We start from the raw sequence: 72089 nt of genomic DNA on the forward strand, positions 1-72089 counted from the left end.
GTTGGTGTTACAGAGAACAATTAACCAAGTTCCTGAAATCCTGCAAACTCAAGCCTAAACCTTTGATTCAAAAAGTATTCCGAAACTCTAGTAATTCTACTGTCAGCTTCTGAGCCAGCTGGCAAACATGTCTTGACAGACAAATGTGAAGACGAGGCTAGGACTGTTACCTTTCTGGACCTCCTCACCCTGTGAATGGGAGAACAATGCAGAGAAGGGCAGTTTTGAGCAGCAGTTGTGTCTTTGAAAGGGTGGGAAATCCTCCAGACAGGACTAAGATGATGTGAGCAACCAGCTGGTGTGGCATTACTGAAGGAAGCAGCATTTACATTACACAGCTTTTATTTTGCTTAGTTGGTTGTACAGGTATGCTGGAAAAGAGCTATGTCTTCTCTGAGTTGCCATCAGTTGGTGGTACATTGAATTGATTGGATAGTATTTGCTGGATGTTTTGTTTTCCAAAACTGGATACAGTTTTAGTATGTAAGTGCATGACTAAGGATGGTGGTATCTTTGCTGTTCGCTATTGCTTGTGCCAGAATTTGGAGTTTTTCCTCCACAGACACAGCACCACACTTGTCACAGCATATCAGAGCCAGCATCAAGACATTGGTCCCATTCCCAAGAGAAGAGGAGTCAACCCTTATTGCTTTAACCGACACTGTACTTGGAAAGGAAGCATGGAAAGGTCCACTGGAAGACTGGGAAGAGATATGCAGTTATATACTTAGTTTTCCATATACACACACAAATTTATTTCACTTGACTTAGGAACATAAAGATACATGTCAGGACATATCTGAGTCATGTACACCTATAAACTCATGCACACACGCGTCCATTTTCACTCATACACTTACATACGTGTTCTAGGTATGTACTTGTATACATACACAATCTCCCAATGAATATCATGGTCCTATCCCAATATGTTACAACACAGAGGTAATGTTTCACACCTTAACCAGTGCAGATAAATGGTATACCCTGTTGTGGAACTTATTGATTCTAATAGTTTTGGCTTAGCTGTAGGATGGTTCTATTTTAAGATAGCACTAAAAGAAATTAGACATTTATATTATTTTTTTTAAGTCTATTTTCTTTCTTTGCTCTTCTTTTACTTTCAGGGCTTCGGAATATATTCACCATCTCCTGGAATCCTTTTGTGGGATATTAGTTCTGCAACTTGTCTAGGTTACAAATCAGTTTGCTTTGCCAGACTGTAGCTTGAACCAGAACTGCTACTGGGAAACTCGAATAAAATGAAAGAGACCTTCCAGGCACCACATGAATTTATAGTGTAGATTGCCAGTGCCACCTAGAAAACAGAATGAGATGAAACAGTAATCCAACTATTCAGGATGCTCTGGAATCCAGCATGGCCAAAAATGGGCATATCAGCCTTTTTTTAAATATGAGTTACGTTTCTCATACATCAACGGAATAGGATAAAGACTGGCCCTCTCAAGGCATTATGAGACTTGTATATATGATTGCATATATTTATTGCATATATGTATTTCTGTAGTTAAGCTACTGTAGACATGTTTTTTTTCTCAGTGTAAATTGCTTTAAAATGCTCTCAGGCTACATTTAATAACATATACTCCTGTAAAATGCAATTCTGTGTGTGAGTGTCATTGATGACCTTCCCTTGCAAACCAAAATGCAATGAATGTGGTGAAAGCTGTACACTTTCCTATGATCCCAGTCAGTAGATTTATGATTTAATAATCAAGAAAAAAAATCAGTTTAAAAAACCCCCTCTAGCTCTATCAATCTGCTAAGAGCACCTAATTGCTCCAGAGCTCGGTAAGAAGTCACAGTTTAATAAACTCCACCTGGTGTTGCCTCACTAGTGCTGATTTGTACATCTCTATTGCCCGAGAAGTCTGAGGTTGATTGTATTGTTCTGAGATTTTTGATTGTCTTCAAGCTAAAAGGAAGGACTGTAAATTCCAATTTACAGTGATCCTGTTTTGTGAAAGGGCCTTAGGATGAGAAAAAATAGAAATGAGGCTCACGGCCCTGTGTTTTAAACAATTTTTTGTCACTACACTGTGTACTGACAATTCTGCAAAGATTCTTTACCTGTATGCTTAAGATAATTTTTTTTTTCCAAGTGTAACCATGTACTTAAATCTATATCTACACAGAAGAGCTTGGCTTAATGAAGTTGTAACGCAAAATGTGATAACTGAGTTTTCATGGAAGGTCAGAATGAAGCTGTGACACAGTCCTAAACCATATACAAATGGTGACATGCATTATAGCTAATGTCATAGGAGGAACAGAACATTTCTGGCAGAGGGAAAAGATTGACACCAACAGCTAGTGGCGGAAAAATACAAAACTCATAAATCACACCAACAACACACATAAAAATTGAAGTTGTCACCATGTTAAGAGCTCTAGAAAATAAAATAGAAAACTCTCCTTCCGTCTAGCCAACATCAGAAAATGAGGCAAAAATGTGAAACCAAAGAGGGGTATAAAGTCATTCCGATTGCTCCCAGATGCCTCAAGCAAGGAAGAGAAAGAGATTAAATCAGCTGAAAGAGAGGGAATCCGATGTATCTGAAGCAGAGTAGGACAAAAGTAAATTGAAGCCCACATTAGTAGTACTGAAAAATTGACAGTCATTTCTTAAGGAGAATTTGATCTGAGTACAAGAAAAATGAGTTCCCTGTTAGATTTGATTTGAGAGAAGGAAAAAAACCTCATGGATAGGCCACAAGAACAAAAATCCTGAGTTAATTTTAACAAACTACAGAGAATGATGCAGAGGGCAGAGGGACAGGGAAAGCTAAGTGGATGAGAGGTTATTGTATATTCAGAAAAAACCAGCATTTTCAGTCATTTCATTACACCTAGCACAGCATCTGGCACTGCTTGAGCCATTTGGTTTCTCCTTTTTGTGAGCTTCATATTTATGCTTGTGTGATATTAAGTTTTGCATATACAGATGCTACAGGATATGAAAAAAAAATAAGAGAAATGTGACAGAAGTCATCATTTGCTTCTTCAGCCAAAAGTCTCCAAAGAAGTGCTGGATATCGTCTTTCTTCAAATGTTTATTATCCCAGACAAAGAACAGACAGCTGTGTACGAGCTTGCCTGGCAAAGAAGTGGAGTGGGTAACCTCATCTACCCTTTCAGTCTCTGAGCTTTGATGATTCATATTTTGCAAGAGCAGCTTTGCTTATAAATAAGAGCAGGTTTAGCAAGTTAAACCAGTTAGCCTTTTAGCACTAAACTCATGCCTCCTAACAAAAGGAAGAGCTTGAATTCCAAGAGAAGAGAAAACCCCTCTTGCTGTGAAATGCTCTTCAGAGTTTAATTTCACATGTAGGACCAGTAGCACTCGCAGCAGGAAGGCAGAATGAGTCATGTGAGAATGTCAGGAATAGGGATAAGAAAGCATTGCAAAAGTACTCATAACATAAATTGCTTATCGTTCGGTATTTTGTTCTTCAAACAGAGATGATTTTGACACTATATCCTGCTTCAAGGAAAGAGAAAAAACCAGGAGGGTGCTAGACTGAAGGCTAAGCCCACCAGCACTCTTACTGTCCTGAAAGGCAGCACAATAGTTTCTTATTCAATGCTCTAATACAAGATAAAGTAGAGAAAATAATAGTTTTAGAAAGTGGGACTGCTTCTTTGTTGCCCTGTTTCTGTATGGACTGATTTATTTCAGAGAGAATGAGAGAGAAAAAAACATCTTTCTGGTTTCACAGAGTTCCTACCTGTTTTCAGAGTCCTTTGCACTATTTTATATCAAAAAGTGCAATGCAAAGGATGTTCACATATCCTGATAATTAGAGAAACTAAATAAACCTCCATCTCTGTTTTGGTTCTGCCTTATCATTTATATCATTGCCAGTTCAACTGAGATAAAAGAAGCCTACTTCTGAGAAAGAGGGGATTTTGCCCACCTCAGGGCAAGAGCATGCATTCTCAAAAGAGCTTACGCTGGTTGCCATTTCACAGGGGCTTTTATTCCTGAAAACCACCTGCCCAAGTGAGTCCACTTCACCAGTCCTGTAGAGAAAAAAATGCTGATGCTCTTCCCACCACATTTCTCTGGATTGGATGGTTGAAACTGTGGCTTTGGGAAATAACAATAGTTACAGTTAGGAAATCGGTATAAGGATCAATTCCAGCTGCTTATTTTTTTGTTGTTCCTATGGATTGATGTTTTCATATCCTTTTCCCCCCCTCCTTTTTTTTTTCTATCTGTGGGTAGAAGAAAACAAAGACATAGGTATGTTTCCTAAAAAGTGCCTGTTTTAAACAAGGCACTAGGTATTAAATGCTGATTCGCAAATCAAACATTCCTCTCCAGTCCTATCTCAGCACAGATCCTGATACACGCACACCATAGTATCAGATTAACTTCTTCAGGGAAAGGGAAAGTGATTTTCTTACTGATGTGGTAGGCAATGCATCTTGTTGTGAATCAGTGAAATCAGGGCAAAGACAACTTATGCTAGCATAGTTTATCCCACTCCTTCGATAAGGTGTTTTCCTTGTCTGCTTTTGCTGCTTCCTGTGAAGCAATTATTCTGACCAAAATCTTCCCTGATTCAGAGTAAACATGGGAAACATGGAAGTATCTCATTGTGGTGGAGGTCAGTCAGTTCACTTTGTATATACAAACATAGTCCAGTGTTTTGTTTCTCTGGCAGAGACAACCACAGGAGCAATGCAAAAGCTCAAGTGGCCTTTTCCTCCCCTCTCCACCCCTGTGGCAGTCATCCACTCCAGGACAAAGTGGGGAAGAAATGTTCCCCCCATGATCCAGTGACATTTAACACCAGTCTGCGCTGGGATGAGTGGATTGCCTCCACGGGGACCCCAGAACTGAAGTCAACAGCAAACCTACAGCAAGTGTTTTCAAATAGACACTGCCCTGGCTCTAAGGTGTACAAACAACCAAGATTTCTATGACATTTGGGCTTTTTCATTTAGTTTGGGTATTTCCAAAATGGGTGTCATGAACAGGTTTTCCTTGATGCCTTCTCCACTGTGGTATGAGAGAAGTAGCCCAGCAGCATTTCCCTTTGCTTTTGCCTGTCCACAGCAAGTTCCTGACGGACTGAGCAAAACAAGGGTTGGTATGGGGCTGAGTGAGTCACTTGCTTGAGGAATGGGTCTGTCACATATGGGGACTTTCAGATTTCACAGGTCAGAGACAAGGAAGAGCAGGTCACTGGTACAGTGCTCCATGGCAAGCCAGGGAATCTAGAGATGGAGGAATAAAGGGATATGGATCTCTAATTCAGAGCATATTGAAAAGACTGTATTGGAAAATGGATCTGGATTTATAGACATACTCCACAACACAAGGATCATATCACTCTATTCAGCAGTGGAAGACATAGGAACATCCATATCCTAGATTTAGATATAGTTACTGTGCTCTAAGGGTGGGATTTGACTTATTTAACTTCTGGCATACATATGTGAGCCAAATGTGCTATGCTCCCTTAATTATAGTCAATGGAAAGAAAACGGGAATTCCAATCCCTTTTTCACCTATCTATTGTACCAGGCTTCTGCAGGCTGAGAGAAATTGAACTTTTAGTGTCTTTCACCTGCTGTGATTGTTCTCTAATCCTCACAAAGTAAAACATACTGTAGACCTATAGTGAACCTCCAATAAATGCAATCTCCTAGAAAGTATCCCAGTAGAGGAAATTTTTTACTTTATTAGACATCTTCTTTCCCTAAGCAACACTTTTGAGACTATCCCTTGAACATTACTTATCCTGCACCACAAATTAGCATTAAAGGAACTGGCTGACAGTGTCATGTGTCTATAAATGAGATCCACATTTGGATATCCTGCACTAATCCCCATCTGCATGGCCGTCACTGTCCAAAAGCACTGCAGGGGCAGTGAACTCTGACTACCAAAGTGACTAAATGTGCTTGTCCATCAACTCGCCACCCCTTGCCACCCCAAATTCTGACTTGTCACATATCTGAATTTCAGAAAGCTGAGATGGGATCACAGCCCATCTCCTCCCACTGGCACACTGGTTCACAGGTTGATGAGAAGCTCCAGATGTTCCTGGTGGATGACGTGCATCTCAAGAGGGCCCCTTTGAAGAGGGTGCAATGGGGACACTGAAGCAGCACCTGGGCAACCTGCTTTTCCTACTTCAGCTGTCAGCAGATCAGAGGATCCTGTGACCAGGATGGCACATCCTGGGGTGGGAGAGACACCACCATTCTGCATTGTAAATGCATTAAGCAAAGGTGGATAGTGAGGGAGCCAGGTGGGAGCTTCATGCTAAAACACACAGGACCTGGCAGGTCTGAGGACTGCAGCTGATGGTTTCAGGGAGGAGTTATGATTAACATATCTGAGCTGGAAGGACAGGTTAGTCATGCATATGGCCTAAAGCAAGGAAGACAAAGACATAAAAGCTGGGGAATCCCAAAGAGATGAGAGGTGCAAGTACACACACTCAAATAAAGAAAACCCCAAACTTCACTTTGGGAAGGGTAGATTGCTCTGGTGTAAGAAGAACTACACAAACAAGTGAGCATCCATGAGTGCCATATTTACCTTTTTCCCCATATTATCAGTGGACACATGTTTTTGTCTTCCACTTAACCAGGAGAGTGGCTGCTTACATCTAACAGCCTGATGCAAGGATGAGCATGGCTGTGGCAAACAGCCTTCCCTCTGTTATCCTCAATGCTTCTGTACTTGTTCGGGGGGGGGGGGGGGGGCACATCCCACAGATTTCTGTCCTGAGAGGTTAGGGGTGATGGCTTACAAACTGAGCAGACTGAAATAGTAACTATTAATTATTTTCTTATTGGATGGGTCACAGATCCATGGAAAGCTTGAAGGCTATTGGTGATCTGCTTGTCTGAACATTTGGACACCACTTCTCTATGAGTCCTCTCCAGGTGATCATAGGAGAAGCTGTCTGTCCTTTGTGAGAGAGAATAAGCAGCGTGATGATCTGAAAAGGAGGTGAGTTCACCTGAGTCAAAGCAGAGCTCTGACTTTAACCCATGCCTAGTCATGTAAGTGAATCTTAACTTCCATTACAGACATAAAAACAAGGGGATGACACACTGTCACCTGTGGTACTTTTCTGGGTCTTTTCTCTTACCCATCACTGCACACAAGACTGAGATTATAAAGTCTGCCTTGGAGTATCTGAGGCACATCCTGACACAGGGTAGTTAGTACTAGGCAGCTCACACACAATAATACATCGTTTAAGAAAAACTTACTTGTCAGCATACATCACTATATTGTAGCAAAGTTTTGTTTTCTGTGTGCTAGGTAGAGAGATAAACAAGAAGAAATTCATCCTGGCTCTGCAGTAAAGATCTGTTCTTTTCATGAAGAAATGTTTATCTGAATCACAGAGGATCAGGAAAACCAACTACAGGCTCTCTGAATTTCTGTGTGAAGCAATCACAGTTACGCAACTCATAATTGAGTTTACTGCACTTAACTCTCTGTTCTTCATTACAGTGCTGACTAATGAAGTCTTACTTTAGAATAAAACCCCGCTTCTGGTAACACTGTGGTATTAACATAATTATTCATTGTCTGTGTGTTGTGTTTGTGCCAGTGCTGAAGAGCAGATGTTAATAGTGAAATCTGAGGAGTTCATTATAAGAAAAATGAATTAGCTTCCTGTTCTGTAGGAACAAGTCTGTTGTCCAGCAGATTAATTAGAACATCAGACAGTCTCGTGTCATATTGTAACCAAATCTCAAAAATTTTTTAAGGTTTGAAGGCTTGACAGTGATGCAACTCATCTGGATATCATATGAAAAGACTGACTATTTTCATTTATCGCTGTACCACCCTTTTCACTAAAATGTCATTATACAGCTAAGATGCTGCTATAATGATTTTTGACCTTGTTTCTGTTATATGTTATAACAACATTGGGGATTCTATTTCTGTAGGGTTTACAAGGTCCTGTGTGCATAGACAGAAAAAGAATTCTAAAATACAGGGAAACTTGAAGCTGAAGCCAAAAGCAAAAAAAGCAGATGGAGTCCACTAGAAAAGATATATGAATCAATACTAGAACCATTGAGTATATCAAAGAGAATGATCAAACATCTGGGAAGGGACATATAAGCTTCTACAAGCACATGGAAGATTGTTCCAAATAACAAAGGAGTTAATTTTCCAGTATTCATGTTAGATAGGACAAGAATTAACCTGCAGCAACGAAGACTTCATTTAAACTCTCTAATTGCAAGGATAGTGAAGCAGTGGAAAACTGAAGATAATGTTTTCTACAAGCAAGTCAGACATCTGCCATCACTGTGGATGCTGCTGTGGGACAAGATTAGACGACCCCTGAAGATTCTTTCTGCTTTGTGACTGTATGGAATAGCTGGGCAGGCTGTCAAGGTAGTGAAGTAGACCTATCCTTAGATGGGTGAGGGTCAGAAGAACAGTAGAGCTGTCTAGGGTCACTAGGACAGGCACTGGCAGGAGGCTCTGGTCATGATATGTCAGGAGATAAGCTACTTTAGGACCAGATTTGGGGGTTGTGGGGGTCTAAAATGCAGTTTTAAAGAATCTATGTTGTAAAAGAATTTAATTCCACATGCTGTGTTTGAAAAGTAGGCCTTTATCTGACTCTGGTGCTGTGCAAACACAAAACAGTAAGCTAGTCACTGCCAGAGAAGGGTCCACATCCAGTTTCTTCAGTATCAGGGTGCTGAGACGCAATCATCCTCATACAAAGCTTCATCTGCAAAGCACAGTAGTTAATGGATAACAGTTACTTATTTTTCTAAGCAGGTCCCTGCTCACACAGCTGGCAAGTAAAAATTCAACCTAAAATATCAAGGGTAGGCTCTGTCACTGCAAAATGCACCATACCAAGCATGAAGGAGAGGAGTGGGGCCAGACACCCAGATATTTTGAGGTGTAGTCCTCTCTCCAGAGAGCTGCCAGCTCCTAGGATGAGACATCACCAAATCTTTTACTATATCTGCTCAGAAAGGCAGGCCAAAAGAGCAGGGATCAGTTTATAGGAATCTCTTCTCAGGTCTCTGTTGTGCAATGCTGGTTTCTATTCCTCTTCTTAAATTAATAAGCTGCAACTACTGCTTCAGGGATTCTACAAAGTGTGCAGTTTATATAATACCTATTTAAAAATGACAAAGCTTTCTTTCCTGGGCCTTTCATGTAGTGGTCCACCCACATGCAGGCAGTGCACACAAATGACGTAACCCCCCGGGGGCTGAGACTTGCTGCAAAAATTGATAGTAAGCCGTTGTTATTCTAATTATGTGGCTGTCTTCCTTAATTAAAGCTATGCCACAGGTCATTTACCCTGGTGCAGAGTCCACGAACGTTAATCCTAGCAGTGTTTTGGAGTCAGAGAGTTCTCATTAGCATAGGATTGGCTGTGAGGGAAGTATAATCATCTGAAACCCTTTACAAAGGAATGTAAATTAGCATCCATGCCTCCCATGTACTATTGACATAGTGAATTATTTTACTGGCTAGAAATGAAAATGAGCACAGAGCAATGACATTCATAACTGCAGCTCAGGCTGCACTCTGTTTGCAGTGGGGATTTGTGTGTGTGTTGTGTGTGTGTGGGTGTGTGTGTCTCTAACCACAGCCAGAAGCTCCAATTATCATCTCTGATGGCTCACCAGCTCTTGAAGCTCACACTCCTCCCTACGCAAAGTGCTGCAATCTGTTTATACTGAAGTAATGACTGAGAATAAAAAATAGACTTTAGAATGGCTTATTAGATGGTGTGCTTCACTCAGAAGTATGGAGCCCCATATTAGGAGTGGATTTAGGTTTGGGAGTGGCTTCTGAACCCTGTTGTAGTAACAGGAATAACTCCCCAGCTTGTCTAATCAAGCAATGTTCGAACTTTTTTTTGGTCACAAACCACATTTCAAGATAGATCTTTGGTTTTGCAAAGATCAAAAGACGATTGAGGAAGAGAAAAAAATAGACGCTTTTTATCAAGTACCTCAGCACTGATTCCAGAGATCAGCAAGAATATCACTCACAGCTAATCAAAAAACATCCCTCCAAGGAGACAAACTAACAGTGATTGCCCACGCTAGAGCTGAAGAAAGGGATGCCACACTCAGGAACAGAAGCCAGATGTTCTGACCACTGGTCCCCTACTCCATCTACCCCACACCATTGCTTTTGCATAACGTGATTATAGCAAGATAGAAACAATAGATGCAGTTCTACTATAGGAATTGTTTTTCTACGTGGTTTAGTTCTTCTTTACTTAGAATAATTACTTCCCTGACATAGTTCCCATCCTGTTCAGAAGCCAAGCAATGGCCATGGCTAAAAGCCAACTATGGCCAAGCGTACTGTGGCTATAATTTTGGAAATTCATTTTCAGAACAAAGACTTACGCTTCATATAGTAAAATACAATCAGAACACTGAGCTGTGATATGAAGCAGTATAATATATTGCTGGTATGTATTAAAAAGCTGTATTATTCTACATAGATATAGTCAGAGTAGTTCTTACAGTGAAAAAAGTCAGGAAGTGGACTGGACCAGGCTGAACCCAAGTCCTATTTTCCTCAGAGTTAAAGAGACCAGTTCTATGGTGTGACACTTCTTGCAATATTTACTGGAAGAAGGAAAAAAACCCAAACAACTAAAGAATAGGAAATCTTATATTAAAAATGAGTAAACTTACCTTTTGATCTTAAGGGCTGTGTTTAGGCTATGGTAAAGCAGTGTGGAGTAAAGCAATTTCATTTCTATTTAATTTATATTATGATATTGATAGGATTAGCAGTAGCAGAGTATCCCAGTAATTCACAACACAGAGGTGCTATTACCAACATCATAATTCTACAGATGAAGAAATGAAAGTCCAAATCTCAAAGCTATTAAAGGATACAGATAAGGTGTCTTGACAAAGTGACTCGCAGTATAGTCTGTTAGGAAATCAAATTCAGGTTTCTCAGTCCCTCAGCAGCACTCACGTAACTAGCTCAAGGTGTGCTTTCAGTGGGATGGTTTGCTTTTGTTACAATATAAAATAATTTTAACCAAGACCATATAGTGTTACTGAGTCCTATCCTGTGTGAATTCAAGAACTGTTCACTCTCACTTGTACTCTGAGGAAAGTAACATGTATTCTTTTAAATGATCTCTTTGAATCTTTGAAAGCGATCCTGTGTGTGTGTGTGTGTGTGTGTGTGTGTGTGTATGTGTGTGTGTGTGTGTGCTTGCTAACAACTCAGAACTAATTTATTTTCCCAGGCATATCTCTGCTTTTAGCAGCCATTTCTCCTGGTCTCCAGTTATCATCACATGGTAATTCAAAACCAGCCTATTGGCATCAGAATTATTTGATCTTCAGGGTGAGAGGACAATGAAGGTTGTGGACATTTCCACAGAGCATGTGAATGACACAACAGAAGGCCTGGAGCTGACAAAGAGGCTCCTCACTCAGACAGACATTCAATGTTCCGAGGTATTTAATTTGTTTTCTGTCTTTTTCTGGGGGTAAAAAAAAACGTTGGGACATCAGTCAACAGACAATGAAGACAGGGCCATAGAGTAGTTTTGGGATGCAAAAATTTAAACAATCTCAAATGCTGTCTACAATCAAACTTTTACTCTTGATTAGACATCTAAAATGACTGTGGGGTGGATAGGCAGCAGCTGCTGGTTTTATTCTGTGGCATTAACAAACGTGGCAAAGTTGTGGAAGCAGGACCTTTGGCAAAGGTGATCACCTGAGTCAATCAGACATACACAAGTCCATAGGACAAAATGTGATTATTAAGATGGGGCTGAGAGAGGTAGCGAATGTCACTGCAAGTGCATTCCCTGTCCTCCTTGGGAGGCCATGGTAATTAGAGATGATTTGGGATCATTGGAAAAAGGTAAACTTCACAAATGCCTTCTTAAAGAAAGTCAAGAAGTACTTGTGTGATTGCACTTAGGATGATCTGCTCCATAACCTTGTCAGGCACTGAGGTCAGGCTGACGGGCCTGTAGTTTCCTGGGTCCTCCTTGCAGCCCTTTTTGGGGATGGGCATGACATTTACCAGCTTCCAATCATCTGGGATCTCCTCAGTGAGCTAGGACTGTTGGTAAATGATGGAGAGTGGCTTGGCAAGCTCTTCTGCCAGCTCCATCCCCTAGGATGGATCCCATCTGGTCCCACAGACTTGTGAGGATTCAAGTGGCTCAGCAAGTCACTAATTGTCTCCTCCTGGATTACAGGGGGGATATACAGCTTCCTGTCTCTGTCTACTAGTTCTGGAAGCTAGTTGTCCTGAGGACAACCTGTCTTACTGTTGAAAACTGAGGCAAAGACGTTAAGTACCTCAGCCTTTTCCTCATCTTTGGTGACTATGTTCCCCCCATGTCCAACAAAGAATGGAGGTTTTCCTTGCCCCTCCTTTTGCTACTGATGTATTTGTAGAAGCAATTCTTGTTATCCCTAATAGAAGTGGCAAGATCAAGTTCAAATTGTGCCTTTGTCTCTAATTTTCTTTCTACATGACCTAACTATTTTCCTAAACTCTTTGTGAGTATCCAGCCCTTTTTTTCCATAGTCAGCTCTCTTTTTGTCCCCTAATTTCCTTCAAAATCTCTCTGTTAAGCCCGGTTGGCCATCTCGCCCATCGGCTCGCCTTTCGGCACACTGGGACAGCCTGCTCCTGTGCATTCAAGACTTGCTTCTTGAAGTATGTCCATTCCTCCTGGATCCCTTTGTTTTCAAGGGCTGTTTCCCAAGGTACCCTTTGAACCAGTGTTCTGAGTAGGCCAAAATCTACCCTGCAGAAGTCTAGGGTGCAAGTTTTATTGATGGGCCTCTTTGCAGCCCTGAAAATTGAAAATTCTATTTCATGGTCACTGTGCCCCCGATGGCTTCCGACCACCACATCTCCCACCAGACCCTCTCTGTTTGTGAACAGCAGGTCTAGCAGGGCTGGACCCCTGGTAGGATCATTTACCAGCTGAAGCAGGAAATTATCCTCTATACACTCTAGAATCTCCTAGACTGCCTCTTCTCTGCTGTGTTGCGTTCCCAGCAGACATCTGGCTGGTTAAAGTCACCCATGAGAACAAGAGCTGATGATTTTGAGACATCTGCCAGCTGTTTGTAGAATAATTCATCACCCTCATCATCCTGATTGGGTGGTCTGTAACAGACTCCCACCAGGTTGTCAGCCTTGTTGGCCTTCCCCTTCATTCTGATCCACAGGTACTCAACCTTATCGTTGAGTCCCAGAGGAGCTGTCTCCAAAGGTATTACATTTGGAGATACTCAGAACTTGACTGGATACAGCTCTGAGCAACCTGTTGTAGCTTGGTGCTGCTTTGAGCAACAAGTTGGAATAGATGACCTGATGAGGCCACTTTCAACCCAAATTATTCCATGATTTTGCAATTCCAGGTGAGCCCCCAATGACTTGCATTTATTTGTATTTTGAGAAGATAGCAAGTCCTAACCTGAAAATTTAAGGCAGAAAATCCATTTCAACTATTACTGCTGTAATAGTGGTTTCAGCCACAGTGATAGAAACGACCTCTTCCTCCCCTCTCAAATTGCCTTCTCAGTTATGATATGTGAAAGACTGCACAGAAATCAGAGACAACCAAGTTTTACTTTATTTAGATAAAACCCCAGCCAAAAAGCAGATGATCATTTCAGTGTGCTTTATTAGGCATCCTGTCTATACTCTCATCAATTTGTATCACTTGTCATTACCTCCTGGGAGGGTCCTCCGGACACATCCAACTTTTTATGAAGTGCTAGCACGGTCCCTAGTGTAGCCTCAAATGGGCCACCATAGAAACACAAATGCAAAGATATCCTAAAAAAACACAGTACACACAAAGAGATTTTACTCTCCCAAGTAATTTTGGACAAACAGCTAGGTCACTCCCTCACCCTCTATTTTCAGCTAGGAAGAAGCCCTTAAAATGACAACTGTAAGGGCAGAAGGGACAAAATATATCATTCTCAGCAAGCTGCTTGGGTGTGGGAGGTATCCTCAATTTCCCTCTGGAGAGCAGGAGAATGAGGAGGGCAGGGAGCCTTGGGCTGAACACAGCTGGCTGTCACTCCCTAACTCTTGCACCAGGATTCATGTTCAAGTGAAACTTCTGCAGCCAGTTGCTGTTTTCATACCAGGACCACAGCATGCAAACGTGTTGGTCCTTGCTTTTAGATTGCTCAGACCACACAGAAAAAAGGCAGCTGTTCTCCTAAATGAAGTGTTGCGGGGTTCATCAGATCTTTTTGACCTTTCTTCCTTTGTCCTCATCCTCCACCCAGCAATTCAGGGCAGAGGAGTGTTGTTGATAGGTACAGTGCTGTTTCAGAAACAGTGTGATGCATAATAGGGAGGATGTCCCCACTGGGACATCAAGCTCAAGGCTGGTCAAAAGTTAGACAGGGCTTCATTTGGCTTTTCTGAGGAACAAGGGAAACAAGGACCACAGCTGGTGGGTCTGCTTCTGCCACAGAAAGGGGAAGGCAGGGGGTGGTTGCTCCATCATGCTCTGTGGGGCATGAAGGGTCATGGGAAGAGAGACTGCCTCTACTTCCAGGTGCAAACACAGTCCTCACTGCTGCAGCCTTGGCCTTGGCTTTGGCTGTGTTGGACCACCTGGCTCTGCAGCCTTGGTAAATTGGTGATGGGCCATTTTTCAGGTCTGACCATTAACTACCCTCAGCAGCTGCCTTGTTTACCTGTGCCCTAAAACAACTGTGGAAGAAAATGCCTGGGACCAAGGCAAGCATCCAAACCCAAGCTGACACAGCTCATTTAGGCTTGGCAGAGAGCAGCCCTTCTGGATTTAAAGACATTGAAAGGATGGGACTGACAAAAGGACTCTTTGCTGCCTATATTTCTTTAGAAAAGACTTGTTTGTTGTGCCACCAGTCTTGGGGCAAGGGCCTTTGAAGGAAGAAGGCAGAACTACAAGAATTTGACTGTGATCTTGAGAGGAGAGGGAAAGCAGGCTACATTCTTTTTGTTTGGTTTTGCTTGGGTTTTTTTTCTTAAAACACAAAAGACAGGGAAAACAACATACAGCAGGGATGTGCAGCTGTGGACTCCAATACGTGTTCATGGGGTGTCCATCCAGCTTGTGACTGCTGGGTTCAGCCTGATCCAGTCTACTTTGAGCTTGCTGAAACAGAGAGCAAAGACAATTAAAACATTGCAACTGATCTTCATGCAAGGTTTTCACAGATAACATGGGGATACTGACTTCAGTGGGATTTAGGTACCCTATATAACTTTGGGAAACTGGACTCGAGGGTCTCCTCAATTGCTGTAGCTCTGAGCCTTGTCTCCAAGCGTGGTGTCTGACTTTAAGCTATTGATTACTGGGGGGTCCATGTGTGTGTGTGATATATTAAGTCATCTGACAACAAAAACTAAGCATTCCTCAGGCTGTCAACCCACAAAACTATCTTCTTTAAATGTATGCAAACTGAAACCATTTTGTTTTAGTTTGGACTGGCAAATCCTCCTTCATCTTCCTTGAAGCCCTTTGTTTCACAATGCACCAGTGGAGAGCTAGGATGCAGGAGCAAGCCTTCTCTCAAAAATGGCAAAACATCATGTCCAACTGACTCCTCCAAAACCCACAGGGAAATAAAGACAGAAAATGCAGTTCTGGGCTGGGAAAGGTGGAGGAGGGAAGTGGCTCTGCCGGGCAAAGCAGAGTGGCCACATAGAAACTGGTAAATGTGGGAGACTCCCATTTTCTGAAGCTGCACTCATACATTATGACCAGGGTGAGATGGTGGAGCACAGCTGAAGTCACTCCCATTACCTCAGTCTCCTCTGGAAAGGAGATGTGGCATCCTGCAGATGTGTCTCTAGTCCACATGACATGAGGGTTGGAGCACTGGCAAATCTTCCTGTGTAGCCCCAGTAGCCCTACAACAGCCACAGAAGTGCTCAAATAAGAACTGGGAGGACTACTGGGATGATCTGTGGTCAAAAAATGAAGGAACTGAACTAATGGAAAGTGCAGATCCAATTTCTGTTTGACAGGATTTGAAATGTTTCTTTTTTTACCAGTTTATTTTTATATTCTTCTTAAGACTTATTAAATTGGCTTAAAAACATAACTGCTAATCACTAAATATCCAGACTGCCAAGTTAAAAAAAAGCCATCATTTTCAGAAAGTGAAAATAGACATGATTTAGATATCGACATGTATAAAGCCATTTGCTAGAAACATTGTTCATAGCATGGCAAACAGCAAAGATTGGATTAATTTAAAGTTGAAAAATTTTGCTGCTAAGTTTTGTCTCAAAAAGAAAAAAAGACAACATTGCTGAGAACATTTTAATATTGAATCATTTGAGCATCTGGAAGCACAAATGTAATTTCAAGACCAAAAGAAAGACAGGAGGGGAGAAACCCAAACAAAACAAACATTTCCTACCAAATCCAAATACTGTAAACAGTGAAAAACTCATAGCCGTGTTTGGATGCAACTCCGTATGGGTTAGCAGTGCTTTGAGTTACCAACCCACCCTTCACAGACACATGTGATGCAAACGCTCGTGTTTCATAAACCTACGTGCAGAGCCCCTCGACTTTTGGGGCCGAGTTTACAGGAAAATGCTCTTTTTTGTGTAAGCTCTTTTTGTGTATGTGCCAAGCCGAGGTGCGTGGGCACCTGCCTCCCGCTTAAAGCAGGCCTGCGACTGATCAGGTAGGGTTGCGGTTTGGATCCCGGGCGGTGGCGGTGCCGTCCCCGGGCGGTCGCGCCCCGCGTGTCCGTGCGGACGGTGCCGCTCCGTGGTGCCGTGCCGGCACTGCAGGCTCTGCCGGGTGCAGCCGGCCCCGGCAGCCTCCCCGGCTCCGAACAAAGGGAGGGGGAAAGGCCGGGGGGTGCAATGACAGGAGTTATCTCCGGGTGGGGATTCCAGCACGGCCGGGCTCCAAGGATGTATCTGAGCACAGTCACTCAAGGTGACAAGGGTTGGCCAGCCTGGAGTTGGTTTCATTTCTTAAAACACGGGCTCAGCATGATGTGGCTCAAGCTTGGCCTGTAGCACCCAAATCTCCAGGCCTGGAAGGGTTCATCATGGAACCCATGAGCCAACAAAAAAACACCCTTTGGAGCAGTGAGGACCCCATATTCCAGAGGATCCCAGTCAGCTAAGAACCAGGTGAAATTAAATGAAAATTCCTCGCCTTTCCTTTATCTGTCCAGATCATATAAGGATTCAGGATGAGGATGTTTATAAGAAGCCTTGTTTTGTAAATGGGGGACTTCACAGACCCTTGTGTTGTGCTGCAGCTGCTATTTATAGTAGGAGTTATGTCAGTGAGAGACCAAGAGGAGCCAGGGACAGCAGGATGTAGTTCAAGGCCCTGTTTCCAGCTTGCCGAGAGGCCTGGGGCAGACAAGTCCTCCTCTCCACACCCTGGTGTTCCTTACCTGTCCCCATTCTGCCTGTTCCTGTCTTTCTGCTGTTCCTGACACGCCAAAGCAGTGCCTAGAACAGAGGGACATCCGTCTAGATGCTGCCATCATGTAGATGACAATAGGAATAACGCTAACAGATGGCAGGTCTTAAGGGGAGCCGCTGCCACCAATGCAGGCTGGCAGACAAACATTCCTGCTCTGGCAGCTGGAACAACAGTAGCGCAAATGAAACATGAACAATTTCCTCCCCGCCAGCAAAGAAAATAGCTCCAGGGAGAACCAAGGGAGAATAATTGCCAGCCTCCTCTAGGTATCATGGGAACAGAGGCCATTCAGTAATCCCGGAGTAAACAACTGCTTCTGATTTTTAATACAGAATAAACCCCCAAGAATCTAAGAGCGGGTACTGCACAATCACTGAATTAGCTGCTCCAGTGCCCACCTCCTCCTAACCTTTCACTGAAAATCATTGAAGTGAGACATGCAAGAGTTTTATTCTAACCAAAATGGGCTCATAACAGAGGGTGAATCCTCTGTCACAGAATTATGCAAATATGACAAATACTTAACACTTTTCCTGCTCCTGTCTTTGAAGAAGATGCTGATCATTAGAGCACTGAAATTCCTCCCAGCTTCAGCCCCTCTCTTGGGACTCAGACAAATCTCTGTCTTCAGATGCTTTTTTTTTTCTTTTAGTCATGGCTAAAATACACTGAAGCCTTATAACACGTACAGCTAGGCCTGATAAATGTGGCCCCACAAACTTCCAGTAACAGCAGGCAGGGCTGATGCTGGTATTCACAATGAACATGGGTTATCTGATATCCAAGGAGCTACAACAATGTAGAATCCCTGTAAGCCTCAATAAAGTCAAAATCCTGTAAATACTTGCCAGTAATTCATAATAATATACCCATCACTGGTGTTATTTGGTTCAATGGGACTACTCACCACAGAAGGAACTGTGTCAGACTATCCGAATGGCTGCACTCAGGCTTTCCAACAGCAGCTAATTATAGATAAAGGGAGTAATAAAAGAGTAGGGTAGACATACCTCCCTGATGTATTTTCCTGTAACTTCCTATGCCACTGGCACCAGTACCTGGCTTTTTGGCTCCTAATGGGGGGAATGTTCTTTTACCTCCTGAGAAATTCAACAGACACATCTGTCTTCATCACAGCAGGTACCAGGATTCCCTCCAAGCAGGGGTCTCAACTATGATCATTTTATGCCATAGCCTCTACTTCACTTATATTTGCAAATTAGCCTGTTAAGGATGTTTCTCTGAATTAAAGGACTTGTATATGGATGATGCAGTAAATATATGACTGCTAGCTTTTCCTATCTGCAGGAACCCACTGAGCAAACTGCCTCTGGCTCTGGTATAAGAAAACTGGTAAATACAAAACTGCCAAGAACACACACTGTAATGAGCACAGCTGCTGTTAAAAAAAACAAAAACAAAACCAACAAACAAACAAAGGCAAGATATTTCTATATCCAGGGCTTGGAGAGAAATTGCTTTTCATACCCTACAGCCTGGCACAGACACAGGCTAAGAGGAGAGGCCTGCTCAGTCCTTATCACACTTTTTCTTTTGCTTCTTTTCCTTGGTCCTTACTCCCCCTTGCCTCCACCAGTAAAACCCTGCTCTCAACTCCTCAGACATGGATGTAGCAGAATAATATGGATAGGAAGTATGTTTTTCTCTGCTAGATTTCTTGCAACCAGGAGTCCCATTCAAAAATAAATTGTCCAGCCAATATCTCTCATCCAACCTCAGCCATGGAAAAAGTCACAGAGACAGACATGAATCAGAGATGATGCTTCTAAATCTCCTTTTTTCCCCTCAGTCTGATTCAGAGGGGAGCAAAAAAGCCCAGCACACTCCTGTGATGGCAAATATTAACTAGAAAGCCTCTGCCATTCCTCAGAGAAAGACCTAAATAATTTTGCCAGGACAGTTGGTTGAGCACCACTGCAGCTCCATAACCCTTCATTTCTGTACATGAGGCCTCCAAACTGTTAAGCTCTTAGGAGAGAACAGAGTGGTGAGGAATAGGGAGGGGGTCTGGTTTGTGATGTAAGCAGCAGCCAGGCTGCCCAGGACTTTGGCACATCTCCTCCCTGTGATGGGGGGGATTTGGTTTCCATAGCAGCAATGGCGTGATTTCCCCCCTTCTTCCTACCCAGAACTTCTATTCCACAAATGCACAGGAGTTATATTTCACCCCAAGGCTTTCGTTTTCCTGCTGCACAGTTTCGCCATGCTCCAGCAGGTCTGCCTTTTGCTGACACTGGTTTGGAGAGCAAGGAGGGGCCCTGGGGATGCCGTGCAAGCATTGCTCTCGCTTCCCTCTCTCCCTATTAACACCGCTCCACAAAAGACACAGTGTTCCCTGTCCCCAACTGACTCATCTTCACCGAGGTCCCCCTTTTCCTTGCTTGTCTCCAGTGATCAGCTCATGCATGACTGGCTTTCCATAACAGAGCAGAGCTGTGTGCAAGTGCCAGGCGCCCGCACAAAGCTGGAGCACTGCCTGCAGAGGAAATGTCAATACAGGAACACCAGGCTATTTACAAAACCTCTCTTTATCCTGTGACGGAGATGCATGTAGCTGTAAAACAGTGGTACCTGCATATACTCCCCTTTTGATTTTACCCACATGAAGCATATGGAGACTCTTGTTTCTCTTGATGAAGAGGACTTTTTTTTTTGCCAGTACAAAAGAGAAGAAAATATGCTCAGAAAAAGGACAGCATAACTGCAAACCACACCAACTATTCTGGGGACTCGTAGGAGGATATGAAAAGTAAAGCCAATTCATTTTTTGCAGCTGATCAGTCTTCAAAACAAGTGCTCCTTTAGTTGTACACATTTGGCATTTGTCTGCTTCAGAACCAAGGAACCAAGCTGTGTTCTTATTAATACCATAAAATGTTTTCTTCTTCAGTGTGGAGTCCACACAGAGAAGAGGAAAAATTCTCCCTGATTTTAGCAGGTTTCCCAAGATATGGGTGCACAGTATGTCGTGCACGTGTGCCGATGTTACCTGTGCTCTGGGTAACCCCAACCCATGTATCCAAGGCAGATGCACTCCAAGGAGTCCTGCTGGCAGCTGGGGTGGGGAAGCTGAGGCTTAGCGCCAGCAGCAGTCCCCAGCTTGTAGATCACAGCTGGCACTGGTCCTACCAACACAGAGGCTGTCAGGCTGAGCTAAGGCATAGGCTTTTCGGTGCAGGCTAACCATACAGGGAGAAAAGGATACAGAGCTCATCACAGCTTGGTGCCTTGGCCTCTCACGGAGGTCTCAGCCCATCCACCAGCGGGAAGTGCACAGCTTGGCATCCACCCACACACAAATACTAGTCAACACTATTCCCACTGTTCCTACCGGATTGTTCCCACACTTCAGGCAAGTTTACGTCTCTTCGTTTAGGTAAAAGAGAGTTCACTTATTGGCATAAAGATGCTTTTTCATCACTTAGGTGTTATTTATAGTCATTAATATTTCTAAGTACCTTCAAAGAAGTGGTTTGTCATTACTTTTAGTAATACCATTGGATTTAGGTGGTGGAAGAGCCCCAAAGACTGTACTCATGAATCAAGACCTCCTTGTGGTAAGCAGCGCTGAGATAAATTTGACCACAAAAATCCCATTAATTTCCATATGTCACTGAATTTTTCAGTCATCTTGGAAGAGCCTTTTCGTGGAGCGCAACATCTGTTCTGCCTCAGAAAGACAGTAGTAAACATCACATCTTAATTAAACTCTGTGTACAGTTGTGGAGACATACCAGTATCTCCTAGAAAAAAAGAATCTTAATGCCTTTGCTCCCATATGCTGAAAAAAATGCCTGTTACTGTCCTTGTTTTAGCAAATGCCAAATCTCTATTTGTCAGAGTCAAAATGGAGTTCAGACAAAAGGGAAGAGAACTATGACTCCTCTTGGAAGAGTATCCCTTGGCTGCAGAAAATAACTTTACTCTTCACGACCAGCTTGCTAAGAAAGCCCCCCTAGATGAGATTTCAGAAGTTGCAGATGTAGGCCACACTTTTAGTATGGTATTTGTTAGGTGCTTACACTCTACCCTTCCTTCCACTACACTTGAATATATCTCTAAATGTAATAGAGATAATAGGTACTATATCTATTATAATAGGCATTATATCTATTATAATAGATATAATAGGCACAAAGCAGGGTGATCCTTCTACATTAGCTACTACTTTATCAGTCAGATTCACAAATTGACTGTGATGCAAATATTTCTTATTCTCAGTTTCCCTTTGTTGTATATCTGCAATGGAACTAAAATAGTGATCATCTCATTTGAATATGAATAAAAGAGCTTTAAAAACCTGTTTTCTGCATTCAAGCCTCATTTGGGCTCTCCAAGTTTCCAAAAAAGTAGAATTTCATGAGAACTCTGTTCTAAAACTTCTTTTCTTTGAATGAGACCAAAATCAAACTGGAAATTCCTCAGAAGATGCACCAGCTCACTCAAATTATTAAAACATTAGTTTTAGTTGAATTCATTCAATAAAAGGATCTTTGCAGAGCCCTTCAGGATCTATTATGATATAGAAATAGAAACATTCAGAATATATAAGTGAGAATACGGGTTTCACCAAGCATCTGCTGAAGACTTCCACAGTTCCCACATTTCATCACGTTCCTTTGAAGTCAAGCAGCCTGTGAGTTCTGGATCCCCATGGCCAAAATCTCTTCATAGGAGGTAAAATAGGTGCTGGTTTTCTTATCTAAATGCAGTTGTCTGCCATGTAGGTGCCCACACCTGAGCTAGGTATACCTTTTGTAGCTAGTGGTACAACCTGTCAGACTTAAGCAGAGGAAGAAAATGAGCAGTACCCAGCTTTTCTCTCCTGGCTCTAAAGGACATCTTGGTTGACTAAACCAAGTGGAAATGTCAGTATTTCGTCTGTCTGAAGACAAAGAGTCACAGAATGATATAGGCTAGCCTGGAGCTCCACAGCCCTACTCAGAGCATGGCTAACTTCAAAGTTACATCAGGTTGCTGAAGTCCTTGTCCAGCTGAGTTTTTAAATTTCCACAGCTGGAGGTATCATTGCCTTGCTGAGTAACACCCTCACCAGGAAGGAAAAAAACCCAACTTCCACGCAATAAGAATTTACCTTGACATAACTGCTAACTGCTGCCCCTTGTTCCTTCACTGTGCAGCATAAGATCCTTTCACTCAGGGTTAGTCTGGCTCTGACTTTCTCTAAAATCCTCCATTAAGGAGGGCTATAAAAGGTGGTAGCAAGTTCCCTGGTCATGGGGCAACAATAAGCTGTATATTTTTTCACAACTTAGAAACCCCCAAAATTATTTGGATTAAGTAGTGCATGCTCAAATGCTGGGAAAAGCTTTTTTGTCCATCAGAATTTATATCCAGCACTAGTGTTGAAGCAGGAGGATTTATGCTAGGCCACTACTTTATGTTCTATTTTGGGTTCATCCTCCCTTTGGTAGCTGAGCTGGATTTACACCTCTTGGTATAATCTGGTGTTGGTACAAACGTGTTTTGCTCTTGGAGGCACAGCACAAAGGCTGTTCAACATTCCAGGCTATAACTCTTTCCCTGTAAGTCTTTCAGTCTGTATAAAGCACAGCATAGCTGAGTACAAAGCAGATAGAAAGAGCACATAGGTCACAACTACATTACTGTATGACTGTGTAATGAATCCTATGAGTGTACTTTGATTTTAAGTTGCAGTTTGTTTTGATTAGTTGGATTTCTTTTCTTCTTCTAGCAGTGACCTGCTTGTTGTTTCAAAGAAAATTAATAAACAAACAAAACCATTTCAAAACTCATCCTAATCTATTCCTGTTTCTGTTAGGGAACTTAGTATGATAGTACAGTAAGTCATCTCTACAAGGTTAAATATAAAAAAGCTGATATTCAATCAATTTTTGTTCTTTTATGGATGGTGTTGACATAAATGTTAGCCATAATGAAGAGCTTATTCTGGAGCTGTTATGCCTTTGCTGAAAGCAAATGAATGATGGCATAGCCTCACGTTCAGGAAAGTCTAGAATTGCAAAAATGAAGCAGATAGAATTAATAAAAAAATCAGAAGATTAGTGATTTGTGTCCTTGTGAAAGCCTAGGCAGATAATTTTGTAGGATTTTATTTTAAAAAGAAAATAGGAGCTGCATAAATATGTAAATGAGCCATCCAAGAATGAGCAAGCAGGAGAAATATTATTGCTATTTGGTTGTCTGGCCTGATATATATATATATATATATATATGTATTAACAGAAACATGCTTGGAGTCATACATGGCTCTTGTGTGCATTTTTAAACACAGATGCATAGCTGAAATTGTGTGCCTATGCATTCAAATAAATGATAAAACTATGGATGGAAGCATATGCATTCAAATGAGATGGCACCTCTATTCAAAGAGCAGAGAAATCTGTATGTGCCATGACTCCCTTTAAATTCCAAGAATCTTTCTTTCTGGACTTACCAGCATGTTCTCAAGCACAAAACAATCTCTTCTGGAGACCTTCAACTTCATGGCTATGTTTCACATTTTCTGCCCATAATTCTGTGCTCCCACTCAAAATATTTTCCATGTGAGACTCTCATATACTGATCGTACCACTGTATTCTTCCACAAAAGTACTAATACTTGTTTTCATTCAGGATTAATTTCTTTGTTAATTAGTATTGAGTAGAGTTTGGCCTCTTGAAGATGTCCCCATACAGACTGATGAAACTATAAGTTTTCCAGGTCCAGCTTACAGAGAACTCTTCAAAATCCAGGTCTAGTTTCCAATGTAGTGGCTTGAGTAGTACCATCACCATCACCATTCGAAACTAATATAATCTCAGTTTACAAAAGATACGATGAAAAAGATTAGAAGTTAATACTAAATAATGGAGAAAGAAGGCTGCAATGCACATCATTAAACAAAGAAATAACAAGAGAAAGTCCATGGTGGATTTCTTTGTGGTCACTTGCTGGAAAAAATGAGCACTTGGAAAATGTTAAGGAAATGTAACACAGTGATGTGCTAGAGTTTCTGGTAAGAAAAGAACAGAACCTCTGGCACTGTTCAACTGAATAAAATATTGTAATTGTTACTGTCAGTTCCACAGGCCAAAATATGACAACAGGCATGTATAGGGACATCAAAGGACTAATTGGTCTAATTTATCTTAATAGATAGGAATACCAAGGATGCTGTAAAATGAAAATAGAAGGAACATCAGAGTACTTTACTCACAAACAAATAAGTACATTGTATTAGATGCTAAATATTGATCCAGGCACTCAGGCAACTGGAAATGAAGGAAGCTTCTTTCATTAAAATAACAGTATGAAGTAATTTTCCAATTAGTTCCAGTGCAGCAGTTCTACAGTATAACTGACACATCAGGATAAGTTTTCGTCAGAATCTCATCTCTAATAGTCATCTCAGTCTGTGAATTCTCCTGGACAACCTCTGAGAGCAGAAAAGAGTGTTTAAAAGGGATCTTATTTTCAAGTATCCAAGTTCTCTCCTTAAAGTGTGCTTTCTTCCACTTCTTGCACTAAGATGAAGCTCTGCATGGAAAGAGAAAGGAAACAGCCCTTTGTATCCTGTAGTCTTTGTGCTTTTTTCAAACCCCTATGAGAATCAAGACACAGCACTGCCCTTCTCATGTGTGGTCCTAAGGACACCATTAGGCTTTTGGCTAATAATACTCCATCCTCCTCCTGTTTATTATGGGAGATGTTGCACTCCCTATAAACAAAGTGAATTTTTCAGTCGAAACTGTCTGGGATTGTTCACTTCAGTATTTTAACACACTCCCTTTGGTAACGATTTTATCCTTTCTATTCTTTTTTTCATAAGCTTTTCCTCATTTTTTGCTGGCACTTATTCTCCCATCAGGAGGATTTTGAACGCTTTCAGTTCCCAAGCTTCTATACATGGGGGAAGGTAATTCACACTCCTCCAGTCAAAGGACTGATTGAATTAATCACAGCGTATCGGTAAATTTAAAACATGAACAATGACATCCACAAAACATTTGTTTGTGATCAATCCTCCAAGCTGAACATTTTAAATACTCTCCAACTCAAAACACACCTATGAAATCTGCAATCTGCAAACAGGAGAAAAAATGCTTCAGCAATTTTAAATTGTACCCTCTGCTCATTTCAAAATAAATAAGAGTTAAAATGCTGCTTCCCACAGTGGATAAGGCAGGAAGTAGAAAACAGTCCAAAATTTCCTGAGTTGGTCTGTAGAAACTGCATACTCAGAATCTGAGAACAAAATGGTCAAAATTGGTTTTGCTTTGTTCATTAAACCAGATGATTTGTGAAAACAGTAACTCAGAATGAGATTCCTACATTATTGCAATAACACTGACTTTTACTGAGACAAAGGGCCATACATACAACTGGAACAAAAATGTATCCTGATATTCCTATCCCTTAAAAAAATGTGCACTTCACCCAGTGGGCCTTCTAACAGCATCAGTACCCAGTCTGAAAATGAGAAAGAGCATTGCAGCATCCACGGGTAGACAGAAATGACTTTTGAGAGGCATGAGGGTCACAAGCTTTTACAGCACAGCTCCAAAACCAACTCTGTCTCTCAAGACTCATGAAAACATTGTTTTTTCATTGTAGATGCTGCAGACACCACCCAAACACATATTAGGCAAAGCCATGGAATTTCCATTCTTTGTGTGCCTCCTAGAAATCTTCTCTCTTTCCTCAGATTGGAGAGCATCTGGTATGTGTCTCATGGATTTGAAATTTTGGGATGGTGCTTTTGGGGCCTGGAAGTGTGGCACAACTCTACAGGCCTCTTGATTTGTAGATCTTAAATATCTAGAAGGGGATCCCTTCAGACTCTTGTGCAATGTCTGCAGAGTTGCCAATCTTGTGAGCTATGCTAATGGCATTGCCGGCTCTACTAGTCACATTGCCCAGAAAGAAAAAAAAACCCACCGTAAATTCACAGATTACAAGTTTCTCCTTAATGCTTTTTTATGAGAAGTGTGGAATAAATCAGGATATTTAACTGACCACTCAAAATCTTGAAGAATTTACTACTACCAATATAGTTGAGGCTGTCCCCTAGAGCTAGGTAGGACCAAGAATACCAGAAATGTCTATTGCTTCAAAAGTAGTAGTGCTCAAGATGCTTGGTGACTTCATACTGCACAAACTGGAACAAAAAATATAGTAGATAGGTGCAAAAAATCTATTCTACGTGTTTTTATCAAAACCTGAGATAACAGGTTAATGCCTCTTCAGGTTCCGCCTTTTCCCAGCACCACAGCCTTGCCCAGAGTCTTAGGCGGCTGCCATGTAATTAAGGAGTAGTTTTACCATATTTATCCCCCTTGTCCTCTCTGCCTTTCTAGGACTGACCAGGAGGTCAATCTGCCTTTTCCACTGTAAAGTAACTTCTGCCATAGTTATTAGTACAGCTGAGATTAGAAATGTTAATAATTATTCACACAGGAGAGTACTTGCCTCCTATACTCAAGATGTTCAAATGGAGCCTCATTAGCAGCAGGGAACCTGGACTTCTAAGCAAGAAGTTTGGGATTTGTTCCATAACAAACAAGAAAAGATTCTTCAAAATTTTTAAACTCTTATCTCTTGAGCCAAACATACATTATGCCATTTATTCTTACAGCTAGCTTCAGAGAAATATTATGATAGAAAATCTTCCAAGTCTGTTGAACTGGGCTATTAGCCAAGCTGAGTGAAATTTCAAAAAGCAGCTTCTCTTCCATATTTTCAGTCCAGAAATACATCTTCAGTGGGCGAGGGCAGATTTGCCTGTCATTGCAATTATTCTGGACCCAGCGAGGTCCCCGAGTCCTGCATTCAGATAATATATACAGTCATCATTATCTGCCGCCCACAATTAACTGTGGTCCTCTCCCTGCTTGCATAGATTGGAAGCTTATGAGTGCATGGTATGCCTGTAGCAGGGTTTAAATTAGGGATGAAGAGAGAACTGATACATGTTCATAAGCATTCAATACTCCAACCCTTCCAGGTTCTGGGGAAAAATACTGACTGCACAGAGAAGCCTTGATAGCTTTAGCAACTGTGGTAAATACACATAGGAAGATGCTTGGCAGAACTGCTCTCTGCTCGGTCACTATGGTAGGGGGACATGTTTCCACATGGATAAATTCTTCTTGCACTAACTCTTTAATAGGCAGGTGTAGAAATTCTTCATCATGATTCTTTTTCTGCCACTTCTGTCCAACAGTGTCTCACCACAGATATCTGTTTCAGGCTAGCTGCATCCCAAAGGAGATTTTTGTTCCCTGCTTCTGTTTGTGTATAACAGCCTCCAAGACTGCTGCAGAGCCAAGGAATGACTGGCTGCTTTTTTAGTCTCAGATATTGGCTCGGTAGAAAGTGGTTGATCATTAGCCTGAGCACTCTTTAACTCACTTGCTAAAAAGAATGCTGCTGAATCCGTCTTTTCTGATATCATTTATTACAGCAGGCAAACAATCTCGCTTTTTTCTTCTAGCCTTTGCCCTATTTACTGGGAATAAATGAGTACAGACAAAGGCATCCAGTCCTGATTTGAATATAATTCAAGAGATGAATATTCAGTGTCACACATTTGGATATATTTTCTCCCTGCAAAAGCTGTGAAATTATTTCCATATTTTAGTTTCCTTATGTCAGCTTTCCAGTATCAGATATTTTAAAAGTTTTTGCTTAAGTTATAAATGCTCTCCTACCATAAATCCCATATTAGCCTCAAATATGCAAACTGTTTTCTGTGATGAGCCTCCTTCATGAAGATTGCTGCTGGTACAATGTGATGGAATATGAATTATAGCTGGGAAGCCTAAAATAAATCCTGATTGAAGTGCCATAGGTTATGACTCTTTTGAAAAAGATGGAATAGAGGGAGACCAAGGTAATTCAATTAAGGCTGCTTCAAGCTTTTTTTTTTTTTAATAAAAAGCACAACTTTTCAAGCCTACCAGAAAAAATAAGCTCCTGAACAAAGTTCAAATGTCACCCTCTTTCTAAAAGAGCATATAAGTGAAAACTGGTTATCACTTAATTGACATTAATAAGGCAGAATTTAGAGAATTAAGAGCTGAAGGATCATCTTAAGAAAGACTAATGGAGCTAAATATCCCATGTAAAACCTTAGCTAAACACTTATTGAAGGGAATATAACAATCTACAATCCATGAAGAAAATATTTACTGGAGAAATAAGAGGACTGGATTATGCAGATAAATATACATAAATAGTAAGGCAAGATCTGGGAAGACAGGCTCTCTCTTTTCAGCATGAATTGAGATTTTAATAAGTGTTTTAATTTGCAATGGCACTTCTTCAGTTTTTAAAGTTTATTTCAGAATACTCTTAATATTTAGAACAGGAAATGAGGAGCTGTTTCAAAAGTCGGATTGAAATGTGTCATCCTGAAGACATTTAAACTACCCAATAGCTTTTTCTCTTTACTCTTTCTCCTACAAGAACATTTTAGCTTGAGCATTCTGATACTCCCATTTTGTGGTGCCTGCATTTTCTGACAGACTTTTACATTAAATAGTTATGTAAACAAATGAACAGAAGTCAACTGAATTTTGTGCTTTGTAGCCAAATGTACACGCAATCAGTCCCTTCTTAAGAAGCTATTATTAAAGGAAATTACAGAACTATGATTGTACACAGGACAAGACTCTAGAACCCAAACCATGTTGCTCTGATGAACACATCTACTAGATAAGGAGAGTTCAAAATTAACTTTCCCAGTCCCATAAAAAGCAAAAAATTGCTACTGACCTAGTCCCTAAAATCCTAAGTGAACGCAGAGCTGCTCAGGAGATTTTTCTCAAAATATCATTGTGGCATAATATTTTGGTCACAATGTTGTTTATGCCAGCACCATATAATCTGAAGAAAAGCTACAACATAAGCATTGCTATCAACTCTACATTTGTGTTTCTGCCATTGCCAGCACAGTCACATGAGCTGGCATGTTTCAGTGCTGAGGCTACTCATGGATCCAAGTTGCAGGGTAATTGAGGGAACTGAGGAAGATGCAAGTATAAAATACAGCAACAACCATCCACAAGCCTAAAGGAGCCTTTCTAATGACCTTCTTGCTTGACTCACCTTTCATGTCCTGAAGCTTTTTTTTATGGGGATGATATAAAGAAGAAAGTAGAGAGTCAAAATAAAATCATCTGCATAACCCAGTTTTATTTAATATTAATTTTATGAAGCACTTCATTAAAACACCTATTAAAACCAACTGAAAGGGTTTGAGTCACCTGTCACAATTTTTTTTTTACAATTGAATTTTTTGTGATTCATTCTTTGGCAGGAAAATCAAGCTCACATCTTTCAAAGAAACAGCAGAACAGAAAAGATTTCTTTTAGTAGGAACATATGCTTGAATATTGCTTTAGGATAGAGCTCAGCACCTCAAAGAGAAATGCTGGAGTATTTATTGCAGACAGGCAGGGCTTTCTACAGTTGTCAATGGTAAAATCACTTTGAAATGAAAGATCTGACCAGAACTATGATTCGCTAACTAAAAATATTGCACCACATGAGAAAAAATGAAATTATACATCTTGAAATACAAACACTGCTTTCAAGCTCCCTTATAAAATGCTTGTTCAGTTTTATGGCAGGTACACCCCTTATTTTTATGGTGCAACCTATTTATTTCAGACAAGGCTTTGCTACATGTAGAAGAGGCAACATTCGAAAAACAAACACAGTAGTTAGAAGCTGTGAACTACATTTGCACAAAAAGAGAGGAAATGAACTCAAAGATAAAATTAATTGTGAAGCAAACTCTCATAGTTTAGTCAGATACTGATTTGCATCTTAGATCTCTTTTCAGTCGCAGGAATTAAATGGAAATCCATGCCATGGCCTTGCTTCCATGACTGTCAGAATTCAGGTTGCCCTGGAGACATGATGCTGCATTCATGGAAGGATAAGAGAGAGAATTCAGCCCTGCTGTTCTTTGGGGACCATGCTCCCAAAATTCTTATGTGGGCCTCCTCTGACACCTGAGAGCTTGAAGACAAAGCCAGCCAGCCAAGTATTTGTAATGTGAGATGCTACTGTAAATTAAATGCTTACTAATGAAAGATCAGAGGGATCACTTTAAAAAGCTAGCTCCCTATTGCTCTGCATGCCTTTGGGAAATACCTAATCACGCTTTTTAGCAGCATAGTCACAGGCACTGTATATTTAAAGCAAGCACAGCAGCAAAATCTCTGTGTCTTATACAAAGGTGTGACACTGGCTAACGACAAGTAACATCCTGGATATAAGAATATACTTGATTAGGACAGTTCTTAAATCCACATACATATCTACCCAAATCATTCATCTGTAAACACTGGATAGTATCTGCTGGAAATGGAAAGTAGAACAAGCCAGCCTTACAGGCAGAGCTTGCTGTGGAGGTATGTAAATCTCTCAGCAGGTCAATACATTATTTCCTCTGTCACATATAGGATTTACTGCTCCTGTCAGTGTACTGTCCTGTTAATATTGTTGCACAAGAGGCTGGAGTTCAGGAAGGGCTTTGGTACTCAGAGAACAAAAGCTTTGCATGTGACATCAAGGCGAGTGCACCCACGCAGCCCCTCTGAGCCTTGGGACAAATGAGTGCAGCTCAACTCCCCTTTTGCATCGCCCAGCAGCAAATTGAGTATGGAATAAGGACAGCAGTGAGGGGACCTAGGAATACTGACTTCTTTGACGTGTAGGCCAGAAATTGGAAGCACTTCCCAAACCTGTAAAATGGCAGTGGAATGGAGGATACTGATAAAGATCCTGTGCTGCGAACAGGAAGCTTCACACTGCTGCTAAAAGAAAAGAAGACACATGCGTACAAAAGAAAGCAACACTGGTGCTGCTCTGTACAGAATGGCACCTGTGTCCTCCAACATCTCATGACCAGATTCACAGTCCTTGCAGGGCGACTGTGAGTCGTGCTGGACAGAAAGACAGCAATGCACAGGAGATAAGCAAACATGAGGAAAATAAGATTAGAGGCAAAGATGATCACTCCACAACCATATTACTGCTGGGGAAAGGAGACACCTTCCTATAATTGAATTCTTGTAATTTAGGAGGGATTATATACTTTCTGTGAGTCAAGAGGTGCTCAAATGCTTTGCTGAATGTCCAGGCCCATGGCTTCCGAGTTTGCAGCCAATGGCAAACACAGGTGTCAAATGCAGAACTGCCTTTCCCCCATCCTGTCTCCTCAGGTTGTCAGTGGAAAGAGACTAGCAGTCATTGATGGAACTAACTTCTACAAATTTATTAAAAACATTTTTCATCAAACTTCCTTAATAGCTTTCACCTTTGCCATAACTGTGGCAATAAATGCCATGCTTTGGATAAACGTTTCACTAATTATCTGAGGCTTTGATCTACGCCTCTGAAGCTGCATACTGCTTCCCCAGGCACTGGAACTAGAAGTCTGTGTTGGAGCTGCCCTGTTCTACTGGAATAGTGAATAAAGCCTTTCTTGAAGATGTTTTAGTAGACTCCATTTAAGTAGATAATGTGAATAAAGAGGCCCATATTCAGAATCTACAATAGTAACAAACGTTAATTGCACAGTAATAGTTATTGAAGACAATATGCAATGTGATCATGTCTTGTGCTTGCTTCGGGGCATACCACTATCATAATTAATAATGTTATTTAATAACAACAGTAGGGCAAATGCAGCTTATAAATTCAATGGCGAGGTTAATAAATGGGATCTGATCATTAGTTAGGTACAGCTGAACAATTTATGAAGAATTTTAAGACTTTCCCTAGAGGTGGTGAATCAGGGCTGATGTGCTTGCCTCCTTTAGTGAGCAACAGGAATGAAAAGTAAATAAGTAGAGATGTGAAACAGCCTAGTCTCCTCTTTATCATGCCCTTCCTCTAAACTATTTTTTTTTAATACCAGAATTAAAATGCCTTTGTAGCATGGACTTTTGAAAGAAACTATAATTCAGAGCCTAGCCTGATTCGGGACTCAACTTTATGATATCTTCCTATTGGTCGTGGAGTTCTCTGCCTTAGTAATTCATGTGCAAAAGGCTGTTTCCTGTCTTGACAGGTTTACAATTTAGGTAATACATGTAAAAGAAAAAAAAAGAACAATTGCAGTAACAATTTGTCTCCTAAAAGGTGGAGCCTTTGGTATTTCTGCTTATTCTGATATTCCTCCAGTATGCACAGTCCTACCATGACCTGTAAATGGTACATTTACAGGTCTCTGCAATAATTCTTGAGCAGGTACAAACAAGCCAGGGCTTACTATCAGTATCATGTTACTTGACTTAATATGCTGTTGAGAGGATTTGAACTCTGATAAGTAGCATGGCTGCAAAGTCTTTCTCCCTATTGCAAAGATAAATGCATTAGTTTAAAACCATCTTAGAGGTGAGATGAGATAACAGCAAGCACATGGGCACCTATGATACTTCAGCTGTCAAGTATGTTGCAAAACCAAGTAGCTCAGCTGATTTTGATGGTATGTTCTTAATTCACAAGGGAAGAGGGTTAAGTGAAGGGTACTGACAGACAAGCTTTGGCTGAGCTTCACGTGTAGGAACTGAAGAATACACAGTGCTACTGCTCCCACAGACAAAGGAAAGATACCTTACTCACCTCAGTTCTATGTCACTCAATATCCATAAAGCGGTTCACTCTTCAATACCAGGGCAAAGGAATGGAACTAAAAGGTGAAGGTAGCTTGTTGGGTTGTTTTTTTTACCTAGTACAGTAAGATAAGCCTGTCAGCGTCCATATAATTACACTACCCTATATTTAGAACAAGTCAATAATAAACATACACATAATACATATGCATACCATATACACCATTAGCTGGTGAGCAGCAATGTGCTTGACAGCATTAAATTGAGCAGTGTGACTGTTGCCCCAGATGGATCCTGAACCTCCAGTTTGAAGCTACCTGTGAATATCACCACGGTGAAGTTACAAAAGAAAAGGAGAATGGTGAAATCAATGGTGAGGTGAGGTTTCTAAAAGGTAACTGAAAATGTAAGGATTTTTATTGTCAAGGACTGCAGTGCTACAGCAGAAGAGGAATTATATTTCTAAAGAATAAGTACAATAGTTGGCAGAAGAATTTTTTTGGTAGATGGTTACAGTCAGAGGATAATATACCCAGAATCAGGCTCTTCTCTGAGAAATACCATTCACAGGTAAAAGAAAGTTCTTTTTAAAAGTCTGTTCTTCCAGTGGACAAGGAAAGTTCTAATTTGATCAGCTTCGAATCACAACTGAACAAAATGAAAAACAGATTACTCTTCAAGCACGGATACTAGAATAACTTGGCAGATTATTACAGAGACAGAAGTAGCAGCGTATGCCATGCAGTGCTTTGCAAACTGCATGGGTTGGACCCCAATCTATCCGTGCCTCCAGGGATAGAAGCACAGCGCGAGTGAGTACTGACCTCTAGTGGACAGAACAGTCAGACCTGGGAAAGGTCGCTGAATTTAAAATAGAAAGTACGTCATGGGCACGGCTGGCCCAAGGCTTGCGCTTGGCACGTCTACAGTCAGCATAGTTCTACTGTTACCAATCTCTCACTGTCTGTGTGTCAGAAAACATCATGTCTATTGTAAAATCTAGAGGCAATTTTTTTATGGCCAAAAGAAAACAGTGCATACTTACAGTTTGCTCAGTAAGACACAGAAGTCCAACTACTGGTCAGTAAAATTAACTGAGGCTAAATTCACTCAACTTTTTAGATATTTATTTAATAACCTGCATTGTTGAGACTGTGTCAATGGACATTATCAAAGCACTGATGTTTAAAGAAAAGAATCCTAAGGAAATATGAACATACATGTCCTATATTAAGAGTCTTAGCCCTATTTTTATTACAATCAAAAAGAATGGTGAATGTTCATATATTTTCAATGTCTGCCCCAAAGGATTTTGCTTGACTCTCACTTTCAAGTTATTTTGCATGGGAAAAGTCCTTTAAGTGTTTTGAAGCTCTTCTTTAAAATAATTCAAAGTAGAAAATCAATTCCATGCACATAATTCCGTAAAGCTTCAGCTGAAACTACTGAAATTGGGTGCTCTCAAACAGTTAACATGCCATACAGGCTTCTCTTCCTCTATTACTCGGGTCATCCTGAACTTCATTCAACAGTATCACCCAGAAGTTAATGAACACTGGAGTTTTTTGTGCTTTCACCACCTTAAAATAGTGAAGTTTCTCGAAAATGGTCAAGGAGGGTCCAGAAACATGGAGCTTGCATCTGGTCTTGCACAAGGGTTTTGCCAGTTGTGTGGCTTGTCCTTGTCTCCTTTGCACCCTGTCTCACACAAGAATTGTTGTCCCACGCCCTAGATATTTATTTTTGCCTCAGAGGGGAGGGGAGGGGAGAGAAGGAAAGGGAAGGGAAATCTCAAGACCCATGAATTCCCTATTGCAAGGTTGTGAACGGAAGAACTTCTATGAGGAGAGCAGGATGCCAGACAATGCAGCAGACTTATTGTCTTAATACTATTCCAGAGTAAGAGATACTGTCTCAGTCTTTGATTGATATGAAGCCAATCTGTGTTCCAAAGTTAGTGCCATCACGAAAGTGAGAGTAAAATTTATCAGGGTGGCAGGCAGTACAGAAAGTGATATTTTGGTTCCGGTCTGTGACAGAATCATCTTGGATGTTCTCAGGAAGAACCCCACCTCTCTCAAGAAGAATCCTTAAAAAAAGAAAGAGAAACAGAAAATAATATTTTTTTGTACATCCTCACATTCTGTAAGGCACTGTCTTTAAGGCAGGACCTCAAGTACCAGCTGAACAAACTGTGCCAATATTATGACTGAGACTTTCATTTGCTTTTCTTTTTATTTTCTTCCAGTATTAGACTAAATTAATCGCTTTCCTGCAACTAGTAAAGCCACATTAAAATTGAACTTTTGTCTATAATCCATAAGCCATCAGTATAACAATAAAATAATAGTTGAAACAGCAAAACTGAGCAGATACCATTCCTTCAAAAGTATCAGTTGTTGATCTGCAAAGTACTAGAGAGTACTTTAATATGGTGAGGACCCTCACCATATTAGTGGTGAATAACAGAATATCAAAGAAATTATTGATAACTAATGTGAAATTAGTCTTTTATTCACTCAGGAGGCTTACCGTGTTGCTCTTCTAATATCAATGTAAGGATTTGCAGAGTCAAATAGTCTCACACACTTTGGATCAATTCTGTGAAATTCTTTCGCTGATTCATGAGGAAGTTTATAGCAGCAAGGTCCTACAGATGGGCCCAGCACCACAAGGATATCTTTCACGTTACAGCCATATTCAGATACCATAGCATTTACTGTGGCCATAGACACTCCTAACAATGTGCCTTTCCATCCTGTGAGAAATGAGAGGTTGAAAAAAATTTGTATAAATTGTCTCTTTAATTTTCTAGTATATTCTAGAAATATATGCTATTATTAAAGGTATAAATTAAGAAATATTTTTACACCTAAAATTAAAAAAATATGTCTAATAATAAATTATCTTTTTTTAAAAAACCCAAAACGTACACATTAACAGCTACCAGTTTGCTGACATAATTTGGTGGAGATGGAAACTAAAGAGAAGCACTTAGTCTAGAATTCCAGAATTCTTTTTTCCTAGTGTCCTGGTTTGGGCAATTAGAGCATACCTTACAGCTCCTTTGTGCTTGAAACATTTAAATGGGAATACAACAACAGAAATACGTCAGAAATGTATTTTTATAGTATAGTGAAAGTGGTTTAATGTTATTTTAGAAAAAAAAAAGAGGCTCAAGATAGTGACATTTTTTGGAATAGACAGAAGCCAAGTTTGCACTTGGGCATTGTTTGGAATAGGTAGAAGAAAGTCCAGCTTTGAGTTCCTGTATCCCAATGTGAGTCCTGGGAAATCTTTGCATTGCACAGGGAGTGCAATTCCTACCAGAATGAGCAGCACCACAGGCTTTTCTGACAGGATCAGCAAATAGCACGGGTATGCAATCAGCACCTGGAGCTGCTAGCGTAACACCTTTCTGATTTGTAACAATGCCATCATAGCTGTCAGGCTCTGTCTTTCCCATAATACACACTGCATTAGCGTGATCAACCTGTCAAAACAAAACCAGAACATGGACAGTGATATGGCAGCAAAACAACCCAGTTCTGTCTAGTACAAGGTTTTTTCTTTGGCAAGAAACACTCTTCTGCACCAACTGATTATGCATGGAAATCAGGCACTCCCTTGTTCAAATGCCATGCAGATGTACCAGTAGAAAACCATTACAGAAGTGATGGTATATTTTTCTTTTAGGAGGAACTGCTCTGATCACTTATCTGATTATTCTACTCTGTGGTAAGTTAAATGTTTGAACAGACTTGGAAGAATCAGCGTTGCTTCTCCATATTGTGCCAAATGGCTAATAGTTTGAATGGCTATTCTCTCAGATAAGCTGCCAGCTGCTTCTCACAAGTTCTTACTGACAAAGGTAAGAATAATGCCTACAGTGTTAGCCAGTGACACACAAAGGAAGATCTGACTCATTTACTTAAATCCATCATTTTATAAGATACCTTGACTCTGTGAAAAGCCTCTGGGTTAAATCCTGCAGCATTAGCTAGCCGACGGAGATTTTCTTTAACAACAACGTTTGGGTCCCTCCTCTTGGAACTGCTGAAGAGATTGCAGGAGCTTAGAGTTGGTATATATGAGATCCCACCTGTCCTTGTAGTGAACCCATGCAAGAAGGTATCATCTGGTAAGGCAAAAAAAGACAACAAATAATTGCTTTCAACACAAGATCAGGCCAGCTATTACATAGTTTTATACTGAAGAGATCTGGAATCAGCCAATCAAGTTGAGTATTGCTTTACCTTGTATTTAGCTGTGGCATTTAAATTTAAGGATTCTAATTTTCTTCTTGCTCAGAATCATGCCATGGCAGGGACACTGAGACATCAGGCATGTCAGGGACCAGAAGAAACTCTTTCCCTGCCTTTCCAGATGATGATGGTAACTCTCCAAATGTGTAATTCACACACAGAGGGGAGGAGATTTTTCTGTCCGCAGTAGTGCCCTCACTAAACCCAGGACTGTCTTTCCTCTGATTGTGCCCCAGGCCTGGGATAGACTTGCCAGTCTTTTGCTGTATTTCTATTGATACTTCTCCCTCTTATAGTCGTGATACACTATTACAACATGACATAGAGTTATTTGTTGCCTGAAGACATTTCCAAATTTTACCCATTTTGCAATTCCCTTGAAGAAGTATGCTTGGTAACAGTCTCTGTAAAACTACTAGCTGGAACTCTCTTTACCTGGAATCAGGGAGGATCTGAGGATGGTGAGCTCCCCTTTCAGGCTTGGCAGGCTTTCCAAGTGCATCTGAATCTCACTTTGGATGAGTGCCATGTCCTGTGAAGGAAGTGTTTGCCCTTCACCCTGACGTTCAGATATCTGTAGGTTTTCAGAGCCAGATACCATCTGTAAATCCTCATATTCAAACTGGTAGACGGCTGTAAAGAGATGGTCTATATATGCTTTCATTAAGTCTTTTCTTAAGGTAGGGAGAATAACCTTAATGATGCTTAGGTCTTTTTCATCCAGTCTCTGTTTGATGGTGTACAAAGCAGCAGCTGTAGTCAGAGCACATACCACCTCCAGTCTTCTCTTCAGACTCTGAAAACCTCCCAGAGCTGGAAGCAAGAACTCTTGTTCACCTTTCCTTTCACTCCCCTGCCTCTGGCAACATATGACATACACAAATGGAGCATGGATGGAAGAGCATTTCTCAATAGTTTCCAGTGTCTTGCATAGTAATCTTTGGATGTTGTTCTGCAAGTTGGCTGGGATGCTGAACAGATCTATTAGTACTGCTTCCACCATATTCCAGGATATTTAATTTCTACAACTGTCAAGTAGTAACAAACCATGAAAAACAAACAAAAAGACATGAATGAACTGTTAGTCCAAACACAGAATATTGGTATTAAGGCAATGAATTCAGTGATACTGGGTAGAGAAGGTACATAGCAGGTAATTACTAACTCAGGATTTCCTAGCTGCATCCAAAGAAATTGCAGCAAAAGAAAACTAGCAGAAATAGGAATTATTATGTATTTATTTAAGCATCTAGGTATTTCCTTACCACCCCACCTACCTCAGGTTTTTCCCAGGTCAGGGATGATGAAAGGTTGGTACATAAGATTAGATTTATTGAATCAATTAACCCACATTAGCCTAATGGACCCTAATTGACATCTGGTTGATGGGCCCTCCTCCAGCTTCCAGAGGGCAAGCAAATACAGAGGTCCCTTAGCTTGCTGGGACTGGAGGAGTTTCTGTAACAATTTTTTTGGAGCTGTTTAACACATCGCTGAAGTGGAGCTCCTGCCTGCTACTCCTCCTGGCAGCAGAGTGCTGGGCTGTGAGTGCAATGACATTTTTTCCCACAAGACCTTTTGTACTTCTCCCTTTTGCATTACCAAAAGTATTGACTTACTAATTTCTAACTTCTGTGTCAAGGGGCACGTGATTGGTATAGTTCTTTTCAGCACGCACAGGAACTCCACACAGGTTACTGAAATTTCACCTAGTAACACAAGAAGCACTTAGAACTAAATTAAAATAATTAAATACTGTGCACAACTTCCTGCCTCAGTTTTATAACACTGCTAGCTGCACTCTTTGCTCTGAAATCAAGATGTGTTAAGCTTATCCCAAATCATCCTATTGTTCCTGTTTTCTCTTGTGGCCCATGGTGTAATTCCAGGTTTGGTGGTTTGTTTTTTCCCCTTTCTGAACTTTGTTGATCCAAGCCCAGCTAGGCCTACGTGTGGAAACTTGTCCATCCACCTCTTCTTCTCTCTGTTGCTATGAGAGCCTATTTTTCATATCCTCCCAGAGGTGTCTTACTTTCTTTTCTCTCTCTCTGATAATCTTTCAGTTTCAAGGGCAAGCCTCCCGAGGTCTGGAACAAAAGGCTAGAACCCTCTGCTTTGGGAACCTCAAAGACATCTATTTAGACTTCATGACTAAGCACCATCCTTGATCTAGGAGAAATATACATAGCTTTGCCATCAGTTCTAAGACCCCATAATAATTTAGAGTATTCTTTAACACTGTAATTTTTCTTACAGCAACAAATTGTGCATGAATATTAATTTATTTGTAGGAAAATTCATATCTTTGCAGAAACAAAGAAATTGAGAAGACTTATGAGTCATTGAAATCAAGAAGTTGTGGATACAGGAGTAACCATTAGGAGTGCAAGGAATAATGGGCACAAACTGAAAGAGGGGAAATTTAAGCTAGATGTTAGGAAGCAATTCTTTATTGTGAGGGTGGTGAGATACCAGAACAGGTTGCCCAGGGAAGTTGTGGATGCCCCAACTCTGGCAGTGTTCAAGGCGAGGTTCATGGGGCTTTGAGCAACCTGGTTTAGCAGGAGGTGTCCCAGTCTAAGGCAAGGGGATTGGGACTAGGTGACCTTTAAGGTCCCTTCCAACCCTTAACATTCTATGATTCTATGATCAGTGCTCTACTACCAGAGCTAACTGCATCACATAATGCCTGGCGCTATTTTTCTGCCCCAAGTCCTCGTTCTCCTGTAACACATGCATGCTCTAGCTTTACAACACTTTATTATTCTGCAAAAATACTACTTCTGTGTGTACTTGAGGCCTACCATTACAGCAGACTTGGGGTACTCCTTGGCATTTTATGCTTTAGAATAGATTCCCAGATTTTCTACACTCAAATGAAAGCTCAAAGACCTTTCTGTTTTTAATGGACAGTTTATTCAAAGAAGGTTTTACAGAAAACATTCTGTATTTTCTTCATTGTTCTTTTCCCCAGACTGGAAGAAAAATAATCCTGACTGAAAATGATGTTTTCCTTTCTGCGAATTGAACACTTACAAAGATTAACTAGAGACTATCAAAACAGGTAGACTGAAAGAATCAAAATGTGACAGCAAATAAAAGAATCTGCCAGAGAATTTATGACTCTTGATTTTGCTCAGAGTATTATTTACAGACAGCTGATAATGGATTTTAGAGAAAACAGCTTGCTAAGAAAACAGTGCCAAAACAAGCTCCTGTCTAAGACCATGACTTGGGAAATCAGAGTATTTCCTTTCCTACCCTGACACTCTCTGTGGGAGGCCTGTCAGAGTATGACATGATCACAATCTAGGTATAGATAATAGCTTTATATAGGAAAGACAGTACAACAGAGGGCTGTACACGAAAAACAGATTATTGCTCCACTTCAGATATATCAACAGTGGAAGGTAAGTAGAGTTCATTGCTGTTCTTGTACTTGCCCAGAAAAATACCAGCAGAGAAAGGGTGGAAGGAAAGTGTTTGCTGAGGGAGGGGTAATTGCCTACATTGTTAAGTTGTGTGTGTACTGCAAAAAGTCCACAGGGGCAATTATTGAGATGTACACATCGGAAAAATGGGGCTGACTCATCCTTCCAGTTTTGCATCACAGAGTCCTAGTGAGGTCAGTGGTGTCAGAAATAAACTTGCTTACAATTATAGCAAAACTGACTCCTTTCTAAGCCCCCCCCCCCCCGAAAAAAAAAAACAACCTTCTCAAAATACAGGTTTGCCAAGTACAGCAATGTTTTAGCTCATGGGAAATGCATTCAGAGTTATCCAGGTTTGAAGTAACATGCTTAACAGTCCCATTGTTCCATGGAAAGCTTCTCTGCACTTTACCACATCAAAAAACGTATTTATTAAGCAGTCGATCATATTGGTACCCAATTCAAGACAAATAATTCCACAAACTTGAAGCTAAGGCCTCTCATTAGCTATTTGGATCACTCCTTGAAACTGTCAGTGCAAGCGTTCTGAGGGTAAAGAGATTCTCTTGCACAGATATCAAGAAAAAGAAAATCAAAGAAAATTATCAATAACGAGAAGAGAGGTAAAGAGGGTAACAAGAGTGAAAAGTAGAAGGGCAAAGTGAATGTAGAAAAGCAACAACGAAGGAAGTAAAACCAAGCTGCAGAGAAAAGACAGTCCAGGGTAGAAAAAAGATGCAAAAAACCAATTTAAAAAAAAACAAAGCAGCAGTCCAATTACAGAAGTTCCCTGTTGGTCAAGACAAGATTGCTGACAATTTCCTGCACTTTGAATCCTGCTGGTCACTTTATATTAGTACAGAAACTCAGAGGAATGACATCATTTTTGGAAAATTAAAAAGGCAAGAGATATTTAACATCTGAAAGAGGGAAATGCCCTGAGAAAGAAAACACATCATTAAAGCTGCCCAAATGAACATGGATAAGAGCACATTTGTAAAAACTTTAAACAACAGAAAAAAACAAAACCAAAAACAAAACCCCAAATAAACAACAACCCCCCCAAACAAACAAACAAAAAACCAAAACCAGGGTAAAAAATAGATTTAAACCTCCTAAATTGGATTACAATAAAACAAATTGCCTCTCCTAATTAGGTGTATTTAGGCAAGGTTGAAGAAACAGAGATAACCACATACAATGAAAATATTAAAGTACATGTAATTTTTGTAAACAAAGTTTAACAGGAATTTACTTACACAGGTAGACAATCCTTTTAAACTCTTGAAAGATATCAACTGATATAATACACACACATTTCCAGCTTTATATATCTCACTTCTTTCAGTCTTGGAACTGATTTGTACAAGATGGAAATTCCTATTCTCTGTAAGATAGCTCTGGGAACCTGTATTTCTTCTTTTTGATGGGACCCTGCTTTGTTGCTGAGTCCACCGGAAAGAACAAACTGTACCACAAGGCACCAACATGATTAACAGGTGTCGAGGTAGCGCTGAACCCGGAAGCAGCGTTAACCCTGGCATGCAACTCCCTGCTGCAATCACACCTTCTAATACATCAGCTTTGCACAACCTCAAACTCACTCAGAAACGTATGATGGAGCAAAACAGAACAAGAACACAAAGAAGTTCAAGGAAAACTTGTACAGACTGAAGGAGTTTCCTTTTCTGAGCTGTAGCTGCACGTTCCAGTGAAGAATTTGTCAGTCAGTCAAGGAAAAGTATATTCCGGATGCAGAGAGAGAGGTTATGAGAGATTAGCCTCAGGGGCCACAGGCCCCAAATGACAATGGCAATTTCTTGTTGAAGCAGTCAGAAATTTCGCAGAATGTAGTGAGAAAGTCTTAATCCTTTGACAGGACAATGAGAAGGTTAAAAGGCAAGTGGAGAAATGAAGGATTTATATCAGGCTTTGTACAAAAATCAAATGGTAATAAATACGTTTTGTCAGCTGTGTTAGAATCATAGTCATGACAGTTAAGTATATGACAACTGAAGAAAAGGACAAGAAAAAAAGGAAAGTAATTTATTCAGGAACAGAGGAATTAATAAAATCTGATTTTCTAATAATTGCTGTCTCCTGTTCCTCCCTTCCCTGCACCTGCAGTAAACATACATTACTGCCAGGTCCAAAACACACCTGGGGAATGCCCTGGAATTTCCCCTCCTGCTTTTCTTTCCAACTTGTGCTGGGCAGAGGGATGAGAGCTGAATTCTCCTGTTTCTCCCTTCTGAAGAGAACTGATGGGGTTATCTTGTCCTTCCCCATCCAAACATCTCCCTTCATGAAGTTTGCAGAAGTCGGTCATCTCTGAAGCGTTCCACCCCACTGTGGCTGAACTAGGTCATTAAAAATTAACAGGAGAGCTTGGTGGAGAGAGACCAACGCAATCATTTTCTTTCCTTCAGTGAGACTAAGGAAGAAAAACTAATTACCGGGGTAATTTTTGGTGTAGAATGCTGAGAAGGAAAAGCTCAGAAAATACTCAGGGGTACAAAACAATATTAAAAAGTGACAAATTGACAACTCTGGCTCAAGTATTATATTCAGCTTATGCGGTTGCAAAAAAAAAAAAGGGAGTAAATAAACAGATCATATGAAGAGATAAGCAGTTAAATTATAAAATAGTTGTTATAAAAATATATATTTTTTACATTTATATATTTAAGTTGTTTAATATATTTATACATTTAAGTTGTTATATGTTATAAATATAAAACTTATAAAATAAATTCTAAAATTAAATTATAAAAATAGTGCAATTTAGGGTTAAAATCCCTCAACCTGGAGTTCAAAAGCATACGAGTGGGCACAAGGCAAGTCCGTGCCTACAGCACAGGACACGAAACTGGGCCACGTCTCTTCTCCCTCGTAACCCAGTGGTGCTCAGCAAAACCAGTTTTCTCTGCATAACAAACTATGGCAGCAAATGCAGTTTAACACAATGAATTAGGTAACCCGGGGAACTTAGAAGCGGAAGGAAGCTGAGTAGAGCCCTCGGCCACGGGGGGGTGAAACCGCTATCGGGTGGTGAAGCAGCCACCCATTTCTGAACGCGACCGGTTGTTTCCGCCGGTTTTCCTCGGGCTCCTGCCGGGATCAGCACCTCTCCCGGCCCCTGTGCCCTGACCGCCGGTCTCCGACGTCCCCCGAGCCCCTCCCGCCTCGCCGCCCGGCGGCCCTTGGCCGGCGATCCCCGCGCGGGGGAGGCACGGCCATGGCTGCGCCCTGAGGAGGGGCGGCCCTGTCGGTGCAGCAGGTGCAGTAAGGCCTCCGACTGCATTCACAAACCGAGGATCTGTGCTGCAGATGAACACTGCAGTGGTTTATTTTATAAAATTCTGCAAGCAAGCGTTCTGATTCTCAGTGATTAGCTTTGAACGTCTACCCATTAGTAACCTGTTCTTCCTAAGTAAAAATGAGCCAAATGAAATAACGTATTGATCGGCGATCCCACGAGAAATCCCTTAGTATTGTTTCATCAACGGGAATTAAATTAAAATGAAGATAAGACAATTCACTTTTTTTTCTCTCCCCTCTAGTTCTTCACTTTTGCCTAAAATGGCCAAGCAAAATTCTCCATCACTGGTTGAAGTTGTAAAAGAAGTTGAAGAGCGGCAGCATTTGCAGGCATCAGAGATAGAAAAAAGCAAAACCATTCTTTTCCAATTGCAGGTAATAAGCCTTGTTTAGAGTAGTTTAATAATTTTTTTCTTTAGATGAAAGAAGTTAGGTGAAGAAGTGTTCCTATGAAAAAGAGAAGCTGATAGTAAAATTTTTTTCTGGGCAAGTGCAACTGTAAGGCAGATACTCAGATACATTTAGGCTTAGTCAAAACTGTGGATGCGCGCTATTCTTTGTAAGGCCACAACAGAGCAAAGACTTCATTAGAGCAGGTGAAACTTTTGGGTTTTACTTGGAAAAAAACCCACAAAAAATCCCCAACAAATACTGAGCTGAACACACAAAGCAAATCCACAACAACTAAATGCAAAGTGAGGTCTTTTAAAATTATTTTTTATAGTGATTTCCTAAGATATGTGGTGGGGGAGAGGAGGAGGGCGGGCAAGGAAGGATTTTAAAACCATTTTGTTTTTTTTCTTTTTGGCAGAATTTCACCAGACTATATAATCTTTTTGACACGAAATGCCTTTTTTTTAAATGTGTGTTTGAAGTGGATATCCTAAATAGTCATTAAATACTGTCTTTATTCAGTACTGTTAAGTAGAACACTGCAAGAAGTTTTCTTCCCATAATATAGTAAACACTGCAACAAAAATTATTGTCACCACACAATTTAAACAAAGGCATCTGTTTTCAAAAAGGCCCACAGAACTTTAGAGCCCTGGGTAATTAAGTTAGTTCATTTATTGTTTCCTCTTTTATACCTATTTCTTTTTCTTTCAAAAAAGACCAAACCCTGGGAAATTTCATACAAACATTAATGTTAGAACAGCAAAATTAAATAATTAGGAACTTTTAATCAAAATGCAGAACTGCTTTTTCATCTTTACATCAATTCCCATGTGTACATGTCACAGAAGACATGGAAAACAATAATTTCCTTTCCAAAATTTAACAGCTTTGCCACTAAGATCCCTTGCTTTCCTATCCTCAGTAAAAGGTGGCTGGCAGTGATAAAATCCTGTAAAACTGTAGCCCAGGATTTCTAAATTAAAGTCTGCAGGAACTTTTGTTCTTAACAGTTAATAATGTCTTAATCTGTTCAAGACATTGAATAAGAGATTTCATACTACTCCTAATGCTTCCGTTAGGGAAAAGATAATAGGCGACATAAATCACAATGCTAATTATCTCACTTAGTGCACTACTGTTGGCAGGAACTTTGGGTGGCATTCATCATAGCTAACTTGCATGGCCTACAAATCAGATGCTGAGCCTGTATTAGTCATCTAGGCTCCCTTGCTAGTCATCTAAGAGGGAGAAACATTTCTGAGGCAGCACTTCAGCCCTTCCATCTTAGATTTACATGTAGATGTGTGGTCAGGGAGGCGGTTTAGTGGTGGACTTGTACTGGGTTAAGGGTTGGACTTGATGATCTTGGAAGTCTTTCCAACCTTAATGATTCTGTGATTTCTTACGATGGTTGGAAGTACTACTTCTGCTTTTGTTCGCTTCTCATCAGTGAGATGAAGAGGCCTTTCTGGGCTAGATGCATATTTCCTGTGGGGTTGAAAATAGTGGGGATTAATCCAACTTTCAAATACTACTGTGATGAAGGCAGGATTAAAAACCTCAGTAGAACAGGCTAGTTAAGCTCCATCACTTAGAACACCACTTTGTTTGTGTAGTTTTGTAAGTGATTTTTGGCATCTTTAGTTATTTTTAGTCCAGTTAGGACTTCACTAGATTTCAGCTCTAAAAAACCACTAGGATCGGGTTTGATCTACCACATTCTATGTATCTAGCAAATATGAGGAATTTAAAGTAAGTTCAAGGATACCTTATTTTATATTTTAGACTAAATCTAAGGGGATAAAACTAAGTATTCTTGCATTGTGCCTATAATGTGATGATTTTAAGAAATGGAACTCTAATTATCTTCCATTCAAACCACATTATGCAAGTTAAAGAGAAGATTCTGTTGAATAAATATAAATTAATTACAGTGTTTAACTAGACACTTCATATCCTCCCAAAGAAATGTTCTTAAGATACCACTAAAATTTTTTACAGGCAAAGTTTCAGGAACTAGAAAAGGAAATGAATTCTATTCTGTTAGAAAAAAAGACAACAGAAAAGGAAATACATCTGCAAGATGATGCCATAGAAGTGACAAAATATCACTGTGAAAATCTGGAGGCCCAAGTCAGAGCTCAGTATACTGAAAATTTAAAGCTGAAGTGTGATGCAGAAGCAGTGCAAGAAGAATTTGAGATGATACTTGCAAGAAATAATGAATATCGGGAAAAAATAAAGAATCATAAACATCTCTTTTGGGAGATGGATAATAAAATGCCAGTTATGATTGAGCTTGCTAAAAAGAAGGCTATTGTTGAAGAATTAAAGACAAAGAAAGAGGAGTTAATGCGTGATCTCCAGAATCCAGAAGGATCTGTAATAAAACAAGTACAGGTATTATATTTCCTTTTTTAATTTTTTTTCCTTTTATGTGAAATAATTTTGACATATGGTTATTTTGTCTAATATGTTTATGGTTCATGGGAGATTGACTACATAGAGAATATAGATAATTTATAATGCTACATTAATTAAAGAAATTTTTACTTTGGTATGCAATTAAAAAAATCAGGCATTGTTATCTCTATATTTTTGTAAAAGACAGGTTCATTACGTGTGATCGAATGAACTCAGATATGAAAACAAAATTACAGAGCTTTTTATCATTGGATAAACTTCCGCGGACACTTTTCAGAATTCTGTGAAAGCTTGCCATATTGTTACATTTTTCACGTAAGAACACAGTATTCTTTAAACTTTCCTGTCAACAAACTGCAGTTGAGCTGTTTGCCAAAAGGAGCAGATTTCATGAGATGGTGATAGAAAGAAGAAGAGGGCAAAAAAATATTTGTTTTATTATTTTAGTCTAACACTGTTGTTTTTACTTGACCCTAATTGCAATACTTATTAAGCACTACCACATATGAATTTTTCACCACAAAATTTTGCAGTATATGAAGTTGGAGTATGAAGTTGGAATGGGATCACAGATGTTGTATGAAGTTGGAATGGGATGAAGTATGAAGTTGGAATGAGACCACAGATTTCAAGTCTGATGTAACTTGCATTATTGAAAATCTGGTGTTACTCTATTTATGTAAATGGATGAAAATTTGTTTGTACAACAGACCTTTAAATACTGAGAAATAAAGACTTATTAACACTGTATTTCCCTATGAGAAGGAAAAATATATCTCAAATATTGCATTCAATATTCGTTGCTTTTACAATAAATTACACTTTAAACAAAATAAAGACTGCCAAAATGAGTTCAAAGTCCTATATTGTTGTAGTTTTCATATTTCAGATCAAGAATATATATTCTTACATGTCTAAACTCATGTTATAAAATATTTAATTATTAATTTTAATTAGTCTTCTTAAATTATTATTAATTTAATTATTATTAATAGATTTATTGTGAAATTGTTTATTATAGTTCTTTTTCTAATCTCTATTAGTGGAGTGAGACTGTTAAAATGTGACATTTTTAATAAGCTTAACAGATGTACTGTGCCACATTTCAAGGAGTAGATTTCTGTATCTTAACTTACATCTACAGGAAGAAATTACACTTCTAAAAAGTGAAATCACAACATTGAAAGATTTCATCAATCAAAAAACAGATTTGCTGGAAGAAGAGAAAAAAAAGCATGCTAAGCTTAGAAAAGAAATTGAGGTGAGTCATTTAAATAAAATTTAATTACAGTTCTCCTGACAGAATGTAGATAGTGCAAATGAAGTTTGAAGTACTTTATACATCATTGCTGGCCACACATTGTTCAAGTATATACAGTAATTATGCTATCTTAAACTCTGGGTACTGACACCCCTTCTAAAACTCAGAGCTTTATTCCTGTCTTGAGAAAAATCGAAGTTAAGAACATTTTTTCTGAAGTCTTTTAAGAAGGAATTCAGCTGTGAAATTTTAGAATGATGTCCTGAAAAGAGAGGTCACTGAATGGTAATAAAGCAAAATGCGTCTTTTAAAATTTCTGTAATACTTCTGAAATACTTTAAATTTCACTGCTGATTTGATTATTCATGACTTGTCTCGTGGTTCCTGATGACTCATCAATGGGACAATCAATTGGACGAAGAAAATGGACTTCCCGTGAATCTCTCTAATTTGAACTGACATTAAATTAGGAATAACACAGAAGCTTCTAATTAACTGCCAAGATAAAATTCTGATAAATGGTTAAAACCTTCTCTTTTAAATAATTGAGCTATATTTTAAATTTTGTTTCTTTCTAAAATACTCTGTATGTCTAGATAGTTTTTAGTTTGGAGTTTCACATAATTATTATTGTTAGTTCAAATAAATGCCACAAAATTTAATTAGCAAAGCTTGGTACTATAAAGATGAACTGATCCAAGGTTAGGTTTATTGCCCATTGTAAAATGTAGGAGGAAGAAAGAATCATTTTTCATATGATAGGCAATGGCAGAGAATTTTTGACCTGAAAAGCAAAACACAGCTGCTTTAGAATAGGTCAGTGCTACTCAGCTTCTGAGAAAATATTTTATTACCAAGTTAACATCCTCGTAAGAAAGTTCTCTAAACTCAAAGTGAAATTAGGCAGCCTAAAAATAATGTTCTGTTCTGTTACTGAAATCAATTTAAATAAATAGTGAAGGTTAACCTGTTCTTTGGTTGTTTGGATTATACAATCTTTTTGTCTCAGAAGGAAGCAGGTTCAAAAACTAAATCTTTCAGGATATTATTTTCTACTAAGAACTCTCTTTAAAACAATCCAATTTTTAATATAAAAACTGACAATGGATAAGCAGAGACATTTATACCCAGCAGTCCTCAGCACAACTTGGGAAAGAACATTCAAGTCAAGCATGGGAATAAAGTGAGATACTAGTCACATGGATGAGGTTCCATTGAGCTGCAGTGGTGGAATTCAGCTATAGACTGCTGACAGCTAAATGTGGTTGCTTGAATGCAAGTGACTACACATGAGTTAGGAAAGTTCCCATTATAGTCACTGGAGCTGTGGTTGGTGCAGCTGATATATTCTAGAGATCAATTCAGTCCATAAGCCTACGTGTTTTCAGTAGGATGAATTGCACGGTATGGTCTATCTAGACTTTCTTTCTAGACTGGGTAGAGCAAACTGATCTAGTGAAAGATGTCCCTGGCCATAGCCAGGGGTTCAACGAGATGATCTGTGAAGGTCCCTTCCACCCCAAACTATTCTGTGATTCTATGATTAATAAATTTACAAAGAATATACGAGCTTCCAGGTTTCTGACCCTTCAGATAGAAGCAGGTCATTGCATCTGATCAGTGAGTTTGCTGTTGCTTTAGGATTTCTGGAGCCTTTATTCAGCAATCATTTTAAGCACTCATCCAAATCTACCCGTATACAGCCTTATACTTAAAGACCTATAGAATTCCTATAGATTTCCTGTTGAAGCCTCGTTAATGGCTAAGCTGGTGCTCAAACAGGATGGATTGACTCTCATAGCCCTGGTGCTCCCACTTTGCTTCAGTATTATTTCTGGTTTCCTACAGAGATTTCCCCAGCTAAGCACATGGTGCAGGAATGTAATTCAGAATGCCTTTCTAAAGCAGCTGAATTTTGGAAATTTAAAAATTTTTGATAAAATATCTTTCTGCAAGAAAATTGGTGCCTAAGTGTCCTTTTTTTTTTTTCCCCCCAAGTAAACTCAGTGATCTGACATTGCTAATTAATGAAGTCTACAACTAATTCATACCTGGGATGCCTCTCATCAGTCAGGGTACTGATAGACTCTTAAGGCAGCTTGTGTACCTTTTCTCACTCCCTTTCCTTAGCACCATCCCCACCACCCATCTCTTGAAGAGCAGAGCCTGTTCCCAGTCTTGGATAGGGATGTCAGCAATAAATCAGGGTGGTTACCTGTGTAGGGACAAGACTTCAGTCATAAGGACTAATTCAAGATGTCCACAAATAATAGAAAATTTGTTGCTATGTAAAAATAATAAGAAAAAGAAAGCTCAAAAGGCTGTCTGTGCCCGTACTGCCCTCTTTCCCCTATGTCAGTGTGCAACTACATTATTCTTGCGGATACTTGCCTATCCTGTCCTTAAATGACCCCAGTGGTGGAACATCATGAGTGCCCAGACAATTTTTTCAAAGGGTTGACAAATATGTTCACAAGGACAGTAAAAAGAGCAGTTTTTTCCCTCCCCTCTGTCCCGTAATCATGTTAGTGCTCCCTCCCTCAGCAGATGTGCCAGACAGTTCCCAATAATGATGCTGGGGACACATTTCTAAAAAAAGCAGATAATATTGATCATAGATGTTTCAGTGTCATACAACGTAGTCCTAGTGACGTTCAGATCCCCCAAGCACTCATTCAGATGAGTGAACCTGACAGCATCGCTCGAAAAGTTGTGAACGATTACAGGGAAGAGTAAGGCAATGTGAAGGAAAACAGCCCATCAGCAGTAAAAGGTGGTAGTGTAATTTACAGAACATCAGTGAGGGAGTTCCTTAGCTATATGTAAAATTTAGGCAGCAAGACTCGCAGGAAGTCACTGGCAGTGCTGTAATTCTGATGCAGCTGTACACCATCATGTGTATGTTAGGTACAGCGTAATAACATTTCAATAGGCAGACACAAGGGTAATTATACATGACCACTCATATGCCATTCAAACTATGGTAAGCAAGCCCAAATTTTCATTAAGGGAATACCCGTTATTTCCATTTTTATTATAGTCAATGCTTTTACACTTCAGAATTCAAATCTTCAGAGGGTTGTCTGCAGCAGCCATTGTTCTCCACGTAAGGCAGCAATGAGGGCAAAATTGATACACTACTGCATTGCCACAGTACTGCCTGCTTATGAGAAACGTACCATTTTAAATGCAATGCAACTACAAAGCTCCTGCTACAGCCATCTACATTACTGAATTTGTATTCTCATTTATAACCAAACACACTTGTCAAAGAATGATTTTTTTTTTCTTTCTCACCTCTCATTCTGGAGCCTGAAATCTTCCATGTATGAAGTGTTGCTACTATGTGAGATGTTGACTCTTTGGGTGGGATTTACAATGTTAAATTTTAGACATCTACAGAACAGATACCCATACTGAACTCTTCATTTAAGGTCTTAGTGAGAGAGTTTTTCTTTCCTTATTGGGAAAGTGAGGCATGATTCATATTGTCCTAAAGCAGACTTAGATGAATGGCTTCCTAGATGTCTGTGTCTCTTCAGCAGCAGAAAATAAATGTGTAATGACATGGTCAAATATCAGAATGTACCCTTGGACAGAGTTCAGGGAGCTGAACCCACCTCTGTAAATAGTTTTATTTGAATAAAATTGTGAAGTGAATTTTGTTCTTTTTTTTTAGGTACAGAATAAAAGATATGATGCTATTTTAAAACGTTTGCATTGCCAGCTGAACAAAGTCCATTCAAATAAAAGACAATGGCACTGGAACATTCAGCAGTTGGAGAAGAAGGCAACAGAACTAAGAAAGTGTCTTGGAGTAGTGGACTTACAAAATATAATGTAACAAACATAACAAAGCTAGAATATAGGTAATCTTTTCCAGGCAGGGGAGGCTTTTTTTCTGCAAATACTACAACTCTTAAATAGCATGGTAACTGGGCCAGACCTCATTGATTTCTTTCTTTTTAAATTTTTTTGCACTTTCATTTTCTAGACTAAACTAAAATGGTTTTTTTGTTTGGTTGGGTTTTTTTGGTTTTGGGAGTTTTGTGTTGTTGGTTTTTGGTTTTGTTTTGGGGTTGTTTTGTTTGTTTGGTTTGGGTTTTTTTTTGGTGGGTTTTTTGTTTGTTTGGGGTTTTTTGCTGTTTTTTGTTTGTTTGGTTGGTTGGTTGGTTTGGTTTTTTTGTTTTTGTTTTATTGTCACCAAAGGCCATCCAGGAAAAAAGTTATTGACACTTCTGGGTGTTTTCAAAATATGTGTCAATTTTATCTAAAAAGTTATTTTTTCTAAAAGTCAACCAAACAAGACTTGAGAAGTTCCTTTTTATTTAATTCGGTCTTTGAAGATTGGGATCTACCTTGTTTTCCCTAAAGAGAAATGAATGTCTGTGTATATTTGCGTTTCTGAGAGACCAAAGTTCTAGATCTTTTATCCACACTCCTTTTCATTGCAACTTACTAAGGAGCTCTGGAAGCTCTGATGGCCTGTGTTTGCTGTGTGGGAAATTAATATCGCTGATGTAACAGGCTGTTTGCCCTGTGTCTGCCAGGATGTCCTAGCATGGGGACAAGGAGGACATAGGCTGTTCAGCTATAAAAGGCTTAGGAACAAGTACGCTCAGAACCGGGCTTCAAGTAATCTGACTTTAACTGGTCTAATATATGTTAGCAAAGAGGAAGGAGTAGGTTAATAGGGTACTACATCTGGATAGCTTTTAAAATGGAACAACTCACCCTCAACAGATAGGAATGTGTTATAGATGATTGATTATAGAGGAACTAATTATCTAGAGGAGCTTAACTAACTAGTAGCAGCCATCTAACATCTAAGTGTTTAATATTTGGTAAGATGACTCAACATAAATGACAACCTATTAAAAATTCTTGTTAAAATAGTAGTGAACAGTAGCCATTTTCCTTTGCCTTCTTTTTATTATGTGCTTGGCATTTGCAGAATTTACATACTTTCTCTGCTCTTACACTTAAGGTAGTAGTTCTATTTGGACATAACTTGTAAAATTTATCTCTTTTATGAAAGTAGCTTTTTATTTAAGGTGTTATCTTGAATAGTTTAGATTTATCTTTACTCATTTATATAAAATGAAAACTTAAGCAAGTTGACTATTTACTCTGAAAAATGTTAAACTGCCTATATATTGTTAGCTTAGGAAAGCAAAGCTTAAAATGCAGTACTATTATTACATTCATATATTCATGTATATTTACATTTCCCTTAACATGTTATTTCCCTTTAATATAAAGTTATTTTAAGCAATATCCTTACTCATGAAGGGGCTCTTTCAACACTGTTAGACTCTGAAGGTTTTTTGCCATGATTTTCCTTTGCAATAGTATCAACCAGTCTGCTTTCATTAAAACAATAAAGTAGAAATGAAAACCTCAGTATCGTATGCTATAGTAACAGTATGTCCTGAATATTGAGTCTTATCAAGTATGTAGCATTACTGTAACATCACAACTGTTCATCCCTACACAGCCTAAAATAACATGCACTTGATGCATGTGTATCTTCTAGAAAGGGATCCAAATTTGAAAAAATTAGAGATTTTACTGTTATTTTCAGTGACTAACTGTTCTTCTCTTGTTTTTCATGGTTTCTAATTTCAACTTTTTCAGCCATCCAGTGAAATGAATGTACTTTATATGAAGTAGTTTCTCTCCATAAAAATACTTATGTACTGTCTTCTTGATGAGTTAAATAGTTCAAGTGTTCCAAAGTTATTGACTGTCATATCTGACCAAGAGCTTTAGCTTAATGTATACCCCCAAAAGTGGTAAAACACCTGACGTTTTCAGGGGATTAAGACTATATTCCCTTAATGTGCCTTTTACTACTAATATTATCTAGTTTTCATATTTAATTTCTAATTATTTAAGATCCCCAACAATTAATGCACCAAAATATGTTTTGTATCAGTCACACAAATTACTTCAACCAAATTCACTTTAACATTTATTACCACAGTTATAAAATCACAGTTTAACCTTGCACTTTATTACCAGTTGAAAACAACTCTAGCAAACAGTCCAAACCTTCTCATGTAACAAAAATATCACACCTTGGTTTTTCTTTTTCACCAATGAAGATGTTCATTGTTACTTCCCTGGGTATTAGGGTGGTTTCTATGTATCAACACATACAGCCTGGCTCACTCATATCAAATACCTTGGACTTACATTTTCCTTGTTCCTTTTCAAAAATCTTATTGTTTCAGTATCTCAAATTACTTTTATAGTTCTTTGTACATATTTTGAATTTGTTTAATATAATTTAACAGATATGCATACAAGAGCTGTATTTAATACTCCTGTTAGTGCTCCCTTCTCCTATGGAGAGGCCTACCTATCATTCAAGGCCGAAGTTTTCTCATACTCCTTTTTGCTCATTGCAAGAGAGCTCACCTACTGGGGCCCTTGACCCCTTCATGGGATCTCAGCTAACAAAGGTGTATTCCTCCTTTTTTCTTTGGTGCAAAGCTTTCTTTTTTAATATACATATTTAAATGGACTCAGCTTATCTCAGTTCTGTCTCAAATACTCTGGTAGCTACCAGGGATTCCCGGGTAATAGCTAACTCCATATCAAAAAGATCCCTGGCCATTTGTGATTCAAACTCATCTGTGCGTGCTAGAAAGGAGCTGCTGCATGGTTTAGCTGTATCCCCAAATGAATGGTGGAAGCTTTGGAAATTAAAGCATGCTTCAGCTCCTCAGCTTTCTTGCCACAAAATATAGCTATAGTTCAAGTACTTAATATGTCTTGAATATGTATAACTGTTCTGCTCTCATTTAATTAAGAAATTATGCTAGAAAGAATTTTATCTTTAATCCCATATCAAAGAAAAATACTATTGTTGGTCATCATACAAATGCCTATGGAATTTACTATGAAAAACCCATTCATATGTTGTAGTTTCTTTAACAAATTCTTGGAAATGCTTTATCTAGTCCTTAGTCCATTTGACTTATGCTTTACTGACTATATAGAGTACGAACTTTATAATACAAAGTCCATGATGTTAAAAAGTCTGTTTCTTTTTCTGAAATTATTTGTTATAAGATATGAATGCTGACTGTTATTGTCATCCTGCATCACTGTCCTAGTTAATTGCCACAATTATAATCTCTTATTCCACATAAACACACCATTTGTGTGTTTAACTCAACTGCCTTAAACACCTGAGTTGATTCATTTCTAATCTTGGAAGCTTTGTCCTGAGTTCCCACCAAACTTCTACTTTAGTCATTAGATCAAATACATTTTGCACACTTCCAATAAACAGAAGTTCGTATCACACAGTACTTACATATTTTCCCAGGTGCAGCATTTCACATTTAACATTCAGTATTTAACAGATAATAAATATAAGAAACATTTTACTACGGAATGGCAGTTAATTGGGAGAAAACCTATCTTGAAAAAAAAGTCAGCTGAAATGAGGAAATATAAAAAACTACCTTCTCTAAACTATCAGCATTCTGTGCAATGTACAAAAAAAAAAGAAACGCATGTAGCTTTTAAGAAAAGTGCCTAATTGCAGCAAATCCTGGCAACCCGCTGAGGCCATTTTTCTTCATATAGTGTTAACCACTAGCAGGTTGATCTCAGGGCATTTTTTTCCCTTAGCAAGCAAGCAAGCACGGACAGTAGGAGAATGATTTATTAATTCTGGGAAATAACTTAGTGAATGTACTTCGTATTGTTATTACATGAAGCTTTCCCAGCTCCTGTTGGAGAACCGTGCTGCCAAATCCATATAAGTAATTTCTGAGGATGGGTGTGGAGCGAAGGGAAGAATTTTTGTCTTCAGTACTCTGCAGGCAACAGCAAGAGGAGTGATTGCCCACTCTGAAAAGCAAAACAGACACCAAGCAGGGACAGGCATGTAAATAACTGAGAGTGTAGGAAAACTTATCAACCAACAACTCCTATCCACCACTTAGCAAAAATCTGAAGCACAGGAAACTGGATTTATTCCAACAATATAATGTAGTGAAAAGGAAAATACTGGGGGAACTCCACACTTGACAGGGAAACAATCATTCTTGTCATGCAGCAAATGCACTGGTGTATGATAAAGGGAAGGATTTCCCCATGTTTTAAGCTGATGCTCCACAGGAAACCCTTTCAGTGACTCAACAACCTCAGGCGCTGAAGCAGAGGAAATGTGTCAGATAATGCAGACATACCTGCTAAGATCGCTGCTCTCACCAAGACTACATGAGATAGACAACAGAAGAGGGAAGGTGGGTTAGAGTTAGATGCCAGTGCTGTGCTGCTTTGCTTCTCTTGCAGTTTGCTTTGGCCCTCAGGAGAGTCACTTGCAGAGAGCTGTGTGCATGAGTGTGGCAGTAAGTAGTGCATGCTCTTCTACTATAGTTCTTACGCAATGCTTCAGAGGAAGATGAAATCATGACCACTCTATGCATTGATGGTACATCATGCTGCTGAAGGTGGGGAAAATCCCAACTTTCAGAACTCGTACCTGATTTTCTGAAATGGATGAATATATCTTTACCAAAGTAATTATTAGATCCTTTGTTAAAATGAGTCTGTAGTATGTAGGTCTGAGTCATGTGGAGGCAGTGACTTCTTGCAGAATTCCAAGCAGTACTGAAATATTTTTCTTTTAATTGTCTGCTTTGCAGGAGGCAAATGCTTTTTCAGGGACACGGTTAAGGCAATGCAATGAACCACCTCAGAAACATGGATTGAGCAAAACCAATTCACAGCATCTTTAAAGTACCACACTCAACTATTTCATTTGGCTTTTTCTAGCATTTAGAGGAAGCAACACGTAATGACCTAAAAAAATGAAGAAAAACCTTAACCACAAACTGCAAAGGGCAAACCAAGATAAACAAAAATATCTCTACCCTCCCTACCCCTGAAAAGAAATTGAACTGCACATGCCCCATCTGGATGAAAGGGAACCATCCAGAGGGACCTGGACAAGCTTGAGCAGTGGGCCCATGGGAACCTCATGATGCTCAGCAAGATCAGGTGCAAGGTGCTACACCTGTGTTGGGGTAACTATGGATATTAATGCAGGCTGGGAGATTAACAGATCAAGAGCAGCCCTGCTGAGAAGGACTTGAGGGTGCTGGTGGATGAGGCTGAATATGATCCAGCAATGTGCCCTCGCAGCCCAAAAAGCCAACTGTATCCTGGGCTGCCTCAAAAGCACTGTGGCCAGCAGGTCAAGGGAGGAGATTCCCTCTACTCTTCTCTCATGAGACCCTAACTGGAGTACTGCATTCAGATCTGGTGTTCCCAACATAAGAAGGACACGGACCTGTTGGAGCAAGTCCAGAGAAGGGCCACCAACATCATCAGAGCGCAGGAGCACCTCTCCTATGAAGACAGGCTGAGAGAGCTGGGGTTGTTCAGCCCAGATAAGAGAAAGCTCAGGGGAGACCTTATAGCAGCCTTCCAGTACCTAAAGGGGGCTACAAGAGAGCTGGAGAGGGGCTTTAGTGATAGGACAAAGGGGCAGTGGCTTTAAAGTGAAAGGGCGTTGATTCAGACTAGATATAAGGAAGTTTTTGCAATGAGGGTGGTGAGGCACTTGCACAGGTTGCCCATAGAGTTGGTGGATACTCTATCCCCAGAAACTTTCAGCATCAGGTTGGACGGGGCTTAGAGCAACCTGATCTAGTTGAAGATGTTCCTGCTCATTGCAGGGGGGGATTGGACTAGATGGCCTTTAAAGATCCCTTCCAACCCAAACCATTCTATGATTCTATGAAAGCAAACAGAGGATACATCTTTACCATGTCATTAAATATAATTCTGGTTCAAAATGGTTGCTTACAATAAATCTTTCCAAGTGCATCAAGCTTCTTAATCTCGCCTTTTATTATTAATATTGTATAACATATATTCATTACTTACTGAATGTCACATAAAAGCTTCAATGTTTTTCTGTCATCTTCACGTTACATTAATCAACGTTATCTATCACTTGCGGTGATTTCAGCAAAGTTATGAAGACTTTTCTGGAGTGGGACTAGCACCGGCAGTTTGAAATGCAGTTGCTTCTTTCCCCCACTGGCAGTAAAGTCTAATAGTTCCCTCTAGTGGTTAAACGTCTTCTTATATGGTAAAAGCATCTTTCATGTTTCGATTTTGAAGGTCAATACTTATCGAGAGAATAGTTAATATTTTTACAGAACATGATATATAATTATAAATGGTATTTTATTTCTAAAAATTCAGGATGAAAAGAAGATGCTGCATATTCCAACTCTTTTGACAACTGGAGGATTCAATATATTTATTCTTAATTTTTGATCTGTTTTTAAAGAGGAATAATTTGGCAAATTTTCTCAGACCTTCTGTTCTAATCTCAGTTATAATGCAAGTACACTCTAAAGAGAAGGACTTTATGTTTTTCTTAAAAAAAAAATAAAAGTTTGGTTTTGTGAGCTAAAAGCAGTCTGCTACAAATTTTTCTTTAGGTCACTATCTTCTTAGTAAGAATTGTTCTGTTTAAGATCATTGGCTTCCTGCTCTTTGCTGAGAATATATTTCAGAATGATTAGGTCAGACCTCCAGCTGACTAAAACTGATGATAGCTGGTAATTACAGATTTACAACAAATTATGTAAACCTGTGTTTCAGGCTTCTCAAATAAGAGTGCCTGAACTGAATCTTTTGGCCTGAAGCTGCAGTTCTGTCTTAAGGTCAGTATTCTGGAAAACTGAAACAAAAGGTATGAGTGTCAGTGCTTGAGGGTCCCAATACACTTGACAAGAGAAAGGCATCCCACAGCTCATGCAGTCCTTGCATGCTTTATGGCAGAGTTTGGTTCTTCCCAGTCATTTCAAAGGAATCTTAGAGCAACTACCCTTAAAATAAAAGACTCAATAAATGCTATTTTGTCTGGTTTTTTACCCATATTCAAAGGTTTATTTTATGACTACATACTCTGAAGCAAAAGATTGAGCTTTGGCATGGAATTTTAATGGGAGAGGAAGGACAGTTTCATGTAACTGTCATGTAATTACTCACTTTTATAACCTTTCTCTTTTTCAGTATTGGCACAGAATTCTAATCTATTGAATCCTGACTTTCTAACATTCGTATAAGATTTACATCGGTAGACCAGTGGCCTTCTCAAACAACTTGGATAAAAACTATCTGAGGCTTGTGATTAAAATTTTATCCTCAGGCTTCATCATATCTGTTGCAGTTACTAAAGAATTGGAACGCTCTGCCTCAGGTGCAGTATGAATACGGTATCTACCTTTTGCTCATCTCTACTAAAATTATTATCTCTCAAATTTTGAGTTCACATTGCTGCTAAGCCTTCTTTAATTGCTAATGCATTTGTTTTAGGTTAACTGATGCTGTTGGGAAAGCAAGCAAGTCTTTTTGCAGAAGAGAGCTTGGGTGTGTCAAATTTTTTCCCATTTACATCTGTGGGTTCTTCCTTTATAGCCATGGAAGGAAAGAAGCACTTGTAGGGGATGTTTAATCATAACTGCTTTATATAGTTGCATTAGAATGACAGCAATTGTGCCCTCAAAAGTCCCATTTCTCTTAATTGACTGTAAAGGGGGTGAATCGTCACTAACTCTCCTGTAAATAACTATATTCTGATGTCTAAAGTAAGGTAAGATGCATCCTAAACCTAAATTCTTAAGCTACCACAGCCACAATAGCATTATTAGTAAAGGCTCTTTATTGTCTTGTTGCTGGCAGCATATTTTCCTTTGCATTTCTCTAGCTTTGCCTATTGATTTCCTGGGCTGCGAGCTTCTCATTTATATACTACATTCAATAATGTAACAATTCAATATTGTCATGTTTTCCATATGTTACACTAGGAAGCAGTGGGAGGCTGGTTTTAGCAGCTATTTCCATTTATCAGTGAACCAGAGTAGGCTTCTAGCCAAAAGTCTTCTCTTTTGTGATAGAGTACTCTTTACATTTTAAGCATCTTTTTAGTTTCTTTCATAGAACCCTCATTTTTCATTTGCTTTTTTTCTATCTGCTTCTTCCCAGAAAACTTTACTAACAATTTTCATCAACCATGGGAAATTAGCCATTTTGCATGCTAATGTTTGGGGAAATCACCTTGCCTGTCTTGGACACCTGTTTAGGATTCAGTAATTCACATTGTGGTGGTGTCATAGCTCTTTGCAGTGACTACAGAGGGGATCTTGATGGGAAGAAATCTACCTCTTGCATAACTATCATGAGGTAAGATGAAACTTCCTAGGGCTCTAAGATAGGTGGCATCTACTTGCCTTCTAGCAAGTTGCCTTTGTTGCCTGAAGAAGGAGTCCTGGGCAAATAGTTCTAAACTCATAGTAGATAATTAAAATTACATTACATATATCCCATCTATTATCTCCAGTTATCCCTCACTGACTCCAGGCTAGGAATTAATATAGCTCTATCCATCGTAGTGAGGCCAATAATTGAGTTACTCTGCACTGAGAGCAATAATACTTTCTGTATTAAAGGATCACAAGGAATAATTTTAGAAACTCTAATAAGTTGTGTGACCTCCATACTACTTTTCTGAAATTGAATTCTCCCATGGCAAGACAATTGCTCCCCTGCAGTCTGCCTCTCACTGCAGAGAAGTTATAAGAAATAATTCTGCTATGGTTTCATGCTCTATAAAGACTCTCCCTCCTTCCCACTCTGCTGTATTCTCTTCTTGTCTTTTGTGCTTTAGCACATTCACAATTAGTTTCTGGATTATCAGGATATACAGACCGACTAGTCTCTGTAGCACTACCACTACATCATTCACTACTTTCACCTCTTCCACTAAACAAATTTTATCTAAAAATCTTTAGCATTCCAGTCATGTGAACTATTTTAATCAGTTGCTAATAATACTTGCATCAGTGAGAATTTCCAGTCTCCTCTTTGTCACCTAGACTTTTAAAATTAGTATCTAATGACCAAAAAAGCCCTGAGCAGTTCCTTGAAAATGAGGATCAAGTTGGAAACATAGCTCATGAACTTAAGGATAGCAGGAGAATATGAATGGGAGACAGACACAGGCTGCAATGACTGGAAGTAAAATAAATTGGGAAAGGGAAAACAGTAGTACAGAAGCCTGTGTTAATTTTATACTACAGAACCTGTAGAGTAATGTGAGGTTCCTAAATCAGAAAAATCCTTCAGTCAACAGATAATCCCGTCATGCTCCAGCCATTTAGAAACAGTAACAGTCCACATTACTGTCAGTCTCTGTTAACTTGTGACAGAGACCTGTTGCAAAAGATCTGAAGTACCGTTGTTGACTCTTTGAGTATTGGTAGAATCTCACAGGTTTGCTTTTTCTTAACTGATCCTTTGAACTAAACTATGAGATCTGTTTGATGCTCAGTTTTCCATGGAGCTTCTTTCTCGTCATGATGACACCTCCACTGTTTCCTCAAGAGGTGCAGTAGCTGCTTAAATTTTTTTCAGGCAGTAAGTATAGCAGCTGGAGAGGTAGCACATGGATCCCATTGCAGCTCAGCACTGCAGCTACTCCTTCATTTTGTGATATAATGCCTCAAGTGTATTCAGCATCACGGGACCCAACACATTGCTGTCTTCTGCACTAGAAAGTCCAAAGTGGAAGAGAGTTTTGTCATTAATGTTCTGTGTTATTCTGCAAGTTCTGTACAGTATTCTGTTATTCTGCAGTGGTGTATGGTAGTTCCTACACCTCTAATAGACTTGAGATCTAGTTTTACATGCAGAATTTGAGTTTTGGTGAGTTACCCATAATAAAAGCAGAATTATGTGGATGAACTTTGAATCATACCAGGATTAAGTGTACTCAGAGAAGCATATGGAGAGGTAAGTCACACCAGGTTAGTTGTCATTCCTGGTCTGCTTGAGAGAAGCTGTGTGCACAAAAGATTTGATCTTCTAGATAGGAAAAAACCCCCGTTTTTCAACAGATTGTTTGAGTAACTGTATACCATCCCTTTACTGAATTGCTGGAAAATGTTATTTCTATAGCCATACCAGTTTTAATGAACTTCGTCCTTTTAAAATGTAATTATTCAATTATTCATCCGGCTGCTCAAGAAAACCAGCATAACAATGATTTAACACAGCACTGCGGCAATTAGCACTCACAAACCAACAAAGAAACACCTCACTACTCAAAGAGGGATCAAAGTATGAAATCACAAGTAACTCATTACAAAAGTAAATCAGTACAATAACACCACTTCAGTTCTTAAAGTAGCAATCACGGTGTTTTGGTGGGCTTGTCTCCTTTCCTTTAACACCTAAAAAGAAGCTACAGACCATGCTTATTCTATTTTCAGAAATACAATAATTAAGAATTTCAAAGCCTATTTGGTTTTTTGTTGAAAAGTAGGAGCTAATAGATCAGTTGCTGATTCACTGCAGCTTTTGTCTAGTCTAACCCCTCTGACTTCAGTTTAAGTCTGGAGGTGAAAAAGGAACCACCGTTGGCAGTTACACCTGTAGAGTGTTTAGCTATCACTTTGAAAACTTAACTCACTTTGCTTTCATATTGCCCAGGCAGCTGCAGATGGCTTTCTTTCCATTTGAATGGCTTTGCAACGTCTAGGGTTTTTTCTCAGTACTTGCTTACCTTTTCTTTTTTTTTCCTTGGTGTTCCGTTACTAGATAGTGGCACAGGGGATTTTGACTACTTTTTAGGTTATTGGCACCAGAGACATTCTCAATCATGCTTATTTAGACCTTCAAGAGTGCTAATTTTATCATACAAAGGGAATATTGAACTTTCATTAGTGTATTTCCCAAATGCTTTAATTTTCTGATACCATTTAGTATAATTATGTTTGCTTTTAATACTTACGAGTGGAAAATAATGTACATTGGGAAACAAACAACACAAAAGCTGTCATAAAAGCATAAAAGAGCAGCTGATCAGAGAAACAGCAATGTAACATTGTTTTTAGAAGCAATGGAACACATGAAGAACTGACATATTGTGATGCTAACAATTTTAATTAATGATTTATCAAAGGTCAAGTATAAATGAGAAAGAGAAGATCTATTAATAGAAAACATGTGCTAGTATATTAAAAATAGAAGTCTAGAAATGTGCAATACAAAACCAGAAAATTCTGATTAAATGTTTGATTGGCAATACAGTTGTTGAGGTTTTTTCCTCTCTTGAATGGAAAATGAGGCATACTTGTTAGAGATAACAAAAGGAATGTTTTGGCTATTGAGACCAAATTACCAGTTCCTCATTCTTATATGGCAATTGCCTTTGGGATGTCGTTCAGGATATTTTTGTTTAACTTAACAGTTAGTTTACATCAATAGTGAAGTGGGAGTACTCTTCCAGTGGGGATTTAGCAGTCATGAAAGCGAATGGTCTGTTTCACAGCCATTAAATCTCTTACTTTTGCAGATGTGCCTAATGAACTCCAACTGAGAATGATGCTCCTTAGTAGATACACTAGTGCAGTTCTTCAGTGCGGGAATTCCAAGTAATGTATCTGCAGAACGTCTCCCTCCACAGCCTGCCTTGGATGTTGTGTTAGCTGATCAGCCCCTGTCCAGCTTGAATTGAAGGCAGGAGACCACTTGCAGTGAAGTTTGCTGAATCTGTGTGGGATTCTTCTTGCCTAACCTTGGCCGTACCAAGCCTGTAAATGAATATCTAGATTTCCTATGTGAAAAAGAGGTGCCTTAACAAGGTGATTCACCCTCTCCTCAGAGTTCTCAGAGAAGTGTTTTGGTGAAATTAATTGCTCTAAGAAAGCAGAATTGTCCTGCAGGGATACCCTTCCCTAGAGTTGTTTGCCTGCATTGGAAATACCACAGCAACAGTCTTTCTTCCTCTGTTTGTCTGGGATAGAGGTGATGACATTCAGAAAAGTCAAGGCAAGTAGTTGCTTTCAAATTTCAAATTATCTTTTGTATTGAGGTACTCCACTGATTGTTCTGCCAGCATTTCCCTTGACAATCTTCTATATTTAGAAATATACAGCTCCATCAAAAATGAAAGAATAGAACTTGGCCCTCTAAAGGGTGACATTTTACATGAGATAATTAAACAGATCCACACAGACAGTAAAATCCCTTTTTAGGCACCTGTGGTTTTCTATTACTTCAATTCAATAAATATTTTACTTCTTTTACTGCATTTTAAATGGCTGAACTGCAATTAGTAACTTTCTTTAATTTTAATGAAAAACAGAAAAAATTCTTGACAAACACAGAGAATTTAGCAACTCTGCTCAAAAGTGAAATACAAACAGAATTTCTGATATAGTACCTCCCCTAAAACAGTATAATCACAGTCATTTACTGTCCTAGAGCCTGTAAAATATGGCAGAGACATTACAGAATTGTTATAATTGTTACTGTAAAATTACTAAGATTTGTAGTCAGTAATCTCTAGAGAAGAAGAAAACGTGAAAGTTGAATTCTTCCATAGTATAATGATTGTAATCTGCTGCCATTTTTTAAACTGAAGCAGTTTGATTTAACAGCTCCAAAACTTTACCACTGGTTCCAACATGCTCCTGAATTCTCTTCCAGTCCTGAATTCAACTGCAGTCTTTTATTCCTGCTCCTGGTTGTGAATACTGCTTTTGCAGTAAAACTTCTGTCACACTCACAACCTTTACTGAGCTCTAATCCCTTGTTTATGAGCCACTGTAGTTTTCACCCAGTATATTATTTTGCACATATGGTAGACCGTTATGCTTTCCTTCATTTATAACCATCACCAGGCTTTTAAGAAAGCTGCAAAAATGCATTACAAATGACAACACTCACGTAAAATCCTTGTCACTTGACACTGTAAGAAGCACAAATCACATCTTTTGGTCTGCAAAGCATCTGCCAAGTCCAAGCTGCCTCACAACATTCTGCAGCAAATTTGGTTAGCACAGTCGAGGAAAAGGGATTGTCAGCACTGAAGTGATTGCTATTTCCACTTTCTTTGTTATCATTCCCATATCTGTAGCTCTTTGACATGGCAAATCACTGCTGAGAGAGAAGTGCGAAGTGACTGTCAGTGGATGGCCCAGCATCAAAACAGACCAATTAGCAACATCCCCATCTGCTGCCTGAGCTCATGCTTGTTTCCTATCTGTTCCTGGAACCAGAAATGGAACTGGAAGCTGTGGGCTTCATGCACAGCAGCAAGTAGCCAATTTCTCCAATGCTACACATTGTCCAAAGAACTTACAGGAACCGGAGAATGGAAGTATTGTCAGCACCTTTCTTACAGGAGCTAGGCCTTTTCTCTTAAAACTTAGTTGTGTGACAGATCACCACAGACTAGCTGGAGTCCATTTGAGACAGAAGGTTAGAGTTGGTGCCAAAAAGAGAACTTTTACCTTTGCGTATTGGTACTGGGACAGAAACTCCCCTGCATGGTGGGAGGAATCAATGTGCTGAATTTCCTCTTCATTTGGTTAAATTCTTAAACTAATCTTAGACTTATGAAAAATGTAAAGGGAGATTAATGAAGGCCTGTTATAAACCTTGTTGTGTATCTAGCAGGATATCAAATCCTTAGAACTTCAGGTTTGCGATATCAGGCTATCCACTACTGGATAAACTAAACTAAGAAAATGTTTGCACACATTGACACAAAAGCAGTCTGTTAAGAGTGGCTTTGCATGCTAATCACAAAATGTATACCACTTTTATTGTCATAGGCTTCTTTGTGGCCCTCGGTTACACCCTTTCAAAAGTCCTGATTACACATGTGGGAATAGGATTCTCAACCTGTCTTCTGTGATTTTACAGAAGCCTCTCATTTTCAGGGCTGCCTGAGAGGCTTTCCACAGCAATTCCAGTGTTCCCTGCCCTTTCAAGCACAACTTCAAATGGAGTTGTATTGCCTGAAATTCCTGTATGTGGCTGTTGCCAAAACTCATACTCCTGAGAGATATATAAAAATCTTAACTTAGGGTCCAGAAGTGGAGATGAAACTCTGCTGTGAGAACTGCTTGACTCTCTTTGCATTTCTGATTCTCAGTTGGTTAGAGCATGGTGCTAATTATACTAAGGTTGCAGGTTTGATCCCCGTATGGGCCATTTGCTTAAGAGCTGTGACTTGATGATCTTCATGGGTCCCTTCCAAGTCAAAATATTCTGTGAAATCTACATCTGTGTCAAGATATGGTTTCCACAATTTTTTATATTTCTAAAGTCTAAAAGCAGTCCATGAGGCACAGGTAAACATGATCTTCATTGATAGGAGATAAAACTGAAGCTCAAGAAGCAATAACTTACTTGGATGTAGGTTCCATTTGTAGCAATAATAGTAGCACTGATAACCTGCATTTCCATCCTTTTCTGCTTATCTGTTTCTTACCAGGTGAAGAGTATTACGACAAAACCTATTTTACGGGAAGTCAAACTGAAGGAGAGAACCTTCATGTGGATTTGTGTCTGTTGGGGTTGTGTGATATCTAAGAACTTTCACTCACGCTTTTTCTTCCAAAGGAGCACTAACAGTCACTCTGCTTTTTGTGAAGCACTTGACATAATTGTGTATTTTTGAGACTGTTTCCCTGTTGCCAGATGATGTGATTGCATTAGTCTCTTTTTCTTAGAAAATCAGACTAAAATATCTCTACAGCCAATTTTGCTTTTTCAAACAAATTCTCCAGATACATTCAAAGCAACAACAGAAAATAATATCTGTGGCAATTCCTTTACTCAGTGAGTCCAGTTTGACCCCAGAGGAAATGCCAAGATTTCATAGTTTGCCTAAGAGTAGAACCATGTAGTTTTACTGAGGCATAAGTCAGAGAGTCAAATCTCGCTCCTGCAGTCAACCAGGAAAAATATTTAACTCTGAGAAAGAAACTGACCCATAACATTTTTGTGTATCTGTATATTTCTTCTGTCAGGGCTGTTTACATTTTCTGCCTTATTTAATAGTAGAAACTGGAGTGGGTGGAAGGGAAAAAACCTACCATGATTGGCTATTCTTTTTCTAACAGAAAATTAATTGTGAGGGATTGGAGAAGCTCTCCTCTTCTCTCTGAGGAGCCTTATTACTGATTTGTCCTCTGGGATGGCTGCATCTGGTTCAGTTTAGCTGTATCCGTCTTCAGTAGCGACCCTTAATCCAGTTTCACATGTCTGCTGCAACGCTCCCTTTTCTCTCTCGCAGTTTTTCTTTGTCCTACTGCTCTTATTTCATTTTAGGCTTGTTTGCTTTGTGGAAATCCCTGTAAATCATTCCAAGATCCAGGAAGAATGCTGGCTACAGTCATATTGGCTTGATTCTTTGGTGTTTTAATGCTACTTCGAGTAGCTATACTGCACAATCAAATCCTGATACTGATCAAAAGCAAAAGAGAACCAGTAGATGGCACCATTTATTATATTATAGAAGATTCATGGCCAGAGCCTGGAGAATTTCCCCCCTAAAACCTGGCTGTCAGTAAAACATAATTCAACCCTCCATTTTTAGAGATGTCACTTACAAGCTTAGTTGAGACCTCACTTTATATCCTTTCCTAGAGCTTCTTGGGAAGGATTCAGTGGCAATGCCTTAAATGGAAAAACATTTTAGAAACAATAATGGAACTAAAGGTCAATAGGATACAGCCCAGGGGAACTTTCTTCTGTTTTGCTCTTAAAACACACCCCATTGCTGCTTTACTTCCTTCATTCTATTAACTAACAGATTTACTTTGAGACATATTTCCAAGCCCCAATAACTTCAGAAAAGATTCAGGCAATGGTCAATTACAAATATGGTTTAGCTCTTCTGTAATAATGAATAGTACTAATTTATTACAACATATAGCAGCTGTTATCTAGGGCTCTCAGGGTACTTCACTTATGAAGTGTGCCTCCCAACACCTCTGTCAGACGAGGAATAATAATTCTCCAGGGGTCCCTTTGACCTCTGTGGGTGCTTGCATGGTTCTGTGTGTCTGTGAAAGACCTGCTCATGTGAGTAAAGAATACAGAACAAGGAGAAAAAAGTGTAGGATATTTTATGCCATTTAAAGAATTTATTTTTCCCAAAAGAGAAAAAAAAAAGAGAAAAGGAAGTAGTTTTGCCTTTCAGAATTAGCCTTTGCAGTATTTTTGGTGGGGGATCAGATCACTTGCTTCAAGGTTAGCTACAAGTTTCCACTTGATAGTGCAATGCACTTTGTGGGATTCAAAGACAGATTTAGCGACTTCAGCATCATTTACTATTAAAGGTTAAAAGCAGTTGCTCTTTCTAATCTCCTGCTGCACAGCCAATGTAATTTTAATACTGTGTGCTGTAGAAAAGGAAAGAAATGCAATGCTGTAACATTTAACAGGATATAATTTTCCATCTTTATTTTAAGTTATAAAGCTGGCTGCAAAAAGCTAGTAAGTGTTTCCAGTCAATGATAGTTTCCTGGCATCAAGAGATTCAGAAAATGAAATGAAATATCCAGGAGGGAAAAAAAAAATCAAACCAAACTACCAAGAGGAGAGGACAAAGAAAAAGAGAACAACTTGGATTTTCTATATTTATCTCTATGTTATGTGTATCCGCTTCACTGGGTTGTCAATTTTAATTGGACTGCAAGCTACTGTAGTTGGGTTCACACTGGTTCAATTAAAAAATCCTGCTGTTACTTTTTTTCCATATTGCTCATAAGTAGGAGTATCGTAGGAGTATTAGTGTTAACACCAGTGTCCTGGCAGAATGCCAGCTTAGGTAATTATATTCTGCCTATGGAAATTTCAGTTGCAACTTCAGCTGGATACGTTAGTCTTTATTTTCCATTCCCAATCATCATATTATATAGCACTGTTCTGTATTGCTAAAGAGCCACCCCACGTGTGGCTGCATTATAGTGACTGCTGAAGTAAGGAAAAAAATCAGGATCTCTCCTCCTAGTAAAATTCTAGACTATTTATAACATCAAAGTTCAATGTTGGGGTTGAGAGTAGCTTGAATTAAGCATTATTTGATGGAAGTATGTATGGAAAATATGGATGGACTGTATTGATAGTTAATGGCTTGTGGAAACTTTGCATAGTGATGTGGTTATGACAAAGAACAGTGGAAGGATTTTATAGTCTCATTCAGGAAGATCTTCACAAGCAAGGTAAGTCAGGCTGAGTCTTGAAGAATGGTCTGGTTTGGGAAAAATAATCCTTTAACAGCCTATCTGATAAGTTTGCACAAGGACTACTTATCACCTAAGGCAAAAAGAAGAAGGACAGTAGCTGAAAAATGATGACAGTGTCCTCAGAGAAGAGTGTCTGGACATAGTAATTTTATTCATCACTTTCTGCAAAGATGTCATTATGAGCAGTTTAAAAAAAACCTGAAACAACAACAACAACCAAACAAACAACCAAAAAATCCAAGAAACCAACACCCCTCCCACACACACACATACACACAGAAAGAAAAAAAAAAGAAAAAAGAGTTAGGACTAGCCTACTGCAATTGGTTCTTCCAGAATGTCTACTTTTGTCTATTTTGAAATTTCCCATGGTGTTGTTGAATAAACAGACATTTGTCTACTAAATAATCAGTAGCAGCTTTAACTCAGTATTAATTGACATAAACGTGAAAAAAGTTAAGTCTGTGCTTTCAGTGCACCCACTTCCCTGGGCTCCAAGATAGGGCAATAATATCTAAATAGTCCAGGTAAGAGTTAAGAACTAGGATTATGCTTGCTTTGGGTGACTTCTAAATAAAAATTGCAAAACAAACGGAACAGCCATAGAGTATAATGGGCATTCAGGAAATAAGCAACGAAGAGACAGCATAAGGGTCAAATTACCAATCTTCCCTTTTGAAAGATCTCTGAAGCCAGGGAGGTGTTTGCTGACTCAAATGGCAGAGCGGTATCTAAATCTCACAGACTTTTGATGATGATTTGGCACCTACCTGTCACTCATGCCTTGTGGACATCTTCAGCTTACAAATATTCTTAGCTTTTGCTTCATTAAAGTAGAAATTGAAACTGCATTTTTGGATTTATCAGTCTGCTATTAAGCTTTTATTATCCACACTGTCTCTCTACCTGTGTTTACTGAGCATACGTAGTGTTGCCTTGTAAATTGTCTTCATATTTTCTCCTGTGGGATGAAAAAGACCTTGTTCTCAGCAGACTTTTCCTTATCTAAGTAAGACTGACTATTTTTACAAGCCTGTTTGAGTTAACTGGAGTTTCAGTGGAACCGGCCACATGGTGGAAAATCACCTACGTGACCAAGAATGTGAGGCTTGGCTCAAATATTCTGCTTCACATACCTGGTGGTTTTAAATTCTCTCAAATTTAATTTTTCACATTTACGAGAGGAACACAGTTGTTTTCATTCTTTGATAGTGATTGGAAGATGAAAAACAAGCTTCAGGGCTGGTAACAGTGCACAGGACTGACAGCATTAGCTCATGTATCCGATCGTAGAGTAGCGATGCAATCCGTTAGCATACCATCCACGGGAGCTGTCAGATCTGTAGCAATCCAATTAAATTACATGGTTTCTAAAGCTAGATGATTTGAGGAAGCTTAAAACAGAGTTAACACTGTGCTGGCTCAACGGCTGTGTCAATTATCTAGTTGGACGTGCTTGTAGCTCTGCCTGCTGAAACATGTAGAGTTTTTTTCTTCCCTTCTCTAAAGCAAGACTAGAGAGAACACATTTAAGAGTTAATTATTTCCTAGCTTTATTATTATTTATTAAAGGAGAATCTTTATATATATTTGAAAGAGATAGCCATATCACTTGGGAGAAAAACCCGACAGAATAAATGGATTGCATAATGCATTTTTCAGGCTTTTTGCTGAAACTGAAATACTAAAGTTCCTTTGTAATAGCTGAAGTGGCATTAATTTGCATGGGAGTCACTGTTTGACCTTTGCTGTGGGAAGCTTATGTGGTTCTTGTCAAAATCTTTTCCTTCTAAGCTTTAGTTTCAGATATCTGCCTGCATTTTTCTGTGCTATTCCCATTATCTTTTTATCTGAAATGAGTGAGACAGAAAAGGAAAGCGGCTTTGTGGCATAGGTCTCTATTTTTTTACAACTTCTCTCTTTGTGGCAAGTTAATCAAAAGCCCTGTGTGAATTCCCCTCTGAGCTCAATCCTCCATCCTTCCCAGGTGTTAAAGGACTTGCAGTCAGGTAACCCTATAACATGCTCACTGCAGGTTCCTCACAGGTGCGTGTGTCACTTTTTGTTTAGTAATTTGTACAAGGAGCTGCCTGACCTGCTTTGTGGGAAACACAGGCAAGATTACCTTACTTCTCAGAGCTCTGCTTCTTTTTATCAGAGGCTTTGTCCATCCACACAAAATTACCTAGCTACCCCTTGGCAAAAAGCATGAGGAAAGAAAAGGGTCACTCATTTGAACGCTAACACTGCCTGGCCTTCTTCATCTTATTTGGAAATTAGAGTCAATGTCTAGTCCTCCAAAAATACTGTGCTGCCAGCTCTGAGAAGCAAAATCACAGTTGTGACCAAATTGATGACAAAATTAATACTGATTTCACTGGAATTAATCCTGATTTTGCAATTTCAGCCCAGATACATTGATCTAAGAAATTACCAACTTGATCTCATCTGCCACCCTGGAGCAGGAAGCAGAAGAGCTGGCTGCATCTGTACAGGAATGAAGACAATGCAACTTGTCAGGTGCTATGTTTCAGGAAAGCTGAATTTGAAGAATGAAGGAAGATTTACAAAATAACGCCAAAGAGGGAGGGCCAGTGTGGCTGCACATCTGCTTTCACAGAATATGCTGAGTCGAAAGGGACCCAAAACGATCACTGAGTCCAACTCTTAAAGCAACTAGCCCATACAGGGAGAGATCGAACCTGTGAACTTGGTGTTTTTAGCACCATGCTCCAAACAACTGAGCTAATCTCAGGGTCTTTGAGGACTTCCAAGCACTC

The 72089-nt window shown here is 39.4% G+C and overlaps 2 protein-coding genes and 1 long non-coding RNA gene across 6 annotated transcripts; 1 reads left to right on the forward strand and 2 right to left on the reverse strand.

Annotated features, from left to right (window-relative positions):
• Positions 1 to 15078: 15078 nt before the first annotated feature.
• LOC113942974 lies at positions 15079 to 19472 on the reverse strand. The gene is made up of 3 exons (XR_003526137.1): positions 19383 to 19472; positions 18494 to 18583; positions 15079 to 15173 (listed from the first exon to the last, which is right to left on the reverse strand). It is a non-coding gene; the product is annotated as an uncharacterized LOC113942974 (long non-coding RNA).
• Positions 19473 to 34263: 14791 nt separating this feature from the next.
• LACC1 (laccase domain containing 1) lies at positions 34264 to 43705 on the reverse strand. Of its 3 annotated transcripts, XM_027649423.1 has the most exons (7): positions 43621 to 43705; positions 42976 to 43249; positions 37820 to 38412; positions 37076 to 37257; positions 36447 to 36612; positions 35652 to 35877; positions 34264 to 35208 (listed from the first exon to the last, which is right to left on the reverse strand). In XM_027649423.1, the coding sequence occupies exons 3-7, from the start codon at positions 38385 to 38387 to the stop codon at positions 35034 to 35036; spliced, it is 1317 nt and encodes a 438-aa protein (XP_027505224.1). In that variant the 5' UTR covers positions 38388 to 38412; positions 42976 to 43249; positions 43621 to 43705; the 3' UTR covers positions 34264 to 35033. The 3 variants fall into 3 exon arrangements, with proteins under 3 accessions (XP_027505224.1, XP_027505216.1, XP_027505234.1); XM_027649415.1 differs by lacking the exons at positions 42976 to 43249; positions 43621 to 43705 and adding an exon at positions 42075 to 42259; XM_027649433.1 differs by lacking the exons at positions 42976 to 43249; positions 43621 to 43705 and adding an exon at positions 38987 to 39523.
• CCDC122 (coiled-coil domain containing 122) lies at positions 43678 to 52288 on the forward strand. Of its 2 annotated transcripts, none has more exons than XM_027649447.1 (5): positions 43678 to 43789; positions 44379 to 44511; positions 46534 to 46932; positions 48101 to 48217; positions 51897 to 52288. In XM_027649447.1, exons 2-5 carry the CDS (start codon positions 44398 to 44400, stop codon positions 52059 to 52061), a joined length of 795 nt encoding a protein of 264 aa, XP_027505248.1. In that variant the 5' UTR covers positions 43678 to 43789; positions 44379 to 44397; the 3' UTR covers positions 52062 to 52288. The 2 variants fall into 2 exon arrangements, with proteins under 2 accessions (XP_027505248.1, XP_027505258.1); XM_027649457.1 differs by lacking the exon at positions 43678 to 43789 and adding an exon at positions 43999 to 44095.
• The last annotated feature ends 19801 nt before the right edge of the window (positions 52289 to 72089 follow it).

Source organism: Corapipo altera, unplaced genomic scaffold, assembly GCF_003945725.1.
Source record: "Corapipo altera isolate COAL_440 unplaced genomic scaffold, ASM394572v1 0, whole genome shotgun sequence".
NCBI lineage: Eukaryota > Metazoa > Chordata > Aves > Passeriformes > Pipridae > Corapipo > Corapipo altera.

Excerpts from the sequence above, each read along its gene's own strand:
- LACC1 (XM_027649423.1), bottom strand. The coding sequence starts at position 38,387 with ATGGTGGAAGCAGTACTAATAGATCTGTTCAGCATCCCAGCCAACTTG. Across the intron at positions 37,258-37,819 it reads CAGATCCTCCCTGATTCCAG|ATGATACCTTCTTGCATGGG; the intron begins GTAAAGAGAGTT and ends TTGCCTTACCAG. Across the intron at positions 35,878-36,446 it reads CTGTGGTGCTGCTCATTCTG|GATGGAAAGGCACATTGTTA; the intron begins GTAGGAATTGCA and ends CATTTCTCACAG.
- CCDC122 (XM_027649447.1), top strand. The coding sequence starts at position 44,398 with ATGGCCAAGCAAAATTCTCCATCACTGGTTGAAGTTGTAAAAGAAGTT. Across the intron at positions 46,933-48,100 it reads CTGTAATAAAACAAGTACAG|GAAGAAATTACACTTCTAAA; the intron begins GTATTATATTTC and ends TTACATCTACAG. Across the intron at positions 48,218-51,896 it reads AGCTTAGAAAAGAAATTGAG|GTACAGAATAAAAGATATGA; the intron begins GTGAGTCATTTA and ends CTTTTTTTTTAG.